The following is a 72,089-nucleotide window of genomic DNA, read 5'->3' on the forward strand; positions in this document are numbered from 1 at the left end:
GCAAGGACTGGGGCAATGTGGGTCATAATTTGCTAGTGGCACAATGTGTAACAGGGCACAAAGCCCTCCTGCTTGCCCTCTGCCATCCTTAGCCTCTCCCTTTGTTCTCTTCCATGCTATTGGAAGAGATGTCCTCTGTGACCAAATTCCTGAAAGAAATATCTTACGGGAAGAAAACCTGATTTGGGCTCACCATTTCAGAGGATTCAGTCCTTGCTCATTTGTCCCAGGTGCTTGGGTGGAACATCCTGGCATCGGCACATGCAATGGAAAGTGGTCTTCTCAGAGAGTTGGAGGAAAAGGAGAAGGCGGGGGTCAGGGATAAGGTATCTCCAAGGACCCACTCCCCCCAGAAGCCTGCTTCTTCCAGTTAAGGCCCACCTTCTAATGGTTCCACAGGTTCCAGGTAGTATCACCTGATGGGACCATATGTACGTGAGCATGAAGGGGCTATTTCTTTTCTTTTATTTGTGTGTGTGAGAGGGTGGCAGGAGAGAATGGGCACACCAGGACCTCCAGCCATTACAAACAAACTCCAGCTGCATGCATGTGCCACCTTGTGCATCTGGCTTATATGGCTCCTGGGGAATCAAACCTGGGTCCTCTGGCTTTGCAGGCAAGCACTTTAACTGCTAAGCCATCTCTCCAGCCCTGAAGAAGCTGTCTCATATTCAAACTACAATAGCCTCTTCCTCTTCCTTCCTGGCTTCATTTCTATTCCTTGTTTCTCTTTTGAGATTCGTCTCCAACTACCAATCGATCCCCCCCTCTTTCCACCCCCCTCTCCTTTCCCCCTGTTGTTGACCTCTTCCCTCAAGACAGCAGTGTACCCCAGACTCAGCTTCATCTGAAGGAGGGTCCCGAGGAAGGAGGCATGTGAAAGGTTCAGCCACTGGAAATGCAGTGGACACCCAGGGAGAGGCGTAAGTTGATTGGCTAGGGAAAGGATACAAGGCGATAGAGCAAGGAATATATAAATGCACTATTGGCTTGTAACAACTACTTGCTCTGTGTCTTCAATGAAGTTCACTTTTATGTGAGTGTGACCTACTTGTGACACTTCGGGCCTTAGACAGAGTCCAGATAAGAGACCTTGAGGAGAATTCCCCCAGCCATTCCCTCCATCTCTCACCTAGCCAACTTGAAAGAGAAGAAAGAGAGGAACTACAAAGAGGCGCGTTGTTTGGGGCTCTGGGCCCACACTGACAGGCTGGGGTCAATTGCTTTCACCTCTAACCCGGTTTCACCTGACCCGGTTTTTTCGGCACAGGAGGTAATTGGACAGATTGAGTTGCAAGAAGTCATACTTCCGAAGCCAGCCCAGGTAGCTGCTGGGTCTGTTGGTGGCAGCCAGCCCTAATTAAGGCAAGTAGAAAGGAAAAGGTCTTACGAACCAAGACAAGGGAAGCTCAGATGTCCTAGAAAACCCAGCTCTTCCCCGGTGGGAAGAGGGCAAACAGTACATTCTGAGGCAAATACGAGTGGCCGTGGCCCTGGAACTTGGAGCCCGTCTGCTGGGGCAGCACATCTCACGGAGGAATCAGTTACAGGAACTTCCGTAAATCCACGCAGTGGCCAGGCGTGTCCCTGGAGATCTGGGCACTCAGGCTGCAGACAAGTGGGGACATGGCTTTCACAGGCCGCCTCACAGCCTCTTTAGCCTCTGGGTCAGTGGAAGTTATTGGTCTTCTAAGTCAATATATTCCAAATGCTTCACCTGATAGTTGGAAGGGTTTGAGATCGTACACAGAGCCAGGCGACAAATGGCTATTAAGGTGATTGAAGACAACCATGATCATTTTAGCTCTTAAACAACATCATCCCAAGTCCCCACAATTATGGAAGTTCCAACCCTTGGCTCAGTCTGAAAAACCTTTAGCACTGGTGAGGGAGGCTTTTTCAAAGAACTTTCAGTTCACAAGACTTGTAAAAACCCAATATTCAGACAGCACCACCATTCTCTCTAATGTAAGCAGCCAGGGATCAGGGATGTTATTTGGACAAGGGAAGACGACGGCCAGACAGCATGCCTCCCTACGTGGCTGGGAAAGGTTGCCCTGTGTGGAATAGAATGGCCTCCCGCTCAGTGCAGCATAAACATGGCCGTGGCTGTCTTATTACAGGCACACAGTGACAGGTTTTGTACTCGCTAAGCTTCCCAACAACCCGCTGAGGCAGCCTCTGAAATAATTTCATACCTGAGGAGTCTGGAGCTCAAAGAGATAACATGATGTCAAAATCCAGTTAGTAAAGTGGGATGAGATTGAGGATTCTGGCTGTGAAGTCCTGTTCTTTCCTAATACCAAGGAAACAGACACTAAGGGTTGGAGAGATGGCTTAGCAGTTAAGGCACTTGCCTGCAAAGCCAAAGGACCCAGTACCCATGTAAGCAGATGCACAAGGTGGCGTATGTGTCTGGAGTTCATTTGTAGTGGCTAGAGGCCCTGATGTGCCCATTCTCTCCCTCCCTCCCTCTGTCTCTCTCAAAAAAATATTAAGAATTAAAAAAAAAAGCAGACAAAAGTGATGGCAAAACACACTACACAAAGGGATATATATGGTGTTTAAAAAATATTTTATTTTTATTTATTTATTTGAGAAAGGGAAAGAGGCAGAGAGAGGGAGAGAATGGGTGCACCAGGGCCTCCAGCCACTGTAAACAAACTCCAGATCCTGTGCCACCTTGTGCATCTGGCTTAAGTGGCTCCTGGGGAATTAAACTGAGGACCTTTGGCTTTGCACGCAAGTGCCTTAACCATTAAGCCATCTCTCCAGCCCATATTATAGGTTTTTGTTTCGTATGCACGTGTGTAGTATGCACTTGTGTGGGTCTTCCGTGTCTGTGTGGGAGGAGGCATGTGTGTACATAGGCGCACATACGCATGTGAAGGCCAGAGTTCGGTATCATCTCCCTTACTTGATTTCCACCTAACTCATTGAGACAGGTTTGCCACTGAACCCAGAGCTCACCCAAGCAGCTAGACTAGCTACCAGTCAGCCCCAGGGATTCCCTCCGCCTCCCCAGTCCTAGGTGTGCACACCCAGGTGGGTTTCTGGGGATCCTCATGCTTGTTTACCAAGTGCTTTACCCACTGAGGCATGGCCCGGGCTCTTTGCCATGGTGTTAATGTATGCCCCTGGACTTAAATGTTAATAGTATTTAGAAGTGGAGGCCTTGGGAGGTAATTAAGGTAGATGATGCGTGAGAGTGAGATCTCATGATGCCATTACTGGCTTCATAAGAACAGGGAGAGAGGTCTGGGCTAACACCTGTCCTGTCTCACCATGCGATGCTCTCTACCGTGTTACAATGCAGCAAGGAAACCCTCAGCAGATCCGGGCACCCAGCTCGAGGGCTTCTCAGTCCCAAGAATGTAGCCCAATCAACTTTCATGCTTTCTAAACGACTCGGTCACACGATTTTTGTTGAGGCCACAGAAAACAGTCTGAGACGGCACCCTGACCCTCGCCTTCCACCGCATTTCAGACGGGTGCTGTGTCTTCTTTCTGAAAAAGTAGTTTGGGGAGAGGGTTTCACTTACAAGGTCAAGTCCAAATTCATTCTCCTGCTACTCTTGGTAGAAGCATCCTGGCAGGAGGGAAGATCCTAGAGAGAGACAGAGAGACAGAGAGAGAGGACAGTGCCCTCCCTTTGGCGATCAGACTATTGAAACAGGTTCCTAAGAAACTGAAAATGTCCTTGCCATCTCATGCTGGGGGAAGGGAAAGGCTGAAGCCCTGGGCCAGCCAGAGGAGAAATTTGCCTCCCAGAAAGAAACTCCAAACAGTCCTGATTAACTACCTGACCACCCTGCACCACAGACTGGAACTGAGATGAGGATGAGCAGGACTACGCCTTCACCAGGACTGCTTAGTGATGAGCCCTCTTGCCCTCCACGTAAACTTGAGCTTCATGTCAGGACCCTGAGGATGGACCGGAGGAGGGTCAGGCATCACTGAACCCCTTTAACTGCTTTTCTTCCCAACGCAGCCACGTTGACGGAACCTCTTTCCTCTGCTTCCCACTGTTCCTTGTCGCTTTGGATGAGGTGTAGAAAATGGGAAGCCTAACTCTTCAGGGCCACCAGAGCCCAGGCTTACACGCTGAAAGCTCTGGGAACTTCAATTCTTATATCCACTTCCGCTAGTCTCTCTCCTGTACCTCATCTCGTATGTGCTGACCCCCACTTGGGGGCCTGCTGCTTGGAAAGTGTACAGCTCTGATCCCCCAGACACGGTCACATCGGAAGCCGGTCCTGGCCTGCTCAGCCTTCAGCAATGTCTCCGTCCAATTGCTCAATGCTGTGTCCTCTAGCCGGTGCTTCTCATTGGACATGTGCTAGACATAACTTTGGATTTCGTTACTATTTATTATATATATGTATTTACGTATTTATTTGACAGAGGCAGACAAGGTGTGAACAGGCACACCAGGGCCTCCCGCCACTGCAAATGAACTTCAGATGCCTGCACCACTTTGTGCATCTGGTTGTAGGTGGGTACCAGGGAACTGAACCTGGGCCATCAGGCTTTACAAGCAAGCATCCTTCACAGCTGAGCCATCTCTCCTGCCCTGAAACCCTGGTTTTTATGAGGGTTTCCACGCTCGGACTCCTGAGTTTGGGCATGGGTAATGAGGGCCAGCCTCAGGGATGGTCTCAGGACATGCAGGTTATGAAGTACCAGGCACATGCCTACCAAAAACAGGCAAGGCTGAGACAGTACTGGGCTCCAGGGACCAGACAGGAGCAAGGGAAGAGAAGGTCAGAAAACAATGGAAGGTTACAGAAGAGCATCGGGAGGGATGGAAAACACAGGTTCACAGTCAGAAAACCAAAGCCTTATGATGATGGACAAAAATCTTTGTGATGGAGACACCAGGTTGAACTTTAAAAATCTGCTTGCAAATGCTTTCCAGAAAACCACAGAATGAGGTAAGATTTCCCTCCTGGCTGTTGACATTTTCCAGAGGATTCATGAAAATTAAACATAGCCAAATAGGTTCTTGGAGCTTTCCAACATCTTTAACATGCATGTGTAACTTGTGAATCTCTAGATAAGAATATAGAGGCCTAGGTTATTTAAAAAAAAAAAAAGGTTAATTCTGGCTTTGAAAATGGAAAGATTGGCACATCATAGAGAGATAGGGCCTTATTTTTTTTTTTTAACCAAATTATACTGTACTAAAAGCTAGAGTTTTTGGCAATTTCAAACAAAAGAATGAGACTGGCCCAGATGAAAAATAACCAAGGTGAAGAACAAATTCTTTGAGGAAAGAATCCTTCCAAATGGTTTGATAATTTTTTCAAACTGACATTTGATACTTTCCAAAATTTAAAACACTGAATAAATATTAAAGAATGCACCAATTCTTATTTTCAGCTTGTCAATATTTTTGCTTACAAAAAAAGCACCCCAATTTTATGAGAAATTTATTTCAAGGGCTTTTTGGAGGACTTTTTTTTTTTTAAGGTAGGGTCTCGCTCTAGCCCAGGCTAGAATTCACTACGTTGTCTCAGGATGGCCTCGAACTCATGGCGATCCTCCTACCTCTGCCTCCCAAGTGCTGGGATTAAAGGCATGCACCACCATGCCCAGCTGGAACTTTTTTTTTTTAAGCCAGTACCAATCTTAGTCTTAATTTTCCTCTGTGCTAGCCACCTTTGTCCTCTTTCGGAGACAGAGCTATTTTCAATAGAGAGGTACACATGTCACATGATGCATGCGAAGCAAAAGTCCTTTTGGGTTACTTGCCAATTTATTATCTCTGGCCCTTGTTCTTCTATTGTGGAGTTGACATCATGTTGAGCTGGTCTTTATTTAGGGGAACCACTGTAATCTAAATTTCAGTTCAGTCTTTTAACAGTTTCCCCTTTCCAGTCTCAGACACTCCAAACTGACATTGCAGGGGACATGTGTTTACTTAATCTTGATTCAGGGCTTAATCAGAACATGGGAAAATTACCTTGACAGCCACAGATCCTGCTGCTGACACTCTTCAGGCTCTGCACCACAGATGCCTCTGAAAGGCTGTGACCCAATCTATGATGGCCAAAGGACACTTTTGTTCTTTTGTCCATGTTAGACTCAAAATAGCCAGAAAGACTTACCGTCTCACTTTCACTTGGCAACTTTTCCAATCCAGATAGGGCTCCACATAGAACCAGTGAGAACTAAAGGCAGGCCTTTTAAAATTATTATTATTAAAGAAATAGCCTGTTTCATTGAAAACCTTAATTAAATATATGGGCACTTCCACTGGTATGAGCTGCCCTGGACCTCGGCATGCAGCTCTTGGGCTGAGGCAACCATCTGGCCCTCCCCGTAAACACACCTGTCACGTGCAACTCTCCCTTCTGCATCTGTTCATTATAAGATCCTAAGGAAACACTTTGCAGCAGGGGAATAAGCTGGGCTAAACGAGGTTACCTAGAAGGTAGTCTGTGTCCTACGGATCCACTGGGACCCTAAGCCCAGGCAGCATGGCTGCTGTAGCCACTGTAGTTTGCCTTCAGAGATTCCTTTGTCTAAGTAGCTACTCTAGTCTCAGGACAGACCTTTGTTAAGTGAAGTAAATGGATTCCTGACATAGAAAAGGCATCTGAGCTGGGGGCAAGCTCAGGAATGGCGCTTCCTCCGCATGAAGCAAGCCCTAGTTTCCATCTCAAATCCCACCACTATCAGCATCACCGAGGGGAAAAAGTTTACATGTCCTCTAAACTATGAAGATAAATTGATATGCTACGTGAGAGTAAAAGTCTGATAACAACAGAGCCCTTATGTGTTTGCTCCAGACACTTGTAAACACACAGACACCAGACGTTCTGGTCTAGATTTGAGATTGTTATCCCTTTTTAATCACCCTGAAAATAAGTTTTTTTCGTTTTTTTTTAAGTTCTACATGTTGGAACTACGAATCTGCAAATGTTCCAGACCTTCAACCTGTGGACACGATGCCAGATGGGTCCCAGTCTAGGAAGTCCCATAACCCCAAGTTGATCTCGATGCTAGTCCATGGGAAGCGCTGGCCTGAACCCTGAGAAGAAAGAGGAGTTGATCTACTCCCGTGGCTGTGGAGGAAGAACTGGCAAGAGACGTTAGTCTAGCGCGGAGCCTCGCACACACAGAGGGGGCGGTAGGGAGAGAGCCAGGCCTGGCAGCTTGCCCACTGAGGAAGCATGGACGAGGCGTCAAAGCCAAGACTCAAAATGGGCTCCCACCAATTCCTTTACCTTCTCCTTCCACAGTGTTCTAGTATCACATTCGGGAGTCACTCAAGACCCATTCCAACAGGATGTAGAAAAAACAAAAAAACAGAAAAGCTGAAGCTTCATGAAAATATTTATCTTCTCTGGTCTCACACTGTCCCGATCTAAGGTCATGAGTGACAGGCATGTCTGTCTCCAGGCCTCCAATTTACACTGTAATGCTATTTGTGATTCTCAAGTCTGATGCTCTGGACCAGCAGACACCAGCCATTCTTCTCTGAGCCTGAGCTACTGTTACCCCTGTAGAGCCATAAACTAACAGAGGCCCCCTTGGGACAGGATGTGCGCTCACGTCTGTGCAGTGGACAGCTCCATCATGTCTACTCTGCCCTTCAGGGGCCCTCCTTTGTGATAGCCTTGGCTTCCTCATCATGGACATATTTGGTCCAGGGAATGTAAGGAATTTGCTAGCTGAGCAAGTTTATCCATTCTGCTTTGTAACCAGGTTCCTTCCCACTGAGGTATGTTTTTATAAAAGGAAAAAAATAAATAAAAAGAAAACTTCCCTCAGCAGGCTGTTTGTAAAAGCAGCGGTGGGTCAACAGGACAATTTTAGTCTGAGAGAAATCCTCCTCTCTCAAAAACAAACACACACACACACACACACACACACACACACACACACACAAAACACCACTGGCCACAGAATGTGGCTCTGGCTTTGAAGAGAAGCTATTTCCACTTGCTTACCAAAACCTGTGGCAGACTCAGAAGTCCATCCCCCAATGTGTCATGCAGACAACGCATAGAGACCCGGGCAAGGAAGATGATGTGATGGGGTTCACTCCATGTCCGATGTTCCCACTTCACTGGGAGTTCAACCGAGGGTCACAGAAGCTAACCTGGCCATGCCCACGCGCCGGCTGAAAAGGCAGGACCTCACATCCAGTTTTCCCCATACAACAGCACAGGCTGGTGTATCATGTTGGCTTATTTCCTTCCACCCCAGGAAGTTCACATACTATATAGCTATTGCATAACAGAATTCTTGATTTAATAAGCCATCACTAAGAGTTGGAAGTTAAGAAAAATGCATAAACAAAGGCCAGGTTAAATCATACAATATGATTCTTCTGGCTTGCAAATAACTGGACACTGTATCCTCGGAAAGTAACATTGGTGACAGCATGCATAATAAGCCTTGATTCTTCCCATGTTTAATTTGATAACACTTGGGAGGAGGGAAATAAATCATTAGACTCATCCTATGAGGATAAGCCCAACAAGTACAAACCAAATTAATTTGGATTCCTAGATAAGAACACATGACCAAGTCAAAAAAATGTGGGGAAAAAAATGGTACCACAGCGCCACCTAGTGACAAACCATTGCCTTGCAGGTAAGTAACGAGTGCAACTTCATTCTGTGGATCAGTCCCCAGAAAACTTGCTGAGCCTCCACACATATAATTGACAGAGCATCTGCTGGCAGCAAACAATGAAAAGCCAAGGTTAGATGTGCAGGAAGAAGCAGTATGTGATAGATGCTTCTCAAGGGTTCATTAGAAATCCAAGGCCGACCCAGTTTTGGTGCGGAGATCCTCCAAGGGTCCTGTTGAGTTCCTTCTCTGTATCCTGCATCTACAGGCATGATTGTGTGAATTAGTAAGAATTACACCTACGACACTCAGAACACAAGCACCCAATCAGTACATCTGGGATGTTCTTCATCCACAAGTCTTACCAGAACTCACTGTAGGACTCCAGCGCCTGCCTTCCAGATTACATTTCTCTTTGGACCCCTCTTGGATAGGTGGTGATAATCAGGAGTTTAATGTCATCTGTACATTCTAAGAAACACTAAAATATGCAAAGGTAACTTACATATTTCAAAAACATAACCAAAGAAAACAAAACGGAGAACTTTCGTGTATGATCTCACGATTTACATCTGTCAGTCTGGTCGGTCAAGAAGAGGCGTTACGTAACAATACAACTGTGGAGGACTGAAAACACAGCATGAAGTGAATGCCAGGGTGAGTGGAAAGGGGTTCCCTTCCCTGTGCTTGCACGCGTTGGCTTGTGCCACACCAGGGCTGGTGATCCTGCTGGGATGGTCATTGATGCTCCAGTCCTCCTCAGAAGGGCTGCCTGCTACTTAACACCTCCCTCAGAAATTCTTATCAAAGATTCAAATTATGGGGGCTGGGGAGTGACTAAAGTGTTTGCAGCACAAACATGAATACCTAAATTTGGATCCCCAGCACCCACATAAATACCTGGTGTGGGCTCGAGAGGTAGCTTAGCAGTTAAGGTGTTCACCTGTGAAGCCTAAGGACCCAGGTTCGATTCCCCAGTACCCATGTAAGCCAGTGCATATGGTTGTGCATGCCTCTGGAGTTTGTCTGCAATGGCTGGAGGCCCTGGCGCGCCCGTTCTCTTATCTGCCTCTTTCTCCCCTATGTCAAATAAATAGACAAAAACGTATTTTTTTAAGTCCAGGTGTGGTGGCACATGCCTATACTCCCCATGTTGGGAGGTGGGGACAGTGGGATGCTGATGCTTTTGCTGGCTAACCAGTGTAGCTGAGCAAGGGAGCTGCTGGCTCAGTGCTGTCTCAAAAAGCAGATGAATTATGACCAAGGAAGGGACTTGACAGACCTCTGGCCTTCACACGCACAAGCCCAAACGTGTACATACACACAAAACTCAGAGGAGATTTAAATTTGACCGTTCACATCCTGGGGAGTGTTTTCCAGCTCAGCACCACGCCACACGGTCTTTTCTAAGAGCACATTACAAGTGAAAGCGCCCAGACACCAACACAGCAGTGGTCACACAGCAAGGACACTTCCGTGGGTTATTAGCTTGAGAATCCCCTACTATTTCCTGAGCCTCGTGGTAATGCTACACATATGAAGTGTCTCCCAGATATAAAGAGCTCAAGAACCAGTAACGTGCGGTCACAGAGTGACGGCATGCTCATTAGAAGATCAACTGAATGCCTGTTGGGCCCAGGACTGACCACAGAAAAATGCTATCAGCCAGATTTACACCACCTCGAAAATCTCCACATCAAACTGGCCCAGGAAACCCGACCAGGGAACATTCCAGTCCACTGTGAATGAACTGAGAAGACCACATCTCCAAGAGTCCATCACTCCATAAAGCTTTTAAAGACAGGTTTATTTATATATAAGTGCATGAAATTGAATACAGAAACTTTATTAAAATACTGTATATTACAAATTTTAATGCAATAAATTCTGTGTAACGACATTTAAGTGCTGGACTGACTTTTAACAGATGTTCTTTGTCGTCAGTAGAGTTCACCCTGTATGTTACAAAGAGAAGAGCCACGTGTGGAGCTCGGGAACAGTCCCATGGTTGGACACGGGGCGATGTTGTGCATCTTTTCTTTAGAGCAATGACCTGGGACCTTGATCTTGTCTTTGAAGGCCAACTTTCTAGAATCAAAAATAACTTGCATATGTTTATTGCTGCCCTTTGAAGAAAATGAGTGGTGAAAAATAATTTAAAATAAAGATCAACATTTCTAAGGCTAACCTGATGCTTACCGCAATTAAAATACTTAAAATTCACTGCAAAATTTGTGTTCTCCAGGAATTATGCTATATACACAATGATATTTGTACATGAATTGGGAAATAAAAAACTGCTTATATAAAATTAAAAATCAATAGTGTACAATATTTACAGCCTGTTAGGTATTATATATAAACATAGTTTTTAAATAATCCTTCAAAATTAAGCGGTATTATGTAAACATGCAGTACACGGACTCCTACAGTGTGGTCTATAGGGTTAACAGAAGGGAAACTGTTCACATAATGCAGGTGCTTCGCCAAATACGCTTTTGCCTTTGCATGTTACCCTCCGAGGTTTACTCTTCCTGTCTGTAAGCTTCCCGGTACATTGGGTATTTCTATAATAAAAATAAATCCCTGGTGGTAAAGGTATTTCTAAAGGTTACATACATTGTCTGCCTTTGTGCTACAATACAAAGCTAACACTGTCCACACTAGAGCCCCTAGTTTATAACAAAACTAACACTGTCCACACGAGAGCCTCTAGTTTACAGTAAGACCGAATTTTAAAATCACGTTTAATTGGCTTTACTGTATTTCCCCCATGTCACACCTACTTGGAAAAAGGGAAAATGCCACATCAGAAAGCATAGTGAGAGGAGCTGTCGTCTGTCATAGCTGTCACTTGTCATTGTCAACTGAGCCACGGAGAAGTTCCTAAGTCGCTAGGCTTACCTCAGTGACACCCTCCTTACTAATAAGCTTCAGAGTCCCAGTCACTGGTCCAACGCAGAATCCTCCAAAATATACTTTGCAAAACACCTTAACTGTCAAAGTATTGAGGCACTATTTAGCCTTTAAAAGCGCTGCTATGGTTTAACAAACCCAATGATTCCTCTGTGGTCTGGAGTCAACACGAATTTAAAGTGAATTTCAACACCACTCAGGTGAACTATATCGTCCCCATTGAAGGAAAGACATTTTAGCTTAAAGCTGTACGATAAGGCTGCGCCCCTCGTCACAGAACACCTGGACTCAGGTGGGATTCGGGGCAGGCCTGCAGAAGCTGTCAGGCTGGACGGCTGCCATGAAAATGGCAATAAAATTTCCTACTTGTTCATTTCAGCACATGGAGCTCACATCTAGAGGGGTGTGGGGGACTGGGTCTTAACCTTCCTAAAGTTCTCTATGGAAAATGCTTCCAATGTCACAAACTCTAAGGAAGTATCTAAAGTCCATCAACTCATTCAGTATTGAAAATAAGTCATTTAACTGCTATTTAAGCAAGTGCTTTTCTTTTTCTTTATATGGTGGAAACTGTAAAAATATTCTACCCCAAACTTACTTCTTGATAACAGTACAAGTATCTTAATTTTCAGAAGAAGCCAAGCATAGTGGGACACACCTGCAATCTCCATAGCTGAGAAGCTGAGTTGGGAGGATCACAAGTTCAAGGACAGCCTGGCCTACATGGTGAGATCCCATTTCAAAACTACAACAATTATAATGGAAAAGAAAATTTGTCATCTGTGGTAGTGTCCTCAAGCTGCCAATCATTTAAACAGAGCTGCTGGGACAACTTCTAGTACATTTACAGGGTTCAGAAGCTCATGGATTAAGTGTTCCCCTTTCTACATATTTACGTCACACTCGTTTCCAGTTTACCTAGACACGCCCCCGAAGGGGACAGGCATGTTGCTGAGGGTAAATATACTGCAGATGAGGGCAAACACACCACCTCAAAAGACAAATGCAGGAAGGCCATGCTGTCCCGACGTGCATACAGATTATTTTTCAATTACAACAACAGCTGCATTACACACAAGTGTGGAACATTCTCGTCTAAACCAGCACTTCTGCTTCTGTCAACCAACTGAACATAGATTTAAACCATGATGCCTGATTTCTGTTTGGGAAAGGGAGGAAGATTTTAAAGAAACTGCTAAGTACATTAGCTCTCAGAACCAGGGAAGGATTAGATGGAGCTCAGTGCAGTGTAAAGAATGTGAAAATGAACCTTCTGAATGAGGAGAGATGATTGCTGACCTACTCTTAGCTCAGCTCATTCAGAAAGCTGGTATTACTGCTAACTTAAGAAAGAATTCACCAGCATGTCTCCATGTTCACTGAAAACACTTCATAAATTCAGCATTAACGACCCCCCCGCCAGAATTCATAGCTGTCTTCTGAGATAACTTCAGAAACCTCACCATACAAACACACACACAACACACACATGTGAACATGCACATGCACACATGCAATGAAATGTAACTGCGGGAGCATGTGTGATCCGTGAAGACCCCCTAATAAACAAGCAGCTCAGAGACCTATGCGGGCGGCTATCGTCTGAACAGTAGGGAGAACCGCACTCACGTAACGCAGGGGACTTCATCCAATAAATATGCTTTTGTTTTTGTGCATTAAGCACTCAACACTTCTTTCTCTCCAAACTTCCGTCTGCCAAAAAACTGGTACCATGCATTTGAAGAATGTTAAAATTTTAAATTGAATAATGTTCTTTTTACCCTGAAGAGTTTTAAAAGAACAGGAAATTAAGGGCAGCCAGGAGACTATTTGATAAGCAGTCAATCTTACCCACTGAGAACCCACCCTTGAGTATGTAAACAAATAGTAATTTACAAATTATCCAACTTGTGTTCCTGACCTTGTGTTCTCTGCAATCTAAATCCACCCAAACTTCTTTAGTAATTTTTTTCACATTCTTAGTATCTTACAAACAAAATGGGGGTGTGTCAAGAGATCTGCCTTAGAGACTTCCTGGGAGAATACTTCCAAAAGCACTGATAGCCTACTATTTCCTGGATTACAAAATGGTCATAAACCTACAATAATGTCCAATTTTTAGGTTAAGGACAATCAACCAAGGCAAAGCACAGCGTCTTAGTGAAGGTCAACTCTAAGTCTGTACAGTGCGCAGGATGACTGGAAAAGGTGAGTGGTGAAGGAGGAAAGCTCCACCCGGAAAATGCGGAATGACTTGGATGGACAGTGAGTGAATGTTCAGGGTGAATCCAAAGGAACTGTAGTAATGAATGCACCGTCAAAGGGGAAAACCTGACCGCAGCTTCTCTTTTTCTACTTTAACCAGGAGGGACCAGGACCTGTCACTGAATCCTGCATCTCTGCCATTCCCCAGATGTGTCCTCACATAAAGTGTTAGGGAGGCAGTGGGAGTAAGATTAGAGAAGGTTTCACTTTGTTTTTCTGTTTTTGTTTTTCGAGGTAGGGTCTCGCTCTAGCCCAGGCTGACCTGGAATTCACTATGGAGTCTCAGGGTGGCCTTGAACTCACAGTGATCCTCCTACCTCTGCCTCCCAGTGCTGAGATTAAAGGCGTGCACCACCACGCCTGGCAAGGTTTTACTTTTTTAATCTTCTGAAAATATTCACAAGGAAAATGAAAGAAAACAGGTGAATTTTACAAAAATAATATTCAACTGGTATTGCAAAATATAATTTAAGACTTCTGTTAACTATCTCTTAAGCATTTATTGTCAAGAACATGCTGCTTTGCCACACGTGGGCACTCTCCCCTCATGCTCTCGGCAACCACAGGAGACACTGAGCACGGTTTAGCAGTGTGGACCGGAGCTCAGAGAGGGTCAATGGTTTACTCAGGTCCGAACACCAGCCAGGGTCAGAGCCCGCCTGGCCTCTGTCAGGTCAGAAAGAGAATGCTGGTCCAAAGTCACAGTGACATCTCAGGCACTGAAACTCCACTCAGTGGACAAAATGGGGAAGTGAGAATTGGGGATGAGAAACAGGACCTGAACCCTTAGAACTCACAACCGAAACATTAATTGGGTTTGGGCTCTTGGTGGACTCAGGTACAGAAATGTCTTTGTGACCATCTGTGAACTTAAAATAGATAAAACTGGGGCAGCACTTGCTCACAGATCTGCGAGAGGTGGCCAGACGGAGAGAGCTGCGGAGGGCTGGCCTAGGAACAGTCTTGAGGCGGCCTGTGTCCCTCACCTCAACTAGAGGTTCTCAAATACCTCTTCTAACAGCATTCTTCACTTTTAAATTACCCTTGTTCCTCAAGTCACAGAGAAGATATGTCAAGGCCAAATCCCTGCAGGCTCAGAAATGTAGCCATGGACCTCTATACTAAGAGAGCACACTGGGCAGGAGCTCAAACACTGTATGGTAAACATCGGGATTTTAATAAACAAACTACAGGCCCTGAATATAAGCATCCCTTAGGACTGTCCTTGCCCCAGGGAACCAATGAAACTGTGCCACAGGGCACATCACTTGGGCCTCTTTTGAAAGGTCTTAAGCTCTGTTTTTAGCCAGCTTGAGGCCCCCAAGTCTGATCTGTCAATGCTTCTAGTCAGTATGTTAAGTACTAACTTTGGGGCTATACAAGTTTCTTCTTTGGGGAGCTGATTTCACTAAACATTTTAAATCTAAAGACATGCCAGCAGCAGCAGATCCCCCTTCCTTCCTTCACTTGTCATAAGGAAAATTTCCTGCCTGAAACACATACAAATTTTAAGAAAGTGTGGCCCAACTGCATCACAGAGAACTTCTGTTGTGTCTCAAGGGTCTCCAGCAAACCTTCAAACATCCTCAAATCCACTTAAAGATCCTTCCACTAAACAAATGAACTTCTCTACCTGAACAGGAATGCATTCATTAAACAAAATCTTCCTGATCAGACTGTATTCATATATAGCTCTCTATATATGTATATAACAATATATTTGAGTGAATATATAGACATATCATTAAACATTTCTTAGCTCTATAGGAAACCACTACCTTCTTAAAAATCTCTGCATGTAAACAGCTGTTAAAGCAATTCCATCAATTTACACTAGTCAAATGTATTTCCAAACAACATGAGTGAGTTACACAAAATCCCAATGGAAATAACTGAGATCAAAGAGACCCTAGATTGAAATCACACACTGTCAATCTTTAATGTACATCAACTTGACAATGAGATAACTGCAGGACGCTCTACAAGCTAATTATTAATCACTCAATGATACTTCCATTCTAGAGTAGAAAGGGGAGTTTAAATCTCATTGGTCCATTCACTCACACATTCAGTGTGTCTAAATTATTTTGTTCTTGGCTTGGGACTAGGAATTCTGCACTCCATATTAGCCAGACCAGGACAACAACCGTCCTAAATCACAGTGTGGCCACACAGAACTCAGTACGCATTCTAGATGTCGGAAGCTATTTCCACAGATTGGTATTTCCACTGGGAAGGACCCAAGTGCTTTAAATAGCACTTACGCCAGCAGGGAGAGAAAGTGGTCTGAGCCTAGCAGAAAAGGAAAAGCTAAACTGACTTGAAAAAGTTATGCCTAAGTTTAATTTTAGAAAACAGTAAGAGTACAAAGAACACATGAAAATAATAGTAGAGTTGTACACAAAATATAGAGAATCAATTTTAAGATTTACTTCAAGGGTCTCCAAGCATAAATAATTAGTTATTGATTATTTTGTTAACTTTCCAAGCCACAGTATTAGTAAATCCCTAAATTGGCTTCCATACTGGCTGAAGAACCACCCACCAGAGCTTAGTAAGTTAATACATCCTTCTTTCAAGAGAGGAAATGAAATGGGTGTTGATAGCACGAGTCTTAGCACTGAGTGCAATCTAAAAGCAGCCTAATGTCTAAGCAGCAGCTGGAGCCCTGGGCCACCTGCTGGGCCATCCCTCCCGCTGCCACGACCAGCCCTCCTCCGACGGCACACGTGTGACTGTACTAGCGCTCCGGGCCCCGCCACCCAGGACTCAGCCCAGGTCTGGATGCGTTGCCACTTCTTGCATTTTTAATAAGCAACTGCATATTGCCCCAATCTCTTAGATTGTTTTATACAGAGGACATTTCCACTTTTAATCAATGTGACCAGAGTTTCTAGTAAACTTAATAATCCACAGACACAAACTTAACTCATTCCTGCTGTAAGAACTGAAAACTAAACTGAGTCCCTTGGACATGTGTTCTGTGCTATAGGGAAAGGGCCAGTCTGTCAAGTCTTAAATTTTACTCTATTCCCTGTTTTTAGTTAGGGTAATAATAACATTGCCACATATACAAAATAAGATGTTTATTATTCTTCCTATGTAACTTACTTATTACCAATCTATGAATGAGACTTTTTATTTCCACAGCCTAATTTAGGCCACTCTAAGTAGTCAGCACTCCAGAGCGAGAGACTGCTTCATCAAAAATCACGATGCACGCACTGAGCGATGCCATCACACTGCAATGCCAACACGGTGCTTCTCCACGACATACGAGGCAAAAGTTTTCCTTAGAAGGGTTGGAGAATACAACATGCATTTCAGACTTTTTCTTACAAAAGTTATAAGAAAAATTTCAAATTATATTTTTATGACACACAAGTGACTGTGTGTGACCCATAAAGTTTTGGGATTTGTATGAATAGAATATTATGTATGAGGGAATTCCTAAAAGGGTGTTATATTACTGAAAAGTGTGCACCCTACTTTGAGTCCTTGAAACAGTTTAGCCAGTCTTCCATTAAGAAGACTATTATTACTCACATAATAATACCTCAACACATCAAAGCCCTAAGTCCCAGAATGGCTCAGCATTAAAAACCAAACAATTTCTCTCATATTAAAGGACTCTGAATTTAGCATTCACACGGGGTTTAGCTTGCAAAAAAAGTCTTCCTACGTTACCTGAATTCATGTCAAGTGTGCTCACAGCACTCATCTACAGCTACATGATCAATGTCAACACAAAGAAAGAAGTTTGGCACATGTATCAATTTCTCAAAACGTCCCTGTAACCTGACACAACACTGTTGAGAGTGGTGATTTCAACACCAAGGTTAACCTGGCTGGCAGCTGAACAAGGTGCTTCTTCTAGCGGCTTCCAGTGCCATCTCCGTGCACCTTGCCTGGCCCGAGGCACGTGAGGTGCAGTGCGGTAGTGCAATCACTTGAACGCCAGAGGGCAGGCTTTCCACGCGACTCAAGGGGTTTGACTCCCTCTGTCCACACTCTTGTACATTTCCACTGGTTAACAATTCCATTTTCAGGGAATCTGTACAACCATTTCCTTAGGTAAAGACGATGTTCCCTCAGAAACCTCAGAGTGTAGCGAGGATCCTTGAAAAGGAGATGATTAATGTCAACACAGTCTGCCCAACGCCCCACACGAGCGCCTCGAGCGGGGCCATGTTCTTGCCAGCCACCCTGTAGATGCCCGCCACCGCCGCACCTGCAGGAAGCAGAGACAGGGTCAGCACTGTGTTTCAATGCACCTTCACCCGACATGCTCACCACCCAGTGAGAACCGGCTCGCACCTTCACCCGACACACTCACCACCCAGTGAGAACCGGCTCGCACCTTCACCCGACACGCTCACCACCCAGTGAGAACCGGCTCGCACCTTCACCCGACACGCTCACCACCCAGTGAGAACCGGCTCGCACCTTCACCCGACACGCTCACCACCCAGTGAGAACCGGCTCGCACCTTCACCCGACACACTCACCACCCAGTGAGAACCGGCTCGCACCTTCACCCGACACGCTCACCACCCAGTGAGAACCGGCTCGCACCTTCACCCGACACGCTCACCACCCAGTGAGAACCGGCCTCGCACCTTCACCCGACACACTCACCACCCAGTGAGAACCTGCTCACACCTTCACCCGAGACACTCACCACCCAGTGAGAACCGGCTCGCACCTTCACCCGACACACTCTCCACCCAGTGAGAACCGGCTCGCACCTTCACCCGACACGCTCACCACCCAGTGAGAACTGGCCTCGCACGTTCACCCGACACGCTCACCACCCAGTGAGACACCGCTTCTCCACCAGCACACATGTTCTAAGCTTAGTTCATGTGGCATCCAAGTACCAAGTATGTTCAAAAAATTAATCATTTATTCTTGTAATCTTTTCCCAGGCTTTCAGTTGACCAGAACACACCATTCTTTTTATAAGCACACCTACCTAATGTGCTGACAGTTACAAATGATATGGCAGATGAACTACTTAATAAAACTTCTAAGGTTAAAGAAAAATATTCCAAGTGTCTTTTCTTGTTGATTTGGAATAAAATAAATTCTTAAATGTTGTATAAAGTATAGGGATACATGATTAATACATTTTATAATGTACCAAACAGTTCACTGAAGTACACAACTGGAGTTATTTGCTCACTAGTATCTTCATCCCTCATAAAAGTGAAAGGCGATCTTGACTGTATTCTAGAGATTTTTTTTGAAGATAATAGATGCTTCCCAAAATGACAACATCTCAGCATTATAAAGACCTTCAGAAACTCTGACACAATGCTTAATACACTCTGTCTAATGATGCGTGCCTAAGAGGTTACTTTCCAAAGTGCACTCAGAGTAATAAAGAAGGAACATTAATATTATAATACCTTATAGACCAAAGTGGCCCTGAACTATTTCTCTAGTTAAAAAAAAAAAACAAACCTACTTCCAAATCCTAGAATGGTTAAAGAACCTAAAAAAAATAATAGAAACAAACTATTCCAAGATACTGAATTACTAGTTACTGAGGCATAAAGCTATTCATAAACATTAGCTGAAGATGCAATTCAAAAAATGTGAGCCAGGCTGGAGGGATGGCTTAGCAGCTAAGGCACTTGTCTACAAAGCCAAAGGACCCAAGTTCGATTCTCCAGGAACCACATAAGCCAGATACACGAAGCGGCACATGCATCTGGAGTTCATTTGCAAAGGCTGAAGGCCCTGGCACACCCATTCTCTCTATCTATGTCCTTCTCTCTCTCACAAATAAATAAATAAATATAAAAAATGTGAGCCAACAACTGACTCCTTGTACTTCACTTAATGTTTCCCAAATATAAAAGTAAAAGTATTATAAAATGAAAGAAAACTAAGATAGTATTATTCCCTCATACTAGGTATCTTGCCAGGAACTTTGCAGATGATTCTTATTTAAATGTCACATAACCCCTTCGTGGTAACACCTAGCAGAGCTTGTAAGAAACTGGGTAACTAGCCCAAGACACAGAAATACAAATGCTAGCTGCGGGCTGATGTGTCCCTAAGTCCCCAAATCATGTGATTATTACACATACTAATGCTGAATGATGTAAACTTCCTGTGCTTACATAAGACTTCTGGAGTCAAATCCAAGTTCTACTACTTGCAGCTTGTTACTCTGGGCAACCACATATCCTCTCCTGCCTGACTTCCTATGAGATGGGTGAGTGCGGAGGTTAGGAGAAGTCACTGCACAGTGCGTGGAAACAGCCGCTACATTTTCCTGTGCCAGGCAATGCCAGACTGTACTTCCAGATGAGTTAAGACTGGTCCATACTCCAGTCACTCGGAGCAGTTGAGTTTTTGGATTTGTTTTTGTTTCTGTCAGTCTGATGGGTTAAGGAATGTTAGCTCTATGAAAATATATAATTCCCACTGACAATTAATATGGTTACACCAAGGCTTCTGTTTCTGTGAAACTCTTGTCACACCTTTCGTTCATTTTTCTAGTGTTGTCTTTCTCTTGTGTTTTAAACAACACAACTGAATATTAATCTTTTTACATGTGTATGTCAATCTGTGCTGGAGTTTTCACACCTTCAGGAGGGAGTCCCTGAGCTGAGCAACAAAGAGTTAAAAGATCGCTGGTGGTCTTCACAATCTGGTGAGCTATGAGACTAAAGTGCCAGGCAAGAAAGACGCAAGGCGGGCAGCTGGCAGTCAAGATGCATGTTTGGAATGTCCACTGTCAGCAAGGACAGAAATAATCAATTAGAGGGCTGGAGAGATGGCTTAGCGGTTAAGCGCTTGCCTGTGAAGCCTAAGGACCCCGGTTCGAGGCTCGGTTCCCCAGGTCCCACGCCAGATGCACAAGGGGGCGCACGCGTCTGGAGTTCGTTTGCAGAGGCTGGAAGCCCTGGCGCGCCCACTCTCTCTCTCTCCCTCTATCTGTCTTTCTCTCTGTGTCTGTCACTCTCAAATAAATAAATAAAAAATTTAAAAAAAAAAAAAGAAATAATCAACTAGAAAGGAGGGAGATCCCTGAAGAGAAGACTGGCAGTGGGAAGGTGAGTGGAGAAAGCAGCTTGCACGTGTCTCTGGAGGTGAGGAAAAGACAGACACCAACACCAGGGGAAGAGACATCACTGAAGAGAAAATGCCACAGTGTCTGCGGGGCGCACCAGGGAGAAGTGATTTCAATTGTCTGGTGTGGTTTCCTGACAAAGAAAAAACGGGAACGGAATGGGCAGAATTTATGTTGATAGTGTGTGATTTCAAATTCAGTTTGTGCAGTTAGATCAGGGCTGTGCAAGCTGCCATGACAGGCCAGGTTTGACTCAAGAGTGGCCTTGCTGCAGGAACTGATTAAACACACACACACACACACACACACACACACACACACACACACACAAGAAAAACCACACCCAAGTTAGAAGAGTGGAAAGATGGAGCTCCGCACCCTGAAGATGTCACACACAACATGATACCAACAACAACGAGGAGATGATGAATTTCTAGCAAACAGTGGGATAAAACTGACTTACAATTTCAGATGGAAATTGAATTTAATACCCCAAAACGGAGGCAGGCTGAACAGGGAATACATCGTGGTATCAGTCCTAGACACCGGCTTTGTGAATGAGCTCCCCATCTGCACATTGCGCTGCGCTGCGCTGTGCTGTGCCCAAGGGCAGAGCACCTCCTTCAATCTACAACAGTTACAGCTTGGCCCTTCAAGAAAAATGCTGTTGATTCCTGCCCCAGAAAAATCAAAGGCTTTAATAAAAATGGTAAAACTATACCATAATCTGAAGACTATATTTTAAAATATATTTTTATAATGGCATGAGAGCCTCTCAAATAAGGCCCTAAGTTATAAACTATAAGGCAAAAAATTATATGTTTACATTGAGATTTAAACATCTCTATTCCATAAGTGACATTAAGGATGAAGAGAACTGATATGAGATTGAGAAGTTACTTGCAAAATCCCAAACCAACAAAGCCTACCTTTTTTGGGGAAAAAAAAACTGTTATTTTTAGTTATTTATAATTTACTTATTTGAGAGAGAGAAAGAGAAAAGGAGAGAATGGCGATGCCAGGGCCCATAGCCAGCCACTGCAAACTAACTCCAGATGCAAGCACCGCCTTGTGCGTCTGGTTTTATGTGGGAGCTGGCTTTGCAGTCAAGTACTTTCTGTAACTACTAAGCCATCTCTCCAGCCTACCTTTACCTTTAATCTTTGAGAAACACTGGCAATTCAGTGAGAGGAACAAGAGCAGCCAATGAGAGCAGAGGACGTAAGAAGCACTGTGCAGGGAGGGAGGAGCTGTGTCCGCGCCCACTGAGCACCAGAGGAGGTGTGCGCCTCAGCAGTCACCAGCTAAGAGACGTCACTTATGACTTTAGACTGGCCAAAAATAAAAAATTTAAAAGCTAAAACTAGGCATTGCATAGAAAGAAACTGAGTCATAGTTTTATTTTTGCTTTTTCTAAAACCTAATTCTGGCATTAACTATTTATATAAACCAAAATGGAAAAAAATCAGTGCTTTTAGATAAATTCTTCGTAACAAACATAATAAATATGTATCAACATCTTACTGGCACGGCTACTTAGCAACATTCACTTCCTGTGTGGTGCGAGAGTGACACCTTTACCCAGCAGGCACGGGGTGAAAGTGCTGAGGACAGCTAGAAGAAGGATTCACCTACGATAAGGATAGCGATCAAAACGATTATCACAAAATCTGTCCAGAAGTCAGTCAACTTACTAGTGATCATGGCTCCCGTGACAGAGGCCAGGAAGCCCACGCTGACGGCGACGACCGAGACGACTCTCCCGTGCCGGTGCCGCTGCAGCATCACGAACATGAGCACGCCGGCGGCCCCGTGGACGAAGAGCGAGGAGAAGAGGGCCCACAGGAAGACCCAGTACCACATCTCTGGAAGGAGAGCAGAGCGTCAGTGCGGCCGCGCTCGCCCTCGCGCCGGGACGCGCGGCAGTCAGGCAGCGAGCAGGGCTCCGCCTGGGAAGCTCAGTGACAGCGCACCTGAGCCGGCCAGCGCCCGTCTGACCCACGGCAGCGCGAAGTCACGGGCCTCGTCCTCACCGCTGTTCACGGGGACAGAATCCGTCCATCATTCCAGAAGATAAAGACCACACTCTAATGTTCTCTACTATCCCAATTATTACGTGGCCACCCACCGATTGTCTCCTAAACCCCATACATTTGCCAACTTCTTGAAATGACTATAAAAGTTAACTGATGGTTATGTGATATATATTTTTCTGGTTTTTACACCTAAAAGCACTAAAATAATTTTAAAATTTATGCCTTAAATCAAATTATCCCAGAAATCATTAGTCAATGATTTTAAGGATTTCAAACAGTTCACCCATAGCTCCCCACTTTATATACTGTATGTATATCTAAATGTATGTATGTATGTATACGTGTACATATATTGATTTTTCAAGGTAGGGTCTCACTCTAGCTCAGGCTGACCTGAAATTCACTATGTACTCTCAGGCTAGCCTCAAATTCATGATAATCCTCCTACCTCTGCCTCCTGAGTGCTAGGACTAAAGGCATGCACCATTGCACTCAGCTTTTAAAATATATATGTATTTAAAAGTCTTTGGAACAGGGCACATGCCTTTCATCCCAGCACTTGGTAGGCAGAGGTAGGAGGATCGCTGAGAGTTCGAGGCCACCCTGACACTACATAGTGCATTCCATGTCAGCCTAAGCTACAGTGAGACCCTACCTCAAAAAACAAAAACCAAGTCTTTGTCTCTTGTTGTCCTAATACCCCATACCCAGTCTTCTCAAGTAACATATTCTTGCTTCAGTGGGCCAGAATCTGCTGCTCAGGTCGCGGCTGGGATGCGGCGGCAGAGCACGCCATCCTCTAGAGTGCATTTCCTTCCCACCAGGATGCCGCTACCTTCCAGGCAACCGACCAAGAGTTCCCAACAACGATGCCATGACCTCCAAACGCCATCTCCCTGGCCACACCTGTGAGGGACATTAGGGCAATTGATCCTCTGGGACCAATTGGAACTCCAGGTCTGGAACTCACTCCTCATCACACAAAGAAACCCACAGTACAGAAAAGTAGAAAACACATTCACTAAGGGCAAGACCCCGCCAAGGAACCTGTCTCATTACTACCCCTAGAGACAACCGAATACCCCACCTTCTCTGTAAGAAAATACCTTTTCAATTTGAACTAGTTCAGGCAAAGCTTGCTACTTCTAACTGAAAAGCTATCTCCAAAATGCACTCTTATCCTCCTGAGTATTAGCCTAGGTATGCAAATATTCTGTAGGACAACAGATTTCATCTGCCTTGTGTTAAATGTTCACTCTCAGTCAAGTGTAAAAGTCACTTTAAAAAGGGGGCACAAAGCTGGGCATGGTGGCGCACACCTTTAATCACAACACTAGGAAGACAGAGGTAGGAGGATTGCCATGAGTTCGAGGCCACCCAGAGACTACATAGTGAATTCCAGGTCAGCCTGGGCTAGAGCAAGACCCTACTTCATAAAATAAAAAAAAAAAAAAAACAAGACCCACATAAGCCAGATGCACAAGGGGCACACGCATCTGGAGTTCGTCTGCAGTGGCTGGAGGCCCTGGTGTGCCCATTCCCACCCCTCTCTAATAAATAAATAAAATATATTTTTAAAAAAGGGGCACAAAACTGCCCATTAAAACCTACTTGTACAAGCACAAGGTTGAGATATAAAAGAGTGCAGTGGCCATAAAGAGAAGACAGTATGGCAGTTCTTCAGAAAACTAAGCCGAGAATTTCCATATGACCTGGCAGCTCCACTTCGGGTGCACACCCCAAAGGATTAAAAGTAGAATCTCCTGGAGATACTGGAAGCACGAAGCCTTTCACAAGGGCTAAGAGGCAGAAGCAACCCACATACCCATGAACAAAATACAAGAACAAATGTCACAGATGCAGCGATGGAAAATTATTCAGTTTTCAAAAGGGAAGTTCTGTCAAATAGTTTAACATGACAATCCTTGAGGATATTTGCTGAGAGAATGAGGCCAGTCACATAAAAACTGACAGTCAGTATATGATTCTACTTACATGAGACATCTAAAGTAGTCAAATTCTTAGAAAACTCAATGGTTACTGCCAGAGACCATCAGAGATAATGACTATATAGGCTTATAGTTGAATATTCCTTTATTATTATAATTAACTCATAGTAATTTTACAAATTAATGTTCTTTAGTGTGACATTTTCACACTCTCCATGTACACCCACCTTCCTTTCTGTCCTCTCACCCTCCTCTGCAGTTTGTTCTGCAAGATGTAAAAGATGTGCAGCTCTGTGGCAGAGCAATGTAAACATGCTGAACTCTGACAGAATCACACACAGAGCAGGAACTTTATGCCCCATGAGGTGCATCTGTATCTAGTAAATATATCTGGTGTTTGTGGCTGGTTCCTGATATCAGGCACTGTGTTAATTTCCTGAGACAGAAGTGTCATTTGCATTTTTAGTAGGTCTCTTTTCAGCATTCCTGAGTTTATGCTAACGAGGTGACTTAGAGTGGACCCTACATAGCCTCAGACGGCACTGGTCACCAGGAATGAGAGGACGTATAGTGGACCCTAAATAGCCTCCTAAGACAGCGCTGTCACCAGGAACGAGAGGACGTATAGTGGACCCTACATAGCCTCAGACGGTGCTGGTCACCAGGAACGAGAGGACGTATAATGGACCCTACATAGCCTCAGACGGCACTGGTCACTAGGGAGATGTCATGGTTTTCAATTCCACCTACTTACCTCCAAAAAGGGGAGGAGATCTGGAGACTGACCTCTAGAAAGACTACTGAATTACTAAATTTGGCCATCCCTCAGGCTACTGAACATGTGGAAATTCTGGCTAATGTGATCAGAGACCCTGAACATTCCACCAGCCCACCTCCACCCCTCCCCATTCCTTGTCCCATTCATGTCTTTTACTGGATGTGTCTTTATAAGCAAACAGGCAAGTATAGTGCTTCCCGAGTTCTGTAAGCCATCCAAATGGTAGGGGAACCTGTAATTCACAGCTGGTCAGAAGTACAGAATGACGTCTGAGTAGATACAGTCTTGTGGGACTGAGCTGTTAGCTTGGAATCTAATGTTAGCTCCGGGTACAGTGTCAGAGTGGAATCAAAGGACACCTCACAGGTGTCCTAAAGAACTGCTTGGTACGGACCAAAAGAAAACACCAGTCTGGTCACACAATACTTCTCTGTGAAAGTACAGAAAACAATGAGTGGGTTTCATTACCTATGTTTCTGACCACTGTTTTAAAGGACAATGTTTTTTAAAGCATAAAGTAAAATATGAACATAAATTTAAAATAGTTTGTCAAGACAATGACAAAAAATAAAAATAAACTTTTTCCAAAATGTCAAGGAGTAGAAAAGGGCAAAATAAGGCATATTTGTGGCACTGGCAATGTTGCCTGTGGTGGGAGATATATAAATGATAAAATTATATGAAAGTGAGTATGAATGCACACGCACACACACACACAGTGAAAGTGAGTACAAGCTCACAAGTAACACTGGTGATTTCTGAAGACGGCTGGTGGACTGAACTATACGTGAGCTGTTACGTGCTGTGCTTTTCTAAGGCATGCCCATTAAGTGGCGTAAAGGGGGGTACAAGCTCCCCTCTACACATTTATTACTCCTGCTATGAATCCACAATTTCAAAATTAAATGTTTAATTATAGAAAAATAAGGAGAAAATGGAAAAACAAACAAACAGATTTTTAAAACCAGCTTCAGCTGACCCTACCATACTCATAAAGATCTGGCACACAGAACGGATGACGAAAACTTGAAATCATTTCAAGGAAGAGACATCTGATACATTTTGCCAACGTGTGCTGGATTGCCACTCATGCTTCCCAGCAGTAAGGGAGACTGCTGACTGAGGGGGTCGGACCCACTTGCCTTTTTGAGGTTTTTCTCTCCCAGCTGTCATATCACACAGTCAATCCCAGACAAGTGGCTTCAAGTTAAACTAAGGGCACTAAAAATTAAACAATTCAGGGCTGGAGGGATGGCTTAGCAGTTAAGGTATTTGCCTACATAGCCAAAGGACCAGGGTTCGATGCCCCAGGACCCATGTTAGCCAGATGCACGAGGAGGCGCATGCGTCTGGAGCTCCTTTGCAGAGACTAAAGGCCCTGTTATGAATAGTTAACTCTAAGTCTGGTCATGAGCTACCACAATTATCTTGAATTTCCTGGCTCGTCAATGTGGTCTTGTTGTCGTAGACAGGCCCTCCAAAGGTCTGGGCAAGCAAGTCTGTCTGAAGACCTACTTGCAAGCAGCAATCACAAGAGACATATGATTGGCTCAGGTAGAGTGACAGAGTGGCAGGGCTCCAGGAATCAAGCAGGATCAGGTGCCCGGAGGTCTTAGGTAAGCAAGCGACCAAGAGGAAAGGAGGGTCTGAGAGCCATTCCCTAGTCTGTTGACTTCACTAAATCATGTTTCTGGGATAGAGAAGTGACAGAGTTGTCCCTGGGTATTTGTACTAGGAACAAAGTTAAAAAGCATCTTGGTTGACAGAGGACGGCTCTAACAAGTGCAGCAACAGTGACCACAAGAACAACCCCGGCTGACTGCATGTGAGTCCCGCGAATGGCCACCTCCTCCTCCTGTGGTCTTCCACACTGCGTAGCTTTGCTCCAGGAGGACCAAACATTTGGGGGCTTCATGCCAGCTTCACGGGCGATGCTAGGGTCCTCATGAGCAACTCCAGCATGTTGAAAGCCAAAGAGAGAGCAGATGTCACAACCCATAGACCCTGACCCCATCAGTGGCAAAGCAGGCCTGCATGACCGCAGACAGCGCCCAAGGAACCAAGAGCACCAGCAGGACGCACGCCCCCCTCCAAGCACAAGCCAGGGAGGCTGGAGGGGCTCACGCCAGGACCTGACTGGCAACGAATGAGCTAGACCATCAAGCTGCACTGGGTGCAGGGGATGCAAAGCCCTGGCCTCTCATGCAGAGACCGGAAATTGTAGCTTCCAAACCAATGGAAAAACAGAGAGAATTTGATCCAACTGTTTAGGCTACATGGCTGGTGTGAACACCCAGAGATTCTCCAGGCTTCTTTTCTGCTCATACTCCACCATACCCCTTGAGACTGGCAGTGGGGGCCACTGCTGGTGCTAAACACACTACAAAACAAATGCTTGAAAAATGCAGTACCCAAAATAAGCGCTAACCAATCTTGCCTGGGTTACTGTAGTGGGTTTGCTTATGTTCTGGTGAGAGCTGAGGTAGGAGAATTTAAATTTGTTCTGGTTTCAGAACAATACTGGAAACAGCTCTGCTTGCACCTGCAACTCTCACCTGCCCTGGTTACCAAGTCACCATTTTTGTTACTCACGTTCTTAATCTGAGCAAATGCCAATAGAAAAAAATAACCTTTTGAGAGATTCGTCTAGAAAATGCTGAGTAAAAACAGTGAAAGAAAGGAACACACGGACAGCTCTATAGGCAGGATGGCAGAGGGGAGGGACATCACAGCCTTCCCTGTTTAACAGCTGGTCTGAACTACATAAAAAGAATTAGGAGCTGGAGAGATGGCTTAGCAGTTAAGGCTTTTGCCTGCAAAGCCAGGTTCAATTCCCCAGGACCCACGTAAGCCAGATGCACAAAGGCACATGCATCTGGAGTTTGTTTGCAAGTGGCCAGAGGTCACCCTGGTGTGCCCATTCTTTCTCAGCCTGTCTCTCTCTCTCTCTTCTTTCTCTCTGCTTGCAAATAAATAAATATTTTTTAAAAAACTTTTTTTAATACAAATACAAAAGTTAGCTTTTATTTTCTTTTTAATTCTTTAAGGAGTTTAGCTGCTTTATTTAGCCAAAAGCCATTGCCAAGGATTACCTAGAACAACTTATACCATGTTTGGAGGCCTCAACTACTATATCTGGATCAAATCCCTCCCAAGCATGATGTACAATATAGGTGGAAATCACTACTTTAGGCTGTTATACATGAGGAGCTTATTTAAAGACCTCAATGTCATACAAGTGGCCTGGGCTTTTTTGTTTGTTGCTGTTGTTGTTTTGTTTTGTTTTTAGAGGTTTTGGTTTTTCAAGGTAGGGTCTCACTCTAGCCCTGGCTGACCTGGAATTCACTATGTAGTCTCAGGCTGGCCTCAAAGTCATAGCGATCTTCCTACCTCAGCTTTCCAAGTGCTGGGATTAAGGGCGTGCACCATCACGCCTGGTTTGCAACTAATTGTTTTAATGCCTCAGCAAGCTAATACTGAAAACATACTGTTCCTCAACTAGTCTATGCCTCAAGATGAAAACATCACACCTGTAAAAGGCTGAATTCGGGAGGTGTTCATAATTTTCTACCTTCTCTATGGAAACAGTCCATGTGATACTTTTTAATCCTCTGTGTTCAAATTAGGCACCTCAAGCTTTTCCATGCAACAAATCTTAAGCACAGATTTTTCTCCCACTATGTTTCTAATCGCAGAAACTTCTAGGTTTGGGGATAGAGCCATGGGCTTTATTAGACTCTCCAGGTCTGATATGGCATGACCACGATGGTGCAGTTGTGATTTGGAAAAGTCCCCAAATGAAAGTCAACAAAGTCTGATGGTCTGTGAGCCCTGGCCACCCTACCACCTGTCTCTGAGCAGTCTGTAAGCTAACAATGATTTTTATGCTAAGAAAGAGTTTTGTAATTTTGTTGGTTTAGGTTTTGATTTTTAGAAGTAATGTCTTGCTCTAGCCCAGGCTGACCTGGAATTCACTATGTATACTCAGGTTGGCCTCAAGCTCAGAGCAATCCTCCTAACTCTGCCTCCTTAAGTGCTGGGATTAAAGGTGTGTACCACAAGACCCAGCTAAGAAAGTGTATTAAAAAAAAAAATTATTTCTATTTATTTATTTGAAAGAGAGGGAGGGGGGAGATACAGAAAGATGATGGGGGCAGAGAGAGAATGGGCACACCAGGGCCTCCAGCCACTGCAAACGAACTCCAGATGCATGGGCCACCTTGTGTATCTGGCTTACATGGGTCCTAAGGAATCAAAACTGGGTCCCTTGGCTTTGCAGGGAAATGCCTTAACCGCTAAGCCATCTCTCTAGCCAGAAAGTGTTTTTCTAAAAAATAAAAAAGAACTATGTTATAACTGGTAAAAAATTATGTAATAATCAAACTTCTGAATCCATAACACTGTCCTGGACACAGGCATGCTGTGACTACTGCCACGCTGCAAGGCAGGGCTTGTGACTGTGACAGAGACTGTACGGTTCACAAGGCCACATGTTTATTTACTATTTATAAAAACTAATGTTTTGTTGCTGGGGACTGAACCCAAGATATTGTACGTGCCCATCGTGCACTAAGCACGCGACATCCAGGCACAGGCAAGAACGAGAAACCCCTGCTGCAGCCACTGGCGCTCAAATATGCAGCTGCATGAAACTGCAGAAGCTCTGGTTTGGCCACAGCCAGAAACTACAGGAAGATCAGCATGTGGACTCAGGTGTGCTGAGCCTCGATGGCTAGGGGATGGGGACGGGGCAGACTGTAGAGTGGGGACTTTACTGTCCAGAAAGTACGGAGATGTCCATGTACACTGCAGGTGTGCTGGGCCTCAACCTCTAGGGCATGGGGACGGGGCAGCCTGTAGGAGGGGACTCCACTGTCCAGAATGTACAGAGACGTGCGTGTACGCTGCAATTGTGCTGAACCTCAAGGCCAGGACCTGGGGATGGCGCAGACTGCAGGATGGGACTTTACTGTCCAGAAGGGAGGGAGATGTGCAGGTGCACTTAGGTGTGGTGAGCTTGAGGTTAGGGGACAGGATGTGATAGACTGAAGAATGTGGGCCTTAATGCAAAGGTGGAAGTTTATGGAAATCGAACGGAAGATTTTAAACACGGAATTTAGACATCAAATCTACCTCTTAAAAACATGACACTGTGCTCGAGATTGCTTAGTCGTTAATGCTCTTTTCTGTGAAGTCAAAGACCCCAGGTTCGCTTCCCCAGTACCCACATACGCCAGATACACAAGGCGGCACATGCATGTAGAATTCATTTGCAGTGGCTGGAGGCCTTGGCACACCCATTCTCTATCTGTGTCTCTTTCGAATAAATAAAAATAAAATATTTAAAAACATATGACTCTTGATAGATAGAAGGAAGTGGGACTGAAACAGATGTGCACTTATAAAATTATATGAAGAGCAAAGAAAGAGAATTTAAGGCCTAGACTTAGGTACTGCCCTTAGAACAGAATTTGGTAAATATGTAAGAGTGCTGGTATAGCCTGGGTAAGGGGAACAAGGGTGGTGTCACATCTGGTCTCAGATTTCTGGCAAAGATGGCTGCATAGAAAATGGCATAGGATTCACAAGGGGGTAAGCATGTGTGGTCTGCTTACAATGCCATCCAAATGTTAGCAAGAAGCAGGCACAGAAACTAGAGCCAGAGTCAGTCCGGGGAAGAATGGGGTACTTACCCTTGCATGTACATGGCTGTCCATGTTTTCAATAGAAGGAAGCCTCAAACTCAGAATATCTACAATTGTTTTCTAAATATACTATCTATATTTTCAACTTTAAAAATCTGTGATTAATAAAACAGTTAAGTGGTTAAATTTGAACCAGAATTTGCAATATAGAAGGTGCAAGGAATGTTCCACCCTAAAAGCGAGGAGGAATTACACACCAAGAACTGTTCCGTAGCCCACAGGGGAGGGTGCAAGGAAATCAAACTTCAGAGAGCACACGGTGTCACCTGTGTAAAACACACCAGCAGGAAGTGACAGCACACAGGAGCTGGATGGAGGTGACTCCACAAAAGGGCTAGAGGAGGTGATACCACACAGGGGCTGGATGGAGGTGACATCACACAGGGCTGGAGGTGACGCCAGACAGAGGCTACAGGTGGCATGCCACAAGGGCTGGAGGGGACAGCACACAAGTGGGTTAACTCTCAATTACAATTGTCACAGGCTGTCAAAGGCCACCTATGACTTAAGTGCGTCGACTTCAAGTACAGTGAGACCAGCAGCAAGCAGACTCAGGGCTCGCACCCAGTTCTCTCTCCCGCATCCACTCTAGGAAGGCTGGGTGGTGGGCGAGAAGATGAAGAAAGCCACCTGGTGACACAGGCCTACAGGGGAAGGACACCTTGCCAGTTCCTAGGAATATTTCTTTTATACAGAGCAAACACTTTCAGGCATTGGGGAGGGCAGCAAATCTTTTCACCCTCAAGAGATGACAAAAACGTACTGAAGCTCCAGTGTAGGGAAGGCAGAGGGAAAACCTCCTATCCCTAGGGAGAAATGGAAAGCACGCATCGCCAAGAGCCCCGCCCCAAGCAGGGGTCATTATCCTTGAGGACACAGGAAACTCCCACAAGCAGCAGCAGTCCACCACAGGGGAAGACCATGGTGAGCAGAGACGACTGAAGGTGACAGCAGAATACTAACCTTGGGGCTAGCCACGCACCACCCAGGCTGCACCTCAAGCTCAAGCAGCATTAGAAATCTGGAGAGATCTGGCCTCTGAGGTGTAATGGAAGCAGCCCAGTGCAGAGCCACCACTGGCTGCCCACTGCTCTGCCTCCCAACAACCAAAACTTGTTAGATGCACTCAAACCCAGAAGAGACCGCCTACTGTTGGGATAAAGCAACTGAGAACCTGACTCGTCTGGTCCAACTGGTAGAACCACTGGACAGGGACTTTAAAATAGCACTAACTTGTCCTGGAGAGATGGCTTAGTGGTTAAGTGCTTCCCCGTGAAGCCTAAGGACCCCAGTTTGAGGCTTGATTCCCCAGGACCCACGTTAGCCAGATGCACAAGGGGGCACACCCATCTGGAGTTCGCTTGCAGTGGCTGGAGGCCCTGGCACGCCCATTCTCTCTCTCCCCCACTCTATCTGCCTCTTTCTCTCTGTGGGTCGATCTCAAATAAATAAAAATGAAAAAAAAATAGCATTAACTTGCCACAGGCTCACGTGGAAATGGCAGACATGTGCAACAGAAGGAGAATTTCAACACAGACAGACATAGCTGGAAAGTTATGCAGGTTAAGGGGAAATGAGAAAAGCTGAATAAAAACATGGCATCATGAATGACTGAATTCCTTTGACACGCTTACCAAGAGATGCATCCCAGGCAAGGCGTCACTGAGGTGAAAGATAAACCAGAAGACATTGTTAAACTAAAACAAAAATAGGGGAAGGAAAAAGAATAGGGAAAAAAAAAAGTAGGGGAAGGGACCATCCAAGAGGTACAGAGCGACTTCCAATGAATGAACTCATATGTAACTGAAGACAGAGAGAGTAGAGAAGAAAACTGCACTAGCTGAAAGCTTCCAGAAGTTATGACAGACATCAGAGAAGAGCAAAAAACCTGACAGGAAAAAAAATACTGAAAAGCCAGCAAATTAAAGAGAGACTGATTGAGATGGGGAGGGGATATGATGGAGAATGGAGTTTCAAAGGGAAAAGTGGGGGGGAGAGAGGGTATTACCAAGGGATATTTTTTATAATCATGGAAGTTGTTAATAAAAATTTGAAAAAAAAAAAAAGAAAGAAAGAAAAAAGCCAGGAAAAAGCACCTGCCAACACAGCACACTTAAACACACACATACGTGTATCAACCACAAATGAAGTCTTAGCTCCACACGAAGACATAAGCAAAGAAGGAAGTTAAAGGAGAATAAATATAAAAGAATTATTTTCTTATCTGATTCCTCAAACTGAATTCATGTATTTGCTACCAGAAACCCTATTTACCCTGCAAGCTAAACCCACTGGAGCTATTTACTCATCTTGTTTCTGCCTCCTCAGAGAGCAAAAGCAGTGAATTTTAAAATCAATCGTGACTACTTTAAGAGCCATTTGAATGAGCTGCCCGTTAACACAACACTGGCTTATGGCACAAGGAAACTCAATTACCCTTTTGTTTGCTAATTGCATCATTTCAATTTTAGCCGGCATGGTGGTACATGCCTTTAATCCCAGCAATTGAGAGGCAGAGGTAGGAGGATTGCCCTGAGTTGAGTTTGAGGCCACCCTGAGACTCCATAGTGAATTCCAGGTCAGCCTGGGCTAGAGTGAGACCCTACCTCAAAAAAAAAAAAAAAAAAAAAGTCAAATTGTAAACCTCAATATGTAGCACTAAGCTGTAAAAGAGAATCTTTGAGAAACAGGTTTTTAATTTACAACAATCACAGTATCATTTGTTTTACAGAAATCATGTTATGTTACTTAAAAAAAAAAAATACAAACATGGCTCTACTTAAGCCATAGCACAGTCCTTCTAGAAGATGCCATTTAATTTATTCTTCTAACTGATCATTCAGAAAAGGATGTGGATTAAATATAAAAATAAATCTACTACAAGGCATCATAAATTGACAGTACTGTTAATATTATTTGCATGCCCTCTAGCTATTTCAATTACACAGATGATGTTAAAAACAGTTAACAGTAACATGCTTTTGGAATCAGACACTGACTAAAAAACAAGTCTTCAGGGCTGGAAAGATGGCTTAGTGGTTAAGCGCTTGCCTGTGAAGCCTGAGGACCCTGGTTCGAGGCTTGATTCACCAGGACCCATGTTAGCCAGATGCACAAGGGAGCACAAGCATCTGGAGTTCGGTTTGCAGTGGCTGGAGGCCCTGGCACGCCCATTCTCTCTCTCTCTATCTGCCTCTTTCTCTAAGTAAAAATAACCCCCCCCCAAAAAAAAACAAGTCTTCAGAATGAGTAAGACATTTTACAGTCTCATCATGTATTTCCTGCATTATTTATACTGAATGCTGAACAAGGAAGCTTTTCTGTCAATAGCAAAACTTATGATGAAACTCTCAATATAACACATTCCTAAAATTAAATCTAAACAATACACCAATAAATAAGACAGACTAGGAAACAAAAATACAACCAGGAAAACAAAAACAAGACAGAATTGGCACAGTTTAAATCATCTTACAGTACTCCTGAGAAAGCAATGTTATACTGGGATTTTAAAAAACTATCTTCAGAACTGGAAGGATCTTTAGATAATGAACCCAGAGGTTTCCAAGAGCTATAAAATAGTCATCAGACGCTCTTACTGACAAGCCTTGCCCTACAAACAAGCATATTAAGTGTCTGGATTAGTGAAACCAGTTGACATAGCTCCTAATCAAACTCTCTAGACTGTCCTTAGCACTTCAAGCTTCTTGAATCAGCTCTGCCCGTGTCACTCTGAAGTTACTGGCACCTGTATCACCATGAGAAAAGACAGCCTGGGAACACTGGGCTGGCCTCAAGTACAAGCCTGACCCACAGCAGTCAAGGATAAAATAGGACACAGACATTCTCTTGCTTTTTTCTTTCTGGGGTCTCACTCTAGCCTAGGGTGACCTGGAACTCAAGTGTGTAGTCCCAGACTAGCCTCGAACTCAAGGCAATCCTCCTACCTCTTTGCCTGGGGTTAAAGGCAGGCATGCGCCACCAGGCCTGGCTCCCCGGCTTTCTTAGAGTACATTTCCAGGTGCAGAGTGCTGTTATCTGTCCCTGGGGGAAATTTCAATGACCAGTAATATAATATGGAAGTAGCTATGTAAACATTTTTAATATTTAATTCTTCCATTAATTTTAGATTTAATAAAATAAAATAATTTTTAAAGGTTTTAAATATTACCAAATAATAAGGATAGTACGGCTAATAGCATATATCAACAAAGTATTTTAAAAATAAATTCTTAATATTACATTCTAATATTAAAGATGTATTTTAAAATTTAAAAATAACTGGTTATGTAAGCTGGGTGACTTGCCACTCAAACATGGAAACTTGACTTTGAATGCTACCATGCATAGAAAAGCCCATCACGTCAGCGTGTGCCAGCACGGGCGAGGCAGGGCCACGAGCATCCCTGGGGCTTGCTATTTATAGCCAATCTAGCCGAATCCGTGAACTCCAGGTTCAGCAAGAGACCGTGCCACAAAAAATAAGGTGGAAGTGATTGAGGAAGACACCAATGTCAACCTCTGGCCTTCCATGCACATGTGCAAACACTTACACACACATGCATCCTCACACAAAAGACACATACACATATAAACATGCATGCACACAAACATGCACATACACACACAAGCACACATACACATGCAAAAAAAAGAGAAAAACTAGATTACTGTATCCTTTTAGAAATGAATTTGGAAATGAAATTTTACTATGTTTAACTAAATTAAATATTCCATATTTTATTTATATATTATAGCAGAGTCACAAATTCATCTAAAGATTATTTTTTAAAGAGATATTCTAAATCCCTGATCACTCGATAACAGAATAACCTACAAACTAACTTCAAATTCAGCCTCCTAGGCCCAGTTCCCAAAGATCCTAACTCTACACACAGGACAGCAGCCTGTACAGTTAGCCCCAGATTTTCTGATATGCAGCAAACTTAGAAATGACAGAATGAAACATTCAGGGCAGAGAACGAGAAGAATTTTAGGATGAAAACCCAGTTTCACATGACTGATAAAAATATCTTTGCTAGACACAGTTACCCAAGACCACGCACAATGGACTTCATTGAGTCCTGGCAGCACAGGATTCCTGTAACATCACAAGAGCCGCTCCCCTCCTTTGTCTACCATCTCCTATTCAGGTTCATTTTCTACCTTTTGTTTTCTTCAAAATCCTACTGTCTGGTTCTTCCCAAACTCCACAGGCCATTAAAAAAAAAAAAAAAAAAAAAAAAAAAAAAAAAACCACTTCATTGAGGGCTGGAGGGATGGCTTAGTGGTAAAGGTGTTTGTCTGCAAAGACAAAAGATCCAGGTTCTATTCTCCAGGACATTAGCCATATGCACAAGGGGGTGCACGTGTCTGGAGTTTGTTTTCAGTGGCTAGAGGCCCTGGCGCACCCATTCTCCCTCCCTCCCTCCCTCTCTCTGTCTCTGTCAAATAAATAAATAAAAATATTTTTAAAACATTTCATCATCACACTGGGCCATGAGATCCTGGTAGGTAATAATGAGATGGTTTTGCCTTTGGTTAACACATACCTCAGTCAAAAATGTCAAGATTAGGGCTGGAAAGATGGCTTAGTAGTTAAGGCCCTTGCCTGCAAAGCCTAACGACCTATGTTCAACTCCCCAGATCCCACGTAAGCCAGATGCACAAGGTCGCACATGTGCACAAGAGGATGCATGCATCTGGAGTTTGATTACAGTGGTTGGAGGCCCTGGTGTACCAACTCTCTCTTTTATAAAAAGACATGTCAAGATTAACCCTTGACAATGCTAGACATTGCTATTTTATACAGTCCTACCTGTCAAGCAGCTTTTCTTCTCATTACCCTCTGCATCTGGCAAGAGCTTCATTCTCCTCCCTCTGTGTTGAGTCCATTCTTCCTGTTCAAAGCTTCTTTCCTTCCCTATACCCACTTCTCAGGATTGTTAATCAGCTTCCAGAAGACTTCAATGGTCCCCACTAAGCCTACCTGGGTAGTTCCTTCCCACAATACACTGGAGGTGGTCCCTGTGACCAAGAGAACGCAGCACTTCCAAGATTAGGTCACAAAGACTCTGGGGGGCTTGTATTCTGGTTCATCCCCATCCCCATCTTTCACTGTGAGCTTCCTGCTTACAAGCTGGCCTTCCAGTCTTAGGACAGTCTGCAGAGACCACAGGCCCAGCTGACAGCTGGTGGGAGCCGGAGACCCTGAACACCTACATGAGGAGACTGAGGAGACACTTCATGCTCTAAGGTGCTGAAGCTGAGGGCTAACTGTTACTCGCATTAGCAAGTACAACAAAGTTACAAGTGAATACTCATGAGGAAATGCGCCTTTGAGAACAGCCACTGCTGCTGTTTGCCTCTGTGTCTCACGACACTGGGTCCAGTTACTGGAATGTGCTGAACTGGATCAACAGGGATGGTTTTTAAAGTCCTGGCTTGCATGCTCTGTAAGGGGGGGCAAGATATTCTCCATGCCTGTTTTCTCACTTTTAAAAATGAAGTCAATAGCACTACTTGCCATCCAGGATTATTCTGAGACTCAGATGAAACAATAGTGTAATATTCTTAAAGCAAGGCCCTCCACACTAGGAACAGGAAAATGTTAATGACTGAAAGTACAATTTCTAAGTAGACATGTGCCCCAAATCCTTGCATGTAAGAATGATGTGTAAGCCATGGTGAATTATGAGAAGCAAATCAGAAAAATCAATGCATACTCCACAAATACCTGGGCCAGCATACCGCATGAAAGGCAAAGATGGGCTGTGTGAATAAGCTGTCCCCTCATCCAGGCATCTACCATTCTCAACCGCAACATACATGCCCAGTTTTCAAACACTATGATAAATTCTGAAGTGCTCTTGGACTGCATCCAGATTTTATATTCTAGCAATGGTACTTGCATTCAGGTAAAAGCCTGATTCTCCCCACTTGCATAAAGTTTGAAGAAGTGTTTCTTTTCTTCTAAGACTTAATCTGCTTAGCTCAAGATCCCTAAACAATCTAACAGTCTAGTGAGACTTGGTTTTCTGCTGCTACTCTGGAGTCCATGACTGACTTTTATTGCTAAAGTACTAAGTCATTAAAACACATAATTAGCCTCTCACAGCTTGTATAATCAAACACATTAAATAAGATAATAAATTATATGGTCAGGTTAATTATAGGAAATGCTACAGCTCCTGACACACAGTCAGCGCAGGACAGCCATGCAAGCTCACCGGCTGCGCACTCCAGGCCGCCTCGTGCACGTGACCATGTGTAATTCCTGTCCTGCTCCACAACATCCCCTTCCCAGTCCTTCTCCGTCTTCCGCTTAGGCTTCCCAAACAGTTACAGGAGGGAAAAGTACCTCACGTTTCTTCCATCACTAAAGAAAGTAAAACCACTGAGTCTACGTCTCAAATCTAACCCATAGTGCTCCAGAGGAGACAGGCTGACGCATGTTCCCAAAGTGTTAGGATGGACATCAAGAAAGTAAGAAAGCAGTGTTCTAAGCTCCAGCGCCTTCCACCAGACACACACACACACCACACACACAGGGAAGCCCTCTAAGACGTTAGTTAGGTGCTACGAAGTACAAACCCAAGATGCTGACTGCCTGGCTCTATATACCACAAGAGCAACACAAGCTAACCACACATTTCAAAGAAAATAAACCATGGCAAGTTTGGCACAAACACTGACAAGCACCCTGTGTGGACATGTGAAGCACCTGTCACTGTGTAAGTTCACTGCAGAGTGAACTGGTGAGGGAGAACCAGGCGACTCCGATGCTCCTGGGAGCCAGGGTGAAGGAGGCTGTAGGTGGCGCCCATATGTGAGCTCTTTCAATTGTGTAGCAGATACCACCTTGCTCCTTTGTTTGTTGACACATACTATTAACAACAGAATGGCTTAGCAACTATGAAGCCCAAAGGGGAGCTATGATGTTTGTGAATGAATATACTAAAAACAAACACACACACACAAACACACAGAGAGAGAGAGAGAGACCCTCCCCAAAGTACCAATGGTTCAGCTTGGAGTTTTTGGGTTTTTCCAACATTACAATGGTATAAACGCATAGCCACACAGCCATTGTTTTTCATTGTGTGTGCAGAAATGACATGACACTTAGCACTTTATTATAAAATACACCGTGTTAGATGATGCTTTTTGTCCAGACAGTGGCTAGCACATTTAAGGTAGGCTAGGCTAAGCTTTAGTGTTTGGTAGAAGAAATGTATTAAATGCATTTTCAATTTACAATGATGTTTTGATATAGTGGGCTTATAAAGCAGGAATCATATCCCAAGTTGAGGAGCAATATAAACATGCATATAAACATATATACATATATGTAACTTTCATTCTCCACTGCAATTTGAGTCCCCAGCCTCCCAGTGCTTACCCTAGCTCAGATGGGCACGGGGCCTGTGCCTGCCCCACATTTGCTGCTGTGAGAGAGGTGCCACAGGGGCCGTAGCCTTTCTCAGGGGCCTCTAACCACCCACAAAACCACTGGGCAGTGTTTATCCAGGGGTTTAAGGACCTTAGTGTTTTTCAAAGTACATGTTCTTCTCTAAACCCTAAGTAACCAAATTTGGGCTCAAGCATAAACTGGGACCCAAATCAGTCAAAGAAATCAAAATAAAGCAAAGGGATACACTTAATTATTAGTGACTTTAAAAAATCAAGATACTCATAAAGCTGAAAAAGTAGATATAATGTGCATTCTAATTTTAGAATGAGGGGCTGGAACTGAAAAAATATTCAGGGGGGAGAAAAGTAATTACCAAGTCACTGATCTCATACACTGGAATAGTGCATGTCCTCTGCACAGCTAAACGGCTAAAGAGTCTCTCACAGGCTGGAAGAGCTCTTGTCCAGTCATAGCTAAACAACTGAGGGATCCTAGAAATTACACACCAGGAAAGGGCTGGAAAGACAGTGAACTGGGGCTATGGTCATGTAGTGACAGAGGTGAGATTTCTGGGGATGCATTGCTTCCACATGGAACCCGCATCCTGGTGTCTTTCAGAAGAGACAAAAACGAATAGCAGCTCAAAGCTGACAGGATTTCTAACACTGGGTCAACAGGAAGTGTGGATCAAGAACTTGGACAAAAATCAATGGCAAGTTAAAATTGTAGGACCATCATTTTTCAATAATATCACACATTTCCCAGCATCATTTATTTAGTGGAAAAATTACTCTGGTCATTTGAGGTTTCAATTCCTGTGGTTTCTGTTACCTAAGTCAACTTACTGTCCAAAAATATTAAATGGAACATTCAACAAGTAAGCAATTCAGGAGTTTTAAGTTGCCGGCCATTCTGCGTAGCAAAGTGCTGTGCGGTCCTGCTCTACCCCACACAGGACACTCACCCGCTCTCCGTGTGCAGGGTGCCCACCCTGAATGCCTTATCCGCCTGGGAGCCATCTGTCATGACACTACCAGCTGTCAGATCACGGTGGCAGTACTGCCATGCTCCTGTGCCCATGGCCCTTATTTTCCCTAACAATGGCTGCAAAGTCCAACAGTGGTGACAGTACATCGCCACACTGCTCTGCTTGACTGCAAATTGTTATTCCTCTCTTACTGCAACTAACATAACTTGACGTTCACACTAAGTAGGTACGTACAGGACTCGGTCCCATCTGCACTTTCAGTTTATGTCCTGGGAAATCTTACAACATATTCTTCAAAGATAAGGAGGGCTATTCTAGACACATGCAAACATTCTCAGACTCATTGGGCTAATCTTAAGTACCACAGATTTACCCTCCGACTTGTCTGGGTTAAGAAGCTATGTAGGGCGACAAGGCAGGCAGAGCATGGAGCGTGGAGCTTGCACTCCTGTCTGCCTCTGATGAGAGAGAAGGGCCTGCAGGCCACGTCATGAACGCAGTGCTATTTCAGTGCTTCGCAAACACAGCAGCTCCAGCTCGCATCTGTTAAGGTGCTTCTAGTTCTCATTAGTTTTTTTTTAATTTGTTGCTATTAAAGTAATAGATGCACAAGACTTCTAAAGGTCAAACTCTAAGAAAAATATTAATATATTTTCTCGCTTTGCCTGTGAGAGAAAAGACAAGCAGATGAATAACATCATACTTGTTGGTTTGAAAAAAAGTAGAAATGAGAACACCCTTCCCTTTTATTTGGTGTGTAGAGAATTCCTAATAACTAGAATTCTGTCTTTCCTTCTCTGATTCATAAATTCAAGACAGCTTGCTTTGACACTCTGATGTCTTTCATTATTATGTTTGTCTAGCTTTCTCTAATGACAAATATGCCTTCCGAATTCCTACTACCCGTAACAATCCACATAAAGGTAATGATGTTTTTACTTGACAGCTACAAGACAAAAACAAGTTACTTTTTACTTCAGTGTCTGGGTATGTAAGGTAAGGATAAAAAAAAAACTCTCAAAATTTGTTTAAAAGATTATAGAAACAACATGACAGCATGGTACCATACACAAAATATAGCTGCATTCCCGAAGCATTTGTATGTTGTAAGTCTTCCGGCAACGGGAGATAAGCTTAGGGGTGGAGCACTAGACTGCCAAAGCATGTGCAGCTGCTGTCTATGAAAGCTGAGCAGCGCATTCGTCCTGAACAAGATGAAAACAACGCACTGTAGGATGCGTCAATTATGCACGGGGTGGCATTTAAAGACTCCATGCAACAAACATGCATCTAACACCTGTTATGCGCAGGCACTCTATTGGCAGGATTTGAAAACTCAAGAAGGAATAGACAACGTCCTCACTAGGGTAAAGCTCAATCCAGAAGTGACAAAAACTATAATGCAATAAAAGAGCTCCAAGGAGCTGGAGAGATGGATTCGCAGTTAAGGAGCTTGCCTGCAAAGCCAAAAGCATCTGGGTTTGATTCTCCACTAACCACATAAAGCCAGATGCACAAAGTGGCAAAGGCATCTGCAGTTCATTTGCAAAGGCTAAAGGTCCCAGCACTTGTCAATTTTCTCTGTCTCAGTGCTCTATCTCTCTGTCCTCGCAAATAAACAAAATGTATTTTTGTGACTGTTGTTCCTTTCTTTTCCCAAGGAAGGCTCTCCACCTAGCCCAGGTTGCCCTGAAATTCACTATGTATTCTCAGGGCCGAACTCACAGCAATTCTACCTCTGCTTCCCTAGGGCTGGGATTAAAGTCTTGCAAAATCGTGCAGAGCAAAAATATTCTTTGAAGAAAGGCACAATATAAGTATGTATAAGAGGCAGACTAGATAAAGCAAGAAATTAATTCTGCCTAAAGAGGAAAAGAAGTAGCTAAGTACAATAACACTGTAGGAGGAAAACTGAATGTTCTGCAGGCAGCCTGAGTCTGAAGCGAGCTCACCATCGCTCACTACATAACTGGGTCTGAGGTCCAGCTCACCATCGCTCACTACAAAACTGGGTCTGAGGCCCAGCTCACCATCACTCACTACATAACTGGGTCTGAGGCCCAGCTCACCATTGCTCACTACACAACAGGGTCTGAGGTCCAGCTCACCATTGCTCACTACGCAACAGGGTCTGAGGTCCAGCTCACCATCGCTCACTACATAACTGGGTCTGAGGCCCAGCTCACCATCGCTCACTACGCAACAGGGTCTGAGGTCCAGCTCACCATCGCTCACTACATAACTGGGTCTGAGGCCCAGCTCACCATCGCTCACTACATAACTGGGTCTGAGGCCCAGCTCACCATCGCTCACTACATAACTGGGTCTGAGGCCCAGCTCACCATCGCTCACTACATAACTGGGTCTGAGATCCAGCTCACCATTGCTCACTATATAACTGGGTCTGAGGCCGAGCTCACCGTCGTTTACTACGTAACTGGGTCTGAGGACAGCTCACCATTTGCCACTACATAACTGGATCTGAGACCCAGCTCACCATCGCTCACTATATAACTGGGTCTGAGGCCCAGCTCACCATCGCTCACTACAAAACTGGGTCTGAGGCCCAGCTCACCATCGCTCACTACGCAACAGGGTCTGAGGTCCAGCTCACCATTGCTCACTACATAACTGGGTCTGAGGCCCAGCTCACCATTGCTCACTACATAACTGGGTCTGAGGCCCAGCTCACCATCGCTCACTACGTAACTGGGTCTGAGGTCCAGCTCACCATTGCTCACTATGTAACTGGGTCTGAGGTCCAGCTCACCATCGCTCACTACGTAACTGAGTCTGAGGTCCAGCTCACCATCACTCACTATGTAACTGGATCTGTGGCCCAGCTCACCATGGCTCACTACATAAATGGGTCTGTGGCCCAGTCTATGATTGCTCACTATGTAACACGGTCTGAGGTCCAGCTCACCATCGCTCACTAAGTAACTGGATCTGAGACCCAGCTCACCATCGCTCACTATGTAACTTGGTCTCAGGCCCAGCTCACCATCGCTCACTACATAACTGGGTCTGAGGTCCAGCTCACCATCGCTCACTACAAAACTGGGTCTGAGGCCCAGCTCACCATTGCTCACTATGTAACAGGGTCTGAGGTCCAGCTCACCATTGCTCACTACATAACTGGGTCTGAGGCCCAGCTCACCATTGCTCACTACATAACTGGGTCTGAGGCCCAGCTCACCATCGTTCACTACAAAACTGGGTCTGAGGTCCAGCTCACCATCGTTCACTACATAACTGGGTCTGAGGTCCAGCTCACCATCGTTCACTACATAACTGGGTCTGAGGTCCAGCTCACCATTGCTCACTACATAACTGGGTCTGTGGCCCAGCTCACCATCGCTCACTACGTAACTGGGTCTGAGGCCCAGCTTACCATCGCTCACTACGTAGCTGGTAACTGGGTCTGAGGTCGAGCTCACCATCGCTCACTACATAACTGGGTCTGAGGTCGAGCTCACCATCACCTCACTATGTAACTGGGTCTGAGGGAAACTCACCATTGCTCACTATGTAACTGTGTCTGAGGCCCAGCTCACCATCGCTCACTATGTAACTTGGTCTGAGGCCCAGCTCACCATCGCTCACTACAAAACTGGGTCTGAGGTCCAGCTCACCATTGCTCACTACGTAACTGGGTCTGAGGTCCAGCTCACCATCACTCACTACATAACTGGGTCTGAGGTCCAGCTCACCATCACTCACTACATAACTGGGTCTGAGGTCCAGCTCACCATCACTCACTACGTAACTGGGTCTGAGGCCCAGCTCACCATCGCTCACTACGTAACTGGGTCTGAGGTCCAGCTCACCATTGCTCATTATGTAACTTGGTCTGAGGTCTGCTCACCATCGCTCACTAAGTAACTGGGTCTGAGGCCCAACTCACCATCGCTCACTACATAACTGGATCTGTGGCCCAGCTCACCATCGCTCACTATGTAACTGGGTCTGAGGTCCAGCTCACCATCACTCACTACGTAACTGGGTCTGAGGCCCAGCTCACCATCACTCACTACATAACTGGGTCTGAGGTCCAGCTCAACATCGCTCACTACGTAACTGTGTCTGAGGCCCAGCTCACCATCGCTCACTACGTAACTGTGTCTGAGGCCCAGCTCACCATCGCTCACTACATAACTGGGTCTGAGGTCCAGCTCACCATCACTCACTACAAAACTGGGTCTGAGGTCCAGCTCACCATTGTTCACTACGTAACTGGGTCTGAGATCCAGCTCACCATTGCTCACTACGTAACTGGGTCTGAGGCCCAGCTCACCATCGCTCACTATGTAACTGGGTCTGAGGTCCAGCTCACCATTGCTCATTATGTAACTTGGTCTGAGCTCAGCTCACCATCACTCACTAAGTAACTGGGTCTGAGGCCCAGCTCACCATCGCTCACTAAGAAACTGGGTCTGAGGCCCAGCTCACCATTTCTCACTATGTAACTGGGTCTGAGGTCCAGCTCACCATTGCTCATTATGTAACTTGGTCTGAGCTCAGCTCACCATCACTCACTAAGTAACTGGGTCTGAGGCCCAGCTCACCATCGCTCACTAAGAAACTGGGTCTGAGGTCCAGCTCACCATTTCTCACTATGTAACTGGGTCTGAGGTCCAGCTCACCATTGCTCATTATGTAACTTGGTCTGAGGTCAGCTCACCATCGCTCACTAAGTAACTGGGTCTGAGGCCCAGCCTACCATCACTCACTACGTAACTGGGTCTGAGGCCCAGCTCACCATCGCTCACTATGTAACTGTGTCTGAGGTCCAGCTCACCATCGCTCACTACGTAACTGGATCTGAGGCCCAGCTCACCATGCACTCAACTATATCTCATGGAAGTTTAACTTGCTTGAGTTTCCTTGTAAATCTATTTTTTCAGAGTTGTTTTTACGATGAGAAATTAGATCAATAGCTAGGTTGGTAGACATAATTAGTAGGAACTTAGTAAAAAGAACTCTGCTTTCGGGAGTTCTGTTCGGTTTTCAACACTACAAGCTGTAAAAGGCAGTTAACAGCATGCTTGTGTAATGGGCAGCTACAGGTGGGAGCGCTCCTGTCATTGTATGGGCAGGACACCTTTTGTAAGTTATGTGGTTACTATCATGGGGTACTCTTCCTCCTGGTACACTGTATTTTTGTTTCTATATTTTCACCAAGATATGCAGAATTCTACATACTTGGATCCTGTTTCCTTGCAGAGGATCCCATATTCCTCTTGCTACCTCCATCCCAGGGTCAGATGTTGTGTATTTTCCAAAAGGACAAGGACAAGTCCACTAAGAGCTGCAATTATGAAGAGTCATGCTGGACATAACTGAAGCCACCCTGGGTTGGTAACTCTTGCCAACTAAATGGTTTAGCTGGAAGTTGCTACAATAATTGTGAAGCAAATATTTTAAAATACTGTTAAATCTGGGGCTAGAGAGATGTCTCAGGGTTCTGAAGGCCCAGGTTCAATTCCCCAGTACCCATGTAAAACCAGATGTACAAAATGCTGGAGTTTGTCTGCAGTGGCAAGATGGCCTGGTACACCCGTACTCCTCCCCCAACCCTTCCTCTTAAATAAATTTTAAGAATATTTTAAACAATTTAAAAAATCTTGCTAAATCTGTCCAAGAGGTAAATTACATTCAGTTATTCTGAACACTCCCTATACTTTCTACAAAAGCCCTTTGATGAGCTAAACTAGTCATTAACATATACAGACACACATTAATTTGCTGCTTATTTCATTCTAGAAACATAACTGATATTTTGGAAATATGAAGCAGTAGATAGATACAAGCAATACCCTAAGTAAGGAAGATCAATCTATCTTGAATCATAAGATGATCTTCCTGCCAATTTGGCTTTTCAGACCTATGAAAACATGAGTCTAGCATCCAAGGAAAGTCTTTTTGCTCCAAGTTAAAATGACTATACCTTAAACATGAGGACGCATCAAACAATGCAGAACCTCTCTTAATTGTGTAGTTTCCATATTCAAGGAAGTTTGTACCTCTAGAATTGCCCCAGTGGTATATAATTCCCTGACATTGAACATGTATTTCTGTATTTCAGATTTTATATATAAATATTTAGATATAATATATATTAGTAAGCAAGTTGACATTATTGATTTTGTAATTATAATTACTATATTTTCAAGAATTAAATTCTAAGTGTGTTTTGAAGTTTCTTTCCTCTGACAAGCAGGCACTGAGGACTCATGAAATTGCAACTTTCCTGTAAATATTACTCTTTAAAGACTATTTTGAAAATTCAAAACTCGGAGTATAAGCATTTCAACATTAACAAAGCCTTCAGTTTCTTCACCAAGCAAACCTACATATTAAAGAAAATGCTGTGTGTGTGTGTGTTTATTAAAACTCTGACAAATAGAAACTGATGTTATAAGTAGCTGAGCTCAATTCCCAAAGGCTTTGACTAAAGGGAAATACAAAATTATCAAAGGTCACAGCAGTAGCAGCTCCAGGCCAGAGGGGATGACAGGGACAGACAAAAGGAAATGGGAGGAGTAGAAGACAGATAAACCAAGCTGCTGGGGATGTGCTAAACCTTGGCCCAGTCCCTGACCCTCTATAATCTACTCAAGTCATCTTTCTGCCTCAGAGCAAAATTAAAAGGTGCTAGCAAACTGAGGATGGCAGCAAGGAGGCATTTGCGTTCTGAGTTTTTGTTTTGAGATAAGTCAGCAACAAAAAGCAAAAAAAAAAAAAAAAAATCTGAGCCAGAAAAAGGTCTACCCAGCCAGAAGCGGGTGCGTGTGCGTGCGGGGGGATGGGCGGCGATGACAGAAGCGAACTGTGCTCAAGTCCGGGCGCCGACGCTACTCCGCGCGTACTACTGAGCTCCCGGGCACCCACCGGGGGTATCCAGGGCGAGTTGGGGGAAGAAGGGAGCGGCGGGCCTCGAACACACACCTGGGATCGGATTAACACCTCCCCGGCAGGATCCGGCCGCGAGCTACAGGGGCGCTTCCCCGCCTCGGCGCCCCGGGAAGGAAGGATCGAGCCCAGCCGCCGCCCCGTCTCCCGCTCCCCGTCTCCCCGGTGCCGGCGCATCACTTACCCGTGAGGTTCCTCAGCACCGTGCCGTGGGCCCAGAGGCTCAGGACCTGCTGCACCGACAGGTTGATCATGGAGTGGTCGCCCCCCTCCGTCTTCATCGTCCCCGGGGGGCGCCCGCCGTCCTCTCCGGGGGCGGCGGCGGCGGCGACGCGGCTCCAGGCCGGGAGAGGCTGCGGGGCGCCGGGCCGGGCGCTGCCGCCTTCGGGCCTCGGAGGGGGGCGGCTCAGCGAGTCTCCCAGGCAGCCCCCTCCCCGCCGGGGAGACATTGAGGACCGCGGGGCCGGGAGGGCACGGGAGCCGGCGCCGTTCCCCCGCCGCGGCCCCCGGAGCGACGGAGGACGGCCGGCCGGCCGGGGGACAGCGGCGCGCCGAGGGGGTGACGGTGGAGCCCGGCACGCGCCGAGGCCGAGGTCACGCCGCCGGGAGGCCGGGGGTGACGGGCAGCCGGCAGGTGCAGCCCAGCCACCGGGCCCGGCTCATCGCCGCCGCGGGGACCGGGAGATGCGGCACCGGGACGACGACGACGATGACGACGAGGAAGGGGCTGCGGCCCCGGCCGCCGCGGCACCTGCCGCCCGCCTGCCCGCCTCCGGGTCGCCGACACTCGAGGAACCGCCCCCTCCGTCCGCCGCTGCCGCCGCCGCCGCCGCCGGCCGGCCGCCCGTGCACGCGCGCGCGCGCATCGCCCCATCGCGGCTCCTCCCCCGCCCCGGGAGCGGCCGCGCATGCGCCCTCCGCGCACCCCGCCGCCGGGCCCGGAGCCGAGCGCCCCTCGCGCTCCGCCTCGCGCAGTGGGGCGGGGCAAGCGCCGCCTACGTCACTGGCGCCACCGCCGGCTCTCGCCGCTGATTGGCTGCTCCGAGGGAACAGCCTCCGCGTCCCCGCGGGCCCCGGGAGCGCGCCCTGGGAGCCCCCGGAGCGTGTGCGCGGCGTGCCCTCGGCGCCGTGCGCTGTGACCCCCGCGCGGACGCCGGCCTGCCTACCGCCGGGACTTCCGCCACGATGCTCGCCGGCCCTGGTTTGCGCGTTTAAATGCGCTGTCGGGTTCTTCGTTCGCGGTGTTTTTTTTTCTGAATGACTCCAGGTGGCCTGATTAAGTCGCTGACTTAGAGAATATGTGAAAGCCAGGAAACAAACCATAAATAGATCCACCTCGGCGTTTCCCTGGCCTCCCTCCCGCTGCAAGAACTTGGGCTCCCGTGCTTCCGGGATCTGAGAGCATCCATGGACCCAGGGTCCGCAGGTGTCTCGTCTGGATGCGCTAGCTCTTTTCCTCTCCCGTATCCCCCACCCTAGCACTTAAGTCAGACCCCGCCCCAGTTTATTGTCCTTCAAATCGAGGTCAGCCTCTGTAGCATCTGAAGTCCAGTTACACAAGTTGCCTTCTCCCATGAAGTGTGAAATCTTTTAACTTCAGGAAATAATTAAGGTCAGGCAGAAACATGCACTAGGCAGCCAGCCCCCCTCATTCAACTCCATTTTTTTCTCAAACCCTAGCAACCTTATAAAGTTACAGAGAAAGTGAAGAAATGCATAGCTAAGCCCTTGGTGGACGTTTTAAAGCAAAAACAACATAAATACATTTGTCTTTTCCTTTTGCTCTCACAACATAGAAAAGGAAAATTTTGGATAAACCATAGGAAGTGAACCAAAACTGCTTTGTAAAGTTTATCTTCCTCCTGGAATTTAGACTATTAGATGTTATTTAAAGATCCTTCGCTGTCAGCCGTGAAAAGGGCTTGAACATTTTTCTCATTCAATGTATTCCACAGAAAGGGAAACTGATTTTTCAGGGATTCGGTGACGTGAGTGCCTTTTTTTTTTTTTTTTTTTTCGAGGCAGGGTCTCACTCTAGCCCAGGCTGACCTGGATTTCACTATTTAGTCTCAGGGTGCATTGAACTCATGGCGATTCTACCTCTGCCTCCAGAGTGCTTGGATTAAAGGCGCGTGCCACCACGCCCGGCTGGGTGCTCCATTTTTGAGCTCCTAGTCTGTTTTCTGGAATCAGCCGTGGTATCTTCCATCACACTCACTGAGAGCTCCCTAACTAAAGTTCTGAATGGGGAAGTTACCAAGTGGTGCTTTTCAGGGATTTGGAGTTATGAGAAAATGTGCCCACACTGAGTGAAAGAAAGGCTCACGGAGTCTGCGCACTCACACATCAGAATCTTCTGGTTACTTGACATGGAGTCTACAGGGTCCTATGATAATACACTTATCTAAAACGTTTTAGAAGTACAGTGGGGGCTGGGGAGATAGCGCTGAAGTTAAAGGAGCTTGCTTGTAAAGTCTGTCGACCCGGGTTCAGTTCCCCAACACCCACTAGGGGTAAAGCCAGATGCAAAGTTGCACATGTGTGCACCTCCCCTAAATGCACACATGCATAAATAAGTTAAAAAAAACATCCACCAAAACCAAAAAGAAAAAGTATTGTAGCACACGTTTAAAATATTCAGAACCTAGGACAGTTCTTCACGCATGCAGCTCCATAAACTCTTGTTGGATTAATAACTGCGTGAACTTCACAAACAAAGCAGCTGTTTCGTTTTGCTCCACATGACCTTCCTGTCTATCTGTGTGAGTATGTATGTTTATATGTGTGTGGATTCATAGATGTGCATTTGGAGGCCAGAGGACAGCCTCCAGTGCTGTTTACCTCACTACCCTAGAGGTCACACCAGGGAGCCTCCCATCTCCACCTCCCCAGCCCTGGATTACACATGCACAACACCACACCTAGCATCTTCACGTGGGCTCTGGGAATCTAGCTCAGGTCCCAACACTTGCAAGACAAGCACTTTACCCACAGAGCTGTCTCTCCAGCTCCCACATGGATTTTTTTAAAATAGCATACAAGTGTTCATGTCTGGAAATATGATGGTAAGAGACAACGATGAAATCTCAAATTGATAATTCTCTTCGTTTAACCAATTCTTTCCCCGTTTTACAGTTCCATTCAACTTAAATAGGCATTTGTGTGACAAACCGACTATCCGACTGTCCGTAATGTTCTTTGTGAGGCATTACCTACAGGATTTGAAGATTTATGCTAATGCAATGCACTTAACTTGTGCCTACCTAGACAAAGCCAAATGATAGTCACCTTGTTGGCATCCTTAAAGGAATTCAGCATTTTCTAAGCAGCCAGGGTTATGAAACCCAATGCCAGTTCACAACAAATGAAAGCTGCAAATTTCTTTCCTTGTAACATTTGATACTGAGACACTTTATCACCATTTTGAGAACAGTTTACTCATAGGCACTACCCAGTGAGAATCCTAAGAAAATAGCTTTCAGGCCAGTCCTGGGTCCTTGACTGTGGAATAAACAGTTTACAAACAGGTTAATTCTTACACACACATAAAAGGATGACTTTTAAGTCTTACTAAATTAACTGACCCAAGGGAGTAGAAAACAGAGCTTTGTTCAGTCACTTCAGATATAAAATGATACGTATCCTTTGAGAAAAGCATTAGCTGTCAGAGCCTTTTTTCTCTGTCTTTGTTGCTCTGTAGTACTGTATGCTAGAGTCTCAATTACATAGGTAATTCCATCTTGTTACATATTCCAATAGTTCCAAATCCTGGACAGAGGTAGGCTAGGTTCAATAGATTCATTTCTGGAAAATATAACTTTTATCCCCCCCCCCAAAAAAAAACCTCTGGAGAGATGCTATTATTCCTATTTTATAGATAGTAAATGTTGGAGGTCAGTAATCAAACCATATTTATGTAAATTAAATGGGCTACTAGAAAGTACTTGGCATAATGCCTGACATAAGAAAGGTGCCTGGACTCATGCCAAGTGTTATTTATCAGCTCACCTAATTTGCATGAGGATTGAAATGTCACACAATAGCATTAAACCAATTTTTAGTGGTACCCACACACACACTTCTGCCTAAATGCTGCACTGTGGGAGGGTGCGGAGAAGGGACGAGAGGGTCACAGAGAAAGACAGACAGAGAAATCTGTTGTTGATTTTTTTTTAAGAAACTAAAATCCAGTTAGGCAAAAATGACAAAAATAAGAGGAAGAAATAACAGGCATATTATTTGAAAATGTACATTTTCACTAGAATTTACATATGGAAATGCTTCCCAGTGCCTTCATTAGCATGTAAAAGATATTTCCATTATAGTACATCAGAGAATGGTAGTTTCTTCCTATGGAAACTCCAGTGCTAGTGAAGATGGAAATGTAGAAAATAAAGGTACCTAGTCCTCCAAAAGTAGAACCATTCCACTTTTCCCTCCTAGAGAATTTGAAAGCTGAAATTTCTGGGATGAGTCATTCAAAGGTATGTCTTGTTTTACCTTTCTTATAAGATTTGGCCACCATTTCTGGACTCTGAGGCATCCAGCCTGACCCAAAACGGGACATGGCTGTCCCATGGTGGTGGGACATGATCTTCTTGTCAACCCTTTAAAGGCAGAAACAAGTTTGAGATGGAAAGAGAGAGCACCTATAAGAACTAGCCAGTAGAGAAGAGGCTTTTCGTTCCGTTTCAGTTTTATTTCTCTACATTATGAGTGCTGCCTCTTCAGCAGTAGGATCTCACAGTTCAGTTCTGAGGGCAGCCAAGAGCACTAATAACAGCTGTATTGTTTGGGGCACCTCTGGGACTCCCCTGTCCAGTACCACATAGTGCCACACCTGGCAGTGTTACTTTAATTGAATAAGAAACTACTGGCTTCTGGGAGCAGTATGATGCATCTGTACAGTGCATCTCCATTCACTTATTCTTAAATTATATTTTACATTAGTTTACAGACAGGGTAATAAATTTGCTTACAGCTTTGTCATATCTCCTAAGTTTTTTTTTTTAATTTTTTTTTATTTATTTATTTGAGAGCGACAGACACACAGAGAAAGACAGATAGAGGGAGAGAGAGAGAATGGGCTTGCCAGGGCTTCCAGCCTCTGCAAACGAACTCCAGACGCGTGTGCCCCCTTGTGCATCTGGCTAACGTGGGACCTGGGGAACCGAGCCTCGAACTGGGGTCCTTAGGCTTCACAGGCAAGCGCTTAACCGCTAAGCCATCTCTCCAGCCCTCCTAAGTTTTGATTAGCCCTCCTCCCACCACTCCCTCCTTACTCTCACCCCTGCTCACCTCTCTGCATTCACCTTGCATCTGCATTAATTGATACCATGGGTATTCTACTGGCCTCCATCGTAAGGATTTCCCAACCCTGGCTCTTTCTTCACCTGCTTTGTCTCTATAGGTTCTCCATGTAGAGCACGTATATCTGAAAATTCAAAGCTAAGGTCCCCACAGCCTGGGTTACCTCATTCAGTATACTGTTCCCCAATTTCATCTATTTTCCTACAAATTTCATAATTTCATTTTCCTTTACAGCTAAATAGAATTATTTTGTATATGAACCACATCTTCATTATCCATCCTTCGGTTGAATGACATCTATATTAGTTCCATCTCCCAGCTATTGTGAAACAAGATGGCAATGAACATGAATCTAAGAGCGTTTCTGTACCAGGATATTGAGTCCTTTGGATACATGCTTAGGTGTGACATATCTGGGTCATATGGTAGGTCTATTTTCAGCTTTTTAAGAAATGTTTATACTGATTTCCATAGAGGCTGCAGCATGTACACTTCCACCAATATAAGTAAAAGCTCCATTTTCCCTACATCTTCACCAGTATTTGTTGTCATTTTTTTAAAATGGTAACCATTATGATTAGAGTGAGATGGATTCCAAAAGTAGTTTTAATTTGAACTTTCCTTATGGCTAAAGATGTTCAACATGTTTTCAAGATTTTTATTATGCCAGGTATGGTGGAGTATGCCTTTAATCTCAGTACTGGGAAGGCAGAGGTAGGATCACTGTGAGTTTGAGGCCAGCCTGGGACTACAGAGTTGAGTTCTAGGTCAGCCTGGGCTAGAGTGAGATTCTGCCTTCAAAAAAAAAAAAAGGTTTTATTAACTATTTGTATTTGGTGAGTTGTTTTTGAGAATTATCTGTTCAGTTCCATGGCCTACTTTTTGATGGGATTGTTTATTTTCTTGGTGCTTAGTTTTTCGAGTTTCTTGTATATTCTAGGTATTAATTCTCTGTCAGATGTGTAGGTGTTCAAGATTTTCTGCTTTAATGACTGACACCTCATCACTTGAAAGACTCTCTTTTGCTGTACAAAAGGTTTTTAATTTTATGAGGTTGCATTTATGAATTTTTTTGCCTTACTTCCTGGGTGATAAGATTTGTATTCAGAAAGTTCTTTTCTATATGTATATATCTTATAGAATGTTACCTACTCTTTCCTCAGGTTGTTTCACAGTTTCACATCTTACCCTGGAGTTCTTGATCCATATGGAGTTGATTTCTGTACAGGGGTCCATAAAGGTCTGGTTTTGTGTATATGTGGAAATCTGGTTTCCCCAGCATCATTCATTGAAGACGCTGTCTTTTCTCCACTGTGTGTCTTTGGCACCCTTGTCAGAAATCAAGTGGCTGCCATGACATGGACTTAATCCGTTGATTTCCATGTGTGGTTTTGTGCTAGGGTGCTGAATTACTACGTCTCTGTATAGCTCGAAACCCTGCATGGTGATCGCTTCAGCAGTATTCTTTTTGTTCAGGATTGTGTTGGCCATTCAGAGTCTTTTGTGTTTCCATGTGAATTTAAAGATTTTTTTTTTCTATTTTTATGAAGAATGTTAGTGGGAATTTGATTAGGATTGTATTGAAACCATATGGTTATTCTCACATTAATTCCTTCAGCCTATGAGCACAAGAATTCTTTCCATGTTCTGGTATCTTTCTCTCTTTCTTAAGTGTTCTAATGTTTTCATTGTAGAGGTTTTCACCTCTTTAGTTAGGTATATTCCAAGGTGTTTTGGAGGCTATTATGATTGGTACCCGATTTCTTTCTTGGTTTTTCTGTCATTGGTATACAGAAAGGCTACTGTCATTTGCTTTGTTCAATTTGTGTCCTGTTTGGCTCTAGGAGGCTTCCAGTGGAGTCCTTAGGCTGTCTTAGGTATAGAATCATACTGTCTACAAGTAATCCTTCATGTCTTCCCTTCCCATTTGTATCCCTTTAATTTTGTCCTCTTGTCCTGTTGCTCTAGGTGAGCCTTTAAGCACTCCATGGAATACGAGTGAAGAGAGTGGACTTCCTCCTCTTGTTCCTGATTTTAATGGGATTGTGCTGAGTTCCGCAGGGCAGGGAAGGCAGTGCCTGGGTCTGTAGAGACACATGTCTCTGACCTCCTGTGTCAGCACAGACTCTGTGGGGTTCAGTGAGGATGGGCTGGGGCAGAGGGGTGATTTGCCCTGGTGTGGGGGTCATCTCTGCCTTTTTACTTCACAAGGGAGTTAGTGCTGCTGGCAGTTGTGGAGGTGGGGTGCATGGAGGGATGATGGGTTTGATGGGGGTGTAGCCTTTCCAGACAGTTTTGTTGAGCATGCTCAGTCCAGCTGCATTTGGATCTCCCCTTCTACCTGGCCATCCCCTATACTGCAAAACCAATGGTGTGGCCGAGCGGAAAAAGAGCAGGAGAAAGACTTTTTGATCACCTTTCGGTATTGCATGGCTGCACAGGTAACAAGAGCCAATAGGATGCTGAGAACTGAACTGGATGGGCATTCTTGATAACCACTGTGGATGTCTCAGAGGGAAGAAAAAGCCTTCAGAGGGGCATGGATATATCACCTGTTGCTGTGCGATGTAGTTACAGTGCTGTTAGATAACTGCTTTTGGTTATAGTTGATTGGCTTTAATCTCTAAATTTAATTTTTGAGTAGTAAACCCAAAAGAACAAAAGCCATCTTCCTTGAAATGCTTGACAAAGCATTCAGGGCTGTATGCAACTTGTTTTTGCACAAGCATCAGGATGCTACCTTTAAACTGATAAAGCATTCCCAGGGAGCTGCATGCCATCTTTCTCTCACGCTGGTTCCCCAGTGTGAACTAGGAAGGGGGGAGAAAGAAATGTATTCTGAGTGCAGCTAGCCAGCCCCTCTGCAGACTCTTCCCGAGAACTAACTGCAGCTGCTTTGAGGACCTTTCAAGCGTATAGTGGATAAAATTAAGAGATTCTTAAAACCAAAATATTTTGTATAAAGGAAAAACCACAAAAATTGACATTACTATAGGGAAATTTATATATTTATGGCATCTTAGACTCACACCAAACTTAGTACACAAAAAACTCAGCTTGTGCGAGATAGAAAAAGACCTTATTAATGTGTGTATTTAAAAACTGTCCTTGCCTTTCTACTGCCGTGCTCATTTGAAGTGATCCTAACAACTGGCCTGCTGCTTGGGAAGTGGTGGTGTTATGGACATGTTGATCCCACATTTGGCAGTCAGCAGCTTTACTGAGGACTTAGTTTGAACATTTCAATGACAAGCAACAAAATCCTTATATTTGAGTGTTCTTTGATGAGTCCTACATCCAGAGAACTAAGGGAAGAATAAAAAAAAAAAAAAAAAAGAAAAAGAAAAGTTACTGACCAAGCTTGTTTGTTGCCTTGTGGTATGTAAGGTGCCTGCCAGATGTTCACGTTTCATCTTGTTTGAATAAAAGTCTTCCTTGTTCAAGAATATCAGTATCATCTAATAGCAAAAGCACTATAATTATACTGTTCAAAAAGTGTTTAATTGTTATGGGATCCGCTGTTGCGCGAGTAAGACCATAGACTCACGGGATGAGAGGCAAAGTTTTATTGGGTAAAAAGAAAGAAAAAGTAGAAAGCTGGTGCACCAGGTCTGCATCCCACGTTTGGGATCTCATGATGCAGCCTCGAACTGCTGGGAGGGTCAGCTTTTATTGGAGAAAACCACAAGATGTTCATTGTAAAAACAGGATGGAAGTTAAAATACAAAGTTAGGCGGAACTGAGGCAAGAAATATTCTAGGCTATGTAATCATAAAGGTATTTAGAAGTAGAGAGGTATAGGAAGGTCATGGTACATTGCACAAAGAGGGTCACCCCATTTCTTATATAACAGAAAACACCTACATTTTGTAATAAGGTCTGTGATAACGATTCCTGGAACTTCTCCTTTATCTGTCAGGAAGACCAACTTGGGTGGTGGCTTCCATTACATGTGCCTAAAGGCAAGGGCTGCTCAGGAGGGTGTTTAACCAGGTCTACTGTATCCCTTTATGTTCCTTTTTGCATAACCAGATACAGACATTTTCAACTAAATGAGAAGTACAAGGGCACACCCCATTAGCAATTTAGCTAAAAGGGGGATGCCTTGACACTAGGAATTAGCTTTCTCTTCTTATCATTTTGATGGTCTTGGATCTTCCCAGTATTAGCTGCTGTCTGTACCAAGCAGATGCTCTAGCTAAGAGTGATAGCACCGTAGATCAAAGGGAATAAACACATTCATCTAGGAGACTTTTTTTGGGCATAACCTTTCCATTTAGCCAAAAAAAAAAAAAAAATGGTGGAAGCTTCCCTGTAACGTCTATGACCTTCCAGAACATAGTCTTTAGCTTGGTACTCAGTACCAAGCATAAACTCCCTCCCACCAAGTGGGCCTCATATCCAATCTCTATCACCCCTGCCAGGGCAGGTGGAAGAGGAGAGGAAGTAGCAGACCAATTATGAGTGTCCCTGTCATTGCTAGCCTGAAAATCTTCTTCAGGTAGTTGGTGATATTCTCTAAGGAGACTCAGACTTCTTCAAAGCAGAAAATCAGAGGTTGCTGGAGCTCAACTCTAAAGAAGACTTCTAACAGTCTCCAAGACTCAGGGAAAATTGCTGAAGAGGGACTGGAAATAATATGAGAGTCACAGAGTGGAAAGGAGTCTCCTGAGGCCCTGGCCCTACTCAGAGGAACTAATGGTGTATTCATGACCCCACAGTGAATACCAGTAACCCACCAAGGAGGGTCCTCCATAGAATGGGGAGGGGGAGAAGACACAAAAGAAAATACCCTGATAAGAATATGACCCTTTTGTACTATGTTCATTTATTTTTATGTTTTATTTGAGAGAGAGAAAGAGTCAGAGAGAGACAGAGATACAGAGAGAGAAAGAGAGAGAGAGGGAGAGAAATGGTTATGCCAGGGCCTCCATCTACTGCAAACAAACACCAGATGCATGTGCCACTTTGTGCATCAAGCTTTATGTGGATTCTGGGGAATTGAACCTGGGTCATTTGGCTTTGCAGGCCAGCACCTTAACTGCTAAGCCATCTCTCCAGCCCATGTTCATCTATTTAAGTTACCAATAAAAATTAATTTTAAGAGTAAGACCTTACATTGAAAAAAAAGTTTTTAAAATGGTAGGTACATTCCAACACCTAGTGAACAGTGTCTTATTTCTTTGTTTGCTTGTTTTTTCAAGTGAGGGTGTCACTCTAGCCTAGGCTGACCTTGAACTGTAGTCCCAAGCTGGCCTCGAACTCATAGCTATCCTCCTACATCAACCTCCCAAGTGCTGAGATTAAAGGTGTATGCCACTACACCTGGCTCAATTCCTAATTTCTAAGGTTGAGAATAAAAAGCCACTGTGCAAATACATGACTGTGAGCAATTTGCCAGTTGTTTACTTTAGATGCCAATCTTGTCCCCATACCAGACAAATATATTTCAAATGCATTTTCCATATTCAAATTTCTAGGCATGAAATTCATGCCAGTCACTTCACCAGCTGTCATCTGTATTCTGAGATGTCCTCCTCTTGAGTAGTGGAATCAGTCACTTGTACAGAAGGATGACTTAATAGTCCTGCTTCTGATGGCTGCTTCATGCAGACAGCATGCCCTGGAGATGGGGGGGGGGGGGTCAGGACGGGTTACTTGCTTAGCCTCCGGAGGTAGTTTCATTTTCTCTTCCCTGTGCTGAGACTGTATAAGACCATAATATGAGTGATCTTGTAGATAGGTTTTAAAAAGTCCACAAACCCCTAAAAGTCTCTTTCTCTCCTCAGGCTTGTCAACAGCAAGAAGCTCCAACAGATTGAAGCACTTCAGGGGTTCCAAGTTTTACTCTACTTGCCAAAGCCCCCTTCTTTGTTTTTCTTTTCAGGGAGTGGGGAGCTGAAGCCCTCTTCTTTGTTTTTGTTTTTCTTTTCTGGGGGTGGGGGGAGCTAGCTTACATGGACGATTTCAAGTTACATTTTTTCTTTGCAATGTATGACATCAGTTATTGAGATCTATCGAGGGTCAGGACTTGGACTTGGCTCTTCATTAGAGAAACACCTTGCATAAATTAGGTGTCTTTCTTCTAAGAAACAGGGTATGTACATGTCCAAAACATGTGTCCTTATGGAAACCTCTTGAATTAAAAAAAATTATTTATTTGGAGAGACAGCAAGTAAGGGAGCACCAGGACCTCTTGCCACTGCAGATAAACCCAGCTGCGTGTGCTGCTTTGTGCCTCTGGCTTTGCATGGATTCTGGGGAATGGAACCCATGCTGTCAGGCTTGGCAAGCAAGTGCCTTTAACCAGTGAGCCAGCCATCTTTTTAGCCCTACCTCTTGAATAATAAGGTGAAGTTTCAATTTATAGGAGAGAAAATAAGGACAAAGGAAAGGGCCTCATGCAAGCAGAGACGCTGGTCCTTAGTGAAGGGAGAGGTCTTTGGAAGACCTAGGTGAGTCTCAACTGCTGTTTACTGGAAAATACTGGATGCTTCATGGTGTTCTTGCCCATCTACTTGTGAATGGAAGAAACTTGTAAATTTATAGTTGCAATGAATGTTTTAATTTTATAATTTCTAAAAAAAAACCTTTTTCAGTTTTTTGCATGTGTATGTGGTGTATATTCATGCATGTACGTATGTTCATATGTGTGCATTTGTGTGACGAGGCCCAAGGACAACCGTGGGTATTTTCCTCAGGTCAGCCATCCATTCCTTTTGAAGCCAGGGTTTCTCACTGGCCTGCAGCTCACCAGTTACGCTAGACTGGCTGGCCAGTGAGCTCCTGGAATCCTCCTGTCTCTGCCCACCCAGTGTGGAGACTGTAGGTGTGTGCCACCACGCCAGGTATTTCCAGGGACACCGAGATAACTTCCCAGCCTCTAGAAAACCCTTTCTGGAGCAAGTTTAAATGCACACATGTGGCCAGTTCTAACCTTGAAGCAGAACTAAACACCAAAGTACAGCAGGTAACAGCACAAACACCCAAGTACCTACCAACCAGCTTTACTGAGTCTTTAGATTTTTGCCATATTTGCCTCAGCTTTAAAAGAGACCTGTGTGTGAACCTGAGTGGTGAATACACACACACACACACACACACACACACGTTTATATATATATATATATATATATATATATATATTTTACATATACATACATATGCTTTTAAATTTCTTATTTTGTTTTAGAGAGAGTAAGGGTTGCAGCCACTGCAACAGAACTCCAGATACTTGTGCCACCTAGTGGGCATGTGCAACCTTGTGCTTGCCTCACCTTTGTGTGTCTGACTTAAGCGGGATCTGGAGAGTCAAGCATGGCTCCTTAGACTTCACAAGCAAGTGCCTTAACTGCTAGGCCATCTCTCCAGCCCCATATACATGTTTTTATAAGCCTCTGGGATTTGGTTATCCAGTGGGCTCCTAGGTTTGTTCTGGAGATGCCATAATTTGATAAGTGAACAAGGAGCCATGGGGTTTGCACAAGGGATGTAGGACATGGCTTTAAAAAAAAAAAAACATTATTTATTTGACAGAAAAAGAAGAAGAAGAGAGAGAAAGAATGGGCATGTCATGGCCTCTAGCTACTATAAATGATCTCTAGACACATGCACCACTTTGTGCATTTGGCATTATGTGGGTATTGGAGAATCGAACCCAGGTCCTTAGACATTGCAGGCAAGCGCCTTAACTGCTGAACCATCTCTCCAGTCCAGACATGGGCTTTTAAAGCTGTTTTATTATTTATGTATTTGAGAGAGAGAGAAAAAGGCAGATTGAGAGAGAATGGGCATGCCAGGGCCTCCAGCTGCTGCAAACGAACTCCAGATGCATGTGCCACCTTGTACACCTGGCTTACATGAGTCCTGGGGAACTGAGCTTCCAACCAGGGTCCAGAAGTTTCACAGGCAAGCACTTAACCACTAAGCCATCTCTCCAACCCGATGGATTTTTACAGCAGGAGGTTTGGGGTGAGATTCCTCAAAAATTGTCGGTCTTTCATTCCCTGTAATGGTGCCAGACACTCTTCATGGATAGGCACCGAGTTCAGGTTCGCGGAAGCCGCCTGGACCAGGCCGGCTGCTGCATACCTTCTGCTCACCCCTGTTCTCACTGAGCTGACGTGGGACCTGGAGTGACTCCAGGGCTGCCTGTGGGAGTTACGACAGCAGCCATGTGCTGACGACCTCTCTCCCAGAGCCAGGGGAGGGGGACCAGGGCCCTGAAGCTGGTCATGGCATTTAGAAACAATCAGGCAGAAAACTGTGTTTTGAGGTCCCTTCTATTAAAGCCACTTGCTGATACTCGACTCTACTTCTGGGAGATCTCAGAGCTGTTCTTTGACAGAAGAGAAACCAGTGGTGGGGACTCTGAAGTCATCCCTAACAGGCCCATCCTAATGGCCACACTGAGATTTAGAAAGCTGTAGCCACCATGGTGGCAGGGCCATATTTCGGAAAGTGGAGAGTGAGTGGGTGCCATGGGTTGGAAGCGTTGGGACCCACGCCATGAAAAGGCTGGAGTTGGGCTAGAGAGATTGCTTAGTTAAGGCACTTGCTTGCAAAGTCAAAGCACCTAGATTTGGTTTCCTGGGACCCTTGTAACCAGATGCACAAGGTGGCGCATACGTCTGGAGTTTTTTTGCAGTGGCTGGAGGCCCTGGTGCATTCATTCTCTTCCTTCCTCCCTTCCTCCCTCCCTCTCTCTTTCTCTCTCTCTCTCTCTCTCTCTCTCTCATAATTAAACAAATAAATTAAAACATATATATATAAAAGCTGGAGTCTATGAGCTCCAAGTGTGTGGAGAATGGCCCAGACCTGGCTAAGGGGTCTGCGATTTCTCTCCAGGAGGGATGACAGGGCCTCAGCTCCCCTCCACTTCCCTGGAGCTTTAAGAGCTAAACTGCTGGACTCGAAGCCCTAAGACCCAGATGCCTTTTGCTGGCCATGCCCTTCCCTATTCTTCCCTTGCTTTTGCGGCAGATGCTGGCACAAATCTTCTCTCACTTGTTCTGTGAGGGGAGGAGAGGGCAGGAAGAAATGGGGGACAAGAGTGAGCCACTCCTGTCAGGCATGCCTCCTGTCACCCTGCGCTTGCCCTCTGTGTGGTGTGTGATGCTGTGTGGTGCTGGGGAATGAACCTGAGTCTCCAGCATACTAGGTGAATGCTTCACCACTGAGCTACAAACCCAGCTCCTAAATCATTTCTAATGAAATTTGTTAGTACCAAGATTCCATCCGTGTGGATGTTTTTTACTTGTTGCTCATGTAGATGAGTTTGATCCTGATTTTCATTTTTCCTTCCCACAGTGAGAGTGCATCTCCATGCACACTGGCCACTCTGGAGAGCAGATGGGAAACTCTTACCGGGAGCTTTACTGCCTGGAACTCAGCGTCCAGCCAGATGCTCATGGGGAAAGACATGACTCCTTCAGCCTTCTTTAGCAAGCTCAGCTCTGGCAGGGACTTTGGCCAGGACAGTGTTTGTAGACCTGCAACCCTCAGTCACCGGTGAGTGGACCAGGCGCTCTGGCTAGCTGCCTTCCGTCATTGGTCACATACCCAGTGTGTCTGCCCTCATGCCCCGAAGGACAAGCGGGTTTGTGCAGGTTGCTGGTGATGAGTGGCTGGTTTCTTTCCCTTTTCCTTACCACCAGCTCTTCCATGTGGAGCAGCTTATCACTGGCAAGGAAAATGTTGCCAGTAGTTATGCCCAGGGCACTACATTATCAGCAAGGACGTCACTGACCCTGTCTTAGACTAAATTCACAAGCTGGTAAATACTATATAAAATATGTGTTTTAAATGGAGTGTAAGCTTAACGGAGTGGCTCTGGGTTGGCATTTATTTGCTAGTGCCTGCCAAATTGTGGATTAGGCTGCAAACACTGTTGGTTGAACTTCTATACCAGAGGGTCCTTAGGCTGTGGGACAATTTGTGATGACTCTATTCTAGAATTCTAGCTCACATCAGGTGGACATGGTTCATGATCTACAGAAATCGTAAACAGTACTAAATAAGTACTAAATAAGAAAACATATTGGGCATTAAAATATTAACACTTGTACTGGAGAGATGGCTTTTGTCTGCCAAGCCTATGGACTCATGTTCGACTCTCCAGGTCTCAAGTAAGCCAGATGCACAGTGAAGCAAGTGCACAAGGTTGCAAATACACACAAGGGGGACACGGTCTGGAATCAGACTGCAGTGGCTAGAGGCCCCGGCGTGCCAATTCCTGTGCACACACACAAAAACAGGCAGTCTATTGGGCTTGTGTGAAAAAAACAAAAAAGTTAACACTTTTTTCCCCTATAGGCTGACAAGTACTCAAGTCTTCAGGGCTTCTGGGTTTTCCAAAGTCTTGGTGGAGGCACTGTCTCTGGGTTCACCTTCCTGTGATGGAATGCCTTTCCATTGATTATGGAAAGAAGCCCAAGCTGGAGTTCTCCATTTACCCAGTACCCCAGCCCCCCAAGTTTCCTCTAATGCGGTTGATCCCTATAACTCCATCCTTGCCACCCACAGCACCCTAGAGCATGCGGAATGTGCCTTCATGGTAAACAGTGAGGCCATCTGTGACATATGTCATAGAAACCCTGATAATTGAACACCCGCATTGTTATCCAGATTGTCTTCCCTCACCACTTCCCTTAGATTTGAGGAAGCCTCGAATGTGATTTGACAGAATTCCTGACCAGCCTGGTGCCCTCCCCCACATCCGCTTCCCTCTGGTCGCCTAGGCCTGTTGTCTCTGGGGAGAAAGCCCACCATGAGTATCTCTGGGTGGTAGAGATCACGGACGCCAGCTTTGAGCCAAGCCAAACAGATGGCGAAGTGTGACCCTCGCTGTGGTACATACATGGCCTGCTGCATATTGTACCATGGCAGTGTGGTTCCCAAAGATGGCAACATCACCATAATTAAATCTAGGCACAGCATCCAGTTTGTAGTGGTGTTCCAGGCCCAGCTACAGCAGGCGGTCTGTCTGTCGCGCAGTCAGTCCCACTGCCAGCACTGAAGCCTGCCGCCGCCTGTACCACAAGGTGGACCTGGTGCCTGAGAAGCTTGCCTTTGTCCATTGGTCTGTTAATAATGGGATCCAGGACAGAGGGTTTTATTTTGAGGCCCAGGAGGATATGACAGAGCCAGGGAGGGATGGTGAGGAGGTTGGGAGGGATTCTGTTGCCAGAGAGGAGGAAGAAGAGGGTGAATGCTCACTGTCCATCCTCTCCGCACTGTAGTATGTTGTGGTCCAAGAATTTGAGCGTTAGCATTAGCTGACTGGCATTGAAGTTTTCTGATTAGATCCTTTTCACCCACTCACAATCACATCCTTTCCTAAAACAAGACGTTTATAACTATATAAGCTTAAAAGATTTGAATATATTTCGAAATACAGATTTTAAGAAAAAAACATATTTGCCTTGCCTCCTGTGTTTTCTCTAAAAGTGCCCCCCTTTTTTCTTTTTGGTTTTTTGAGGTAGGGTCTCACTCTAGTCCAGGCTGACCTGGAATTCACTATGTAGTCTCAGGGTGGCCTCAAACTCACGGCGATCCACCTACCCTGCCTCCCAAGTGCTGGGATTAAAGGCGTGCACCACCACTCCCAGCTCTAAAAGTGCCTTGATTGCAATTTATCCACACTTGGAATCCGGAGTTCCTGCACCATGGTGTCAGTGTCAAGGGCCCATGTCATTTACTGTGCAGTTACCTGAAGGGAGGGTGCTGGGCCGACTCTTAACTAGCACTGACATCCTCTGCCTTTTCATACATGCTTGGAAAAATGATGGCAGTCCTTCTGCAAATCAGAGTTAATAACAGCTCTTGCTACATACGATTGGAGGCTATGGCAGAACCCTTAGGTTCTGGGTTCAAGCTCTAGAACTTAAAATATTACTGGGCAACTACTCATAAATTAGCATACAAAATAAGCTTGGGGCTGGAGAATATAGCCCAGTGGTAGTGGGCCTGCCTAGTTTATACAAGAACCCTAGGTTCAATCACAGCACCACAAAAGTTTTAAATATGTTAGTAAGAGATGAAAATAGTACAGTTTTTTTTAAGTACTAATTCTTGAAAAATTAAAATGAAACTTCATTAAAATTTTACATAATTCCCTCCCACCCCCCTGCTTCATTGCTCTTTTTCCACCTTTCTCCACTAAAGCCTTCCTTCCTCTTTCCTAGCATTCCCTCTGCTATTTCATGCGTTTTTTGCTCTCCTCCTTTGTCTTGACAACTTGTTGATGGGCCCAGTATTAAACAGGTTTTGGGCAGTCGACAACAACCCCTGTGAGATTGTGAGCACAGCAACCGCTTCGTGTCTGGAAACCCGGCATTCCACAGCACTCCTCCCCATCCTTTGGCTCTTACACTCTTTCTGCTAAGACTTCCTTTAATATACTGAATAAGACTGGAAAAGGTAGATACCCTTGTCATGTCTTTTTTTAAAAATTTTTTTTTATTTATTTGAGAGTGACAGACAGAGAGAGAAAGAGGCAGATAGATAGATAGAGAATGGGCATGACAGGGTTTCTAGCCACTGCAAAGGACCTCCAGATGCATGCGCCCCCTTGTGCATCTGGCTAATGTGGGTCCTGGGGAATTGAGCCTCGAACCCTTAGGCTTGACAGGGAAGTGCTTAACCACTAAGCCATCTCTCCAGCCCCCTTGTCATGTCTTTAATAAGCTGAAATACATAAGGAGCCTTTAACGTTTCTGTTGATGACTCTGTGGTGACTTTGATGGGCTTGCATCTGTAAGTGACTTGGTGTTTTTCTCTTGCTGAGTTCAATATACTTTCATTATTCATTGTTCTGTATATTTAATAGTCTAATTAATAAGTGATGTGAGGAGATTCCCTGATCTTATCTTTTTGGTGTTCTAAATGTCTGCTGTTTCTATATTGGCATCTCTTTCCATAATTTGGGGAAATTTTCTTTTATGGTTTTGTTGAAAATACTATGCCTGTAGATTGAAGCTCTTCTTTGCCCAGAGTTCTTAGATTCAACCTCTTCGTAATGTTCTAAATGCCTTGAGCTGGAAGTCCTACTTATACCTTCTTATCAATTTATCTTTTCTCTTTTGGGATGTTCCAACTCCTCCATTTTGTCCTCAAGCTTAGATATTCTGTCTTCTCTCAATTGGTGAGGATTTCAGTGGAGTTTTTTAATTTGACTTGTGCTTTTCACTTCCTGAATTTCAGATTTTTCTCCATTGTTTCTATTTTCTTAGTCATTGCTTGTATCAACTTCCTTATTTTGTTCAGCTAATGTTCTCTTGGGATTACTTCAGGAATTTCTTTTTTTCTTTGATTCATTTGTTTTCTTCAAATTAACTTATGATCATTCTTTTGAATTCTCTGCCTAGCATTTCATCTAATTCACACTTGCTGGAAGCCATGACTATATGATTCATAATTTTAAGGAGTTATGTTGCCTTGATTTTTTTGTTTCTTATATTAGTATTGGGAGTTTTGCATCATAGGTTATTTCGTTACTTGAATTTTCTGTTTGTTTCATCAGCTATATGCTTGAGTGTGTAATTCAGAAGTTATGTTCTCAGTTCAGGAACTCAAGGTAACTGGCGTGGCCTCTATGTCCCTTGTAGAGGAGTGCTAATAGCAAGAGTGACCAGAGATGGTGAACGTGCCTACCATGAAAATGTCCTTAGCAAATCAACAATAAGGTGTTCCCTTTGATTTCGGTATCTGTTGGTAGATAAGTGAGAAAGGGCGGCTTGAAGGATTTTGGATACTTGGAAGTGGAAGGGACCTAAGGTAGGTTAGGGTGTTGAATAGTCTTCACTGTGGACAAGATGACTGAGGTCGCACAGCTCTCTGGGAGAGGTAAGTCAGGATACTCTTACACTCCACAAATTACAGAGGTTGTTAAGGATATGGAAGAATGTAGCTCTGGAGAATAAAGAGGAAGGAATAGGAGGAGAGATGTGGAGAATAGTTTGGAAAAATAGGGAAAGCATATGAGATGTGCATGGGAAGATTAGGAGAGTGAGCACAATAGTAGAATGGGTAGAGAAAAATACAGAACAAACCAAAGGTACAAGAGACAATATACAAAAACAACCCAAACCACTGTGGAATACATATGGAAGAATGGAGATTTATATACAAAGAGACACTAAAAGATGAGCATTTCAAAAATGACAAAAACGAACCCTATGTACAGCCAAACAAATGATTAAAACAAAGTATACTTAATATACATCAAATCTAAAAACTCAGTAGTTCTGCCTCAATGTAATGGGTTTTGAATTCTTTCATTCTCTATGATGTTTTCTTTAACAACCTACCATGATGTAGAAGGTAAAATTAGCACTTCCAGTTCCACCTTACATAACTGGATTCAGAGTATGTGCTGCCCCCATGGAGATCAGCCCAGTTACTTTCTGGAGTGAGTTTCTCTCTCAACTACACTTAGTTGGAAAGGTGATCCCCTCCTTCCTTAAAAAGTTAATGATTATTATTAAATACCTTTGAGGTATTTTTATGCATGTATGTGTGTGGTGTTCATGTGTGTGTGTGTATATATATATATATATATATATATATATATATATATATATATATATATATATATATGTGTGTGTGTGTATATATATATATGTGTGAGTGTGTGTGTGTGTGTGTGTTGATATGTGTGTGGTCGAACATGTTTGCATGTGCATATGGAGGTCAGAAATCAATTCTAGGGCCTTCTGTCCCGCTACACCTTATTTTTTCAGACACTGCTCCTCAGTCACTTATTGCTTCTCAGCCAAACAGGTAGTAGTTTCTTTGTGAATTGTTCTCAATTTTCAGGCATGCTCAGTGACATCTTTTCAAACCCAACTATAAAAGATAAGACATTCAGCATATTTAACCTTATTTCTTCTTGCCTCTTCCTTCCTGTATCCACTGACATAAGAATGCTCAAAGGAACTACGGTTTGTTTCTTGAGGGTTTTGTGTTTGGTTGGTTTTTTTTCTTTTTCTTTTTTTTTTTTGCCAAGGTAGAATCTTGCTGTAGCCCAGGCTGACCTGGAATTCACTAGTATCAAGCTGGCCTCCAACTCACAGCAATCCTCCTACCTCTGCCTTCCTAGTGCTGGGATTAAAGGCATGCACCACCACACCTGGCCTATTTCTTGGGGCTTTTGTTATTGCTGTTTTAGCTTTACTCACAAATGAAAACTTGAGCAACTGTGAGATGAATGCATTAAGGTCTAGTTTAAGATAAAATGGAGTAAAATTCCTTATCTGAGACTCCTGTTAAATATACTACAAGCCGGGCGTGGTGGCGCACGCCTTTAATCCCAGCACTTGGGAGGCAGAGGTAGGAGGATCGCCATGATTTCAAGGCCACCCTGAGACTCCATAGTGAATTCCAGGTCAGTCTGGGCCAGAGTGAGACCCTACCTTGAAAAACCAAAATATATATATATATATATATATATATATATATATATATATATATGTGTGTGTGTGTGTGTGTGTGTATACTACAACCATCGGATGCCAGGAGGACTTTGCAGAGTGAAAACGGCAGGTGTGATAGGGAGAGCATGTGACGTCAGGATGCGACTTTAAGAGTTCATGACTTGGACTGAAGAGATGGCTTAACAGTTAAGGAGCTTGCCTGCAAAGCCAAAGAACCTAGGTTGGATTCCCCAGGACCCATGTATGCCAGATGCACAAGGTGACACATGCATCTAGAGTTTGTTTGCAGCGATTACAGGCCCTGGTGCACTCATTCTCTCACTGTCTCTGCTTCAATCTGTCTAATAAATAAATAAAAATAAAATATTTTTAAAAGCCAGTTCATGCTTTTCCCATGGTTCTTCCTCACCTGCATGGATAACAGTACAAAACTGAGACGTGGACATAAGGGCCAGCAACAAAGACTGTTAGTTTCTATGTGGAATGTCCTTCACAGACTCGTGGATTAAAGACTTGATCCCCAGTTTGGTGGTATTAGGTGGAGGTGGGGCACCTACTTGGACATAATGAGGGATTTGTAGGTCAGTGGGGAAAAGACATTAAAGAGAATTGTGGGAACCTAACCTCTCCTCTTTATCTCTTTTTGGTTCAGTTTGGTTCCAAGTTGAAAAGTTTCCTTTATCATATATTCCTGCCATGATGTACTAGTAGCTGACCCCAGGTTTTAAAGCCATGGGGTCAACCAACCATGTGCTGAAACCTCCCAAGCTGTGAGCCCAAATAAGCCATTTCACAAAGATGTGAGCAAGATGGCTTCCCAGCATGGGAAGCCTGGCATCTGCAGACCAGGAGAGAGCAGGCTGTCACCAAGTGTGGAGCCTGACAGCACCTTGACCAATACGCTCCTCCTCCAGAACTGTGGGAAATAAATGTAGAAGCTGCCCAGTCTGTAGAGTTTTAGCAACACAAGTTCACTAAGTCCGCTTATAGCTCACACAGCAGGTGAGCCACTGGTGACGTTGCATGTGGTGACGCTCCAGGTGTCACTGCAGAGGGAATAAAAACCCATCCAAGGGAAGCTTGCGCTGTGGCAGAAGTCACCTGACCAAGAGCAGCTTTGGAGAAAAGGGGTTTCCTTTGGCTTAGAGACTCGAGGGGAAGCTCCACAATGGCAGGGGAAAATGATGGTATGGGCAGAAGGTGGACATCACCCCCTGGCCAACATCAGGTGGACAACAGCAACAGGAGAATATGTCAAACACAGGCATGGAGACACTGGCTATAACACCCATAAGCCCACCCCCAAGAATAGACCACCTCCAGGAGGCATTAATTCCCAAATGTCCATCAGCTGGGAAGTTAGCATTCAGAACACCTAAGTTTATGGGGGACACCTGAATCAAACTACCACAGTCCACCACTGGCCCCCATAAACTGGTAACCATCCCATGATGTAAAATGCAATGCATTCAGTCCATCTTTAAAAGCCCTCATAGTTCTTATCAACCCTAATGATGTTCAAACATTCCCATAGTCCAAGGTCTTTTAACATAATACCAAAAAATCCCCCCCCCAAACCCATAATGGCACAGAATAAACACTCACACTCAAAAGATGGCAGTGGGCATAGCCAAGAAATATTCAACCAATACAAGATTTAAAATCACCAGGGCAAATATCAAACTCTGTAGCTGCAAGTCCAACAACTCTAACCAGTGACAGATCTCCAAGTCCCATAATTCCAACCAGCAACAAGTCCCTGGAATTCCAATTCTGCCCCTCCAGCTAGGCTACTCACAGTCCTGGAAAACTTCATCTGGGGCCAGCAGCTCTCCTTAGCAGCCATCTCATGGTCCCAGAATCTCCCCTGGGTCTCCTTTGCAACCCATGGTTCATTGTTATGACTCCATCAGGACACCATGCAGGCATACAGAAAATATGCTTCGCACTGCCCATGGCCATTTCCAAAACACAAGACCATGTTACAAATTCACTGTCCCTCTCTTTATGCTCCATAATACCAAGTGGAGTGCCAATTTGTAAATCCAGGGGGGAATTAAGTAGACTTTAAAGAACAAGACACTCATTGAGCACTCAGGCCCCTTCCAAAGAGTCTACATTCTTCCTGTTGCCCCAGTGCAGGTCAGCTGGCCCAGTCTCAAAGGTTGTAATCTCATATAACTACAGCTGAATTGGCAGAACTTTTAGCCCAAAAATTTCACTTCTGTGCTATATCTCTCTGCTTATACCAGTCCATTTCTACACAAAGCAACCCTGCACAAATTGTCAGGACGTGGACGTAACAGCAAGCCTCTCACACAAACTGCTTCTAGCCAGGTCCAGGAAAAGCTTTTTCTCACCCTCATAAGCCAAATCTCACAGTCCATAGTTCTTACTGCATTCAGGTCTTTCAGTTCTGACAAGAATAGTCCATCAAGCTGTACTTAGAGCACTGCAAGGCATCTCTTAGGCCCAGGTTTGAAATACTTCCACATTCCTCTTGAAAACCAGTTCCGAAAGGCCAAAGCCACACAGTCAGGTGTCTAGCAGCAATTGGCACCACTCCTTGGTACCAACTTTACTGTTGCAGTCAGGTTCGCATTGCTGGCATAAATCACCTGACCAAGAGCAGTTTGGGGGGGAAAAAGGGTTTATTTCAGCTATAGACTTGAGGGGAAGCTCCATAGTGGTAGGGGAAAATGATGGCATGAGTAGAGGGTGGACATCACCCCTTGGCCAACATAAGGTGAACAATAGCAACAGGAGAGTGTGCCAAACACTGGCAAGGGGAAACTGCCTATAATACCCATAAGCCTACCCCCAACAATACACTGCCTGCAGGAGGTGTTAGTTCCCAAATCTCCATCAGCTAGGAATCTAGCATTCAGAACACCTAGGTGTAAACTTGTTGTGGTCTGAACCTTGCCACAGTCCTTTCTTTCTTTCTTTTTTTTTAAATTTCATTTATTTATTTATTAGTTTTTAAATCTTTTGTTTGTTTGTTTGTTTTTGTTTTTCGAGGTAGGGTCTCACTTTAGCTCAGGCTGACCTGGAATTCTCTATGTAGTCTCAAGGTGGCCTCAAACTTACAGTGATCCTCCTACCTCTGCCTCCCAAGTACTGGGATTAAAGGCATGTGCCACCACACCCAGCTATTATTATTATTTTTTATCAGAGAGACAATTGGCACACTAGGGCCTTCAGCCACTACAATAGAACTCCAGATGCATGCACTACCTTGTGCACATGTGCAACCTTGCACACTTGTGACAGCTTGTGCATCTGGCGTATGTGGAACTTGGAAAGGTGAACATGAGTCCTTAGGCTTCACAGGCAAGCACCTTAACTACTAAGCCGTCTCTCCACCCCTTATTTTTAATTATTTTATGACTGAGAGAGAAGTAGAGAGAGATTGAGACAGAGAGACAATTGGCTTGCCAGGACCTCCAGCCACTCCAATTGAACTCCAGACGTATGCCCACACCTTGTGTGCAAGAGCGACCTTGTGCACTTATGTTACCTTTGTGGGTCTGGCTATGTGGAACCTGGAGAGTTGAACGTGGGTCCTTAGGCTTCCCAGGCATGCACCTTAACTGCTAAGCCATCTTCTCCATCCCAGTCGCTGCTTTTTTTCAAGTGTAAATATGATACAATGTTATAATATTTAAAATGGCCGGGGTTGTAGTTTGAATATGAAACATCCATCA

General features: G+C 44.7%; 1 protein-coding gene across 2 annotated transcripts; it reads right to left on the minus strand.

The window, feature by feature from the left end:
* Positions 1 to 15,102: 15,102 nt before the first annotated feature.
* On the minus strand, positions 15,103 to 47,945 carry Tmem170b (transmembrane protein 170B). Of its 2 annotated transcripts, XM_045137077.1 has the most exons (3): positions 47,823 to 47,945; positions 22,549 to 22,719; positions 15,103 to 17,998 (listed from the first exon to the last, which is right to left on the minus strand). In XM_045137077.1, the coding sequence occupies exons 1-3, from the start codon at positions 47,917 to 47,919 to the stop codon at positions 17,868 to 17,870; spliced, it is 399 nt and encodes a 132-aa protein (XP_044993012.1). In that variant the 5' UTR covers positions 47,920 to 47,945; the 3' UTR covers positions 15,103 to 17,867. The 2 variants fall into 2 exon arrangements, with proteins under 2 accessions (XP_044993012.1, XP_044993013.1); XM_045137078.1 differs by lacking the exon at positions 22,549 to 22,719 and having other exon boundaries at positions 47,823 to 47,942.
* Between the last annotated feature and the right edge of the window lie 24,144 nt (positions 47,946 to 72,089).

Source organism: Jaculus jaculus, chromosome 17 (assembly GCF_020740685.1).
Source record: "Jaculus jaculus isolate mJacJac1 chromosome 17, mJacJac1.mat.Y.cur, whole genome shotgun sequence".
NCBI classification, from domain to species: Eukaryota; Metazoa; Chordata; class Mammalia; order Rodentia; family Dipodidae; genus Jaculus; species Jaculus jaculus.

Excerpts from the sequence above, each read along its gene's own strand:
- Tmem170b (XM_045137077.1), bottom strand. The coding sequence starts at position 47,919 with ATGAAGACGGAGGGGGGCGACCACTCCATGATCAACCTGTCGGTGCAG. Across the intron at positions 22,720-47,822 it reads GGTGCTGAGGAACCTCACGG|AGATGTGGTACTGGGTCTTC; the intron begins GTAAGTGATGCG and ends CTCTCCTTCCAG. Across the intron at positions 17,999-22,548 it reads CACGGGAGCCATGATCACTA|GTGCGGCGGTGGCGGGCATC; the intron begins GTAAGTTGACTG and ends TGCTTCCTGCAG.